General features: G+C 44.4%; 2 protein-coding genes across 3 annotated transcripts; both read right to left on the reverse strand.

The window, feature by feature from the left end:
* Positions 1–24,991: 24,991 nt before the first annotated feature.
* LOC123447905 (monooxygenase 3) lies at positions 24,992–27,100 on the reverse strand. 2 transcript variants are annotated; one of them, XM_045124618.1, is made up of 4 exons: positions 26,599–27,100; positions 26,439–26,507; positions 25,965–26,356; positions 24,992–25,875 (listed from the first exon to the last, which is right to left on the reverse strand). In XM_045124618.1, the coding sequence occupies exons 1-4, from the start codon at positions 26,946–26,948 to the stop codon at positions 25,349–25,351; spliced, it is 1,338 nt and encodes a 445-aa protein (XP_044980553.1). In that variant the 5' UTR covers positions 26,949–27,100; the 3' UTR covers positions 24,992–25,348. The 2 variants fall into 2 exon arrangements, with proteins under 2 accessions (XP_044980553.1, XP_044980555.1); XM_045124620.1 differs by having other exon boundaries at positions 26,439–26,517; positions 26,599–26,689.
* Positions 27,101–27,183: 83 nt separating this feature from the next.
* Positions 27,184–29,565, reverse strand: LOC123447906 (nucleoside diphosphate kinase 1). The gene is made up of 4 exons (XM_045124621.1): positions 29,325–29,565; positions 29,125–29,173; positions 27,826–28,057; positions 27,184–27,596 (listed from the first exon to the last, which is right to left on the reverse strand). The coding sequence occupies exons 1-4, from the start codon at positions 29,373–29,375 to the stop codon at positions 27,479–27,481; spliced, it is 450 nt and encodes a 149-aa protein (XP_044980556.1). The 5' UTR covers positions 29,376–29,565; the 3' UTR covers positions 27,184–27,478.
* Positions 29,566–72,089: the final 42,524 nt, after the last annotated feature.

Genomic DNA, 72,089 nt, shown 5'->3' on the forward strand with positions numbered 1-72,089 from the left:
GAGTTGTGGGTTTCGTTTGGCCAACTTAATCTACAATTCTTGCAATGGGAGAAGTGCTTGGTTTTGGGTTCATACCGTGCGGTGTCCTCACCCAGTGACAGAAGGGGTAGCGAGGCATGCATCGTGCTGTTGCCATCAAGGGTAAAAAGATGGGGTTTATATATATTGCATGAATTTATCCCTCTACATCATGTCATCTTGCTTAAGGCGGTTACTCTATTTGTTATGAACTCAATACACTAGATGCATGCTGGATAGCGGTCGATGTGTGGAGTAATAGTAGTAGATGCAGACAGTATCGGTCTACTTGTCTCGGACGTGATGCCTATATGTATGATCATTGCCTAAGATATCATCATGACTTTGCGCGGTTCTATCAATTGCTCGACAGTAATTCGTTCACCCACCGTAATACTTGCTATCATGTGAGAAGCCTCTAGTGAACACTATGCCCCCCGGGTCTACCTCACTTTATATTTTCAGCTCTACACTTTCACTTTGTTGCACTGTCCGCCTTCACATCTCACCTTGCAATCAATCGTGAAGGGATTGACAACCCCTTTATAGCATGGGGTGCAAGTTTGTTTGTTTTTGCACAGGTACTTTGGAGACTTGCCTTGATACTCCTACTGGATTGATACCTTGGTTCTCAAACTAAGGGAAATACTTACTGCTACTATGCTGCATCACCCTTTCCTCTTTAAGGGAAAAACCAACGCAAGCTCAAGAGGTAGCAGTCCCCTCCACTTAGACTCGTGTGGTCAGGTCAGCGGTACCTGCAAGCTGTAGCCATAGCTTTGGTGATGATGCCCCTGATGCGGTTTGTCAGGACGATGTGACCGGGGCTGACCCGTCGCCTAGCGAGGTGCAATCGAGTCGGAGAGGGGGTGCCTCGCCCGAGCCATCTCGACAGTGCAGCCGACCAGGCGCAGCTGACTCCTATGGGATCCGGCCATCTTGTATATGTTTTTTAAAGGAGGGCTTGGAGGAGTCCTTGCGTTTGGCTGATAACCCACAAGTATAGGGGATCACGACAGTTTTTGAGGGTAGAGTATTCAACCCAAATTTATTGATTCGACTCAAGGGGAAGCCAAAGAATATTCTCAAGTATTAGCACTTGAGTTGTCAATTCGACCACACCTAAAAGCTTTAGTGTCTGCAGCAAAGTATCAGTATCAAGGTAGTATGATAGCAACAGTAGCAACAGTAACCAGTAGCAGCAAAGTGACAACAGTAGCAGCAAAGTAACATCAATAGCAACAGAGTAACAGTAGCAGTAGTAACAACAGTAGCGACAAAGTAACGTAGCAAGGACCAGTAGGAAAAACTCGTAGGCATTGGATCGGTGATGGATGATTATGCCGGATGCTATTCATCATGCAACAGTTATAACACGGAGAGATATGTAACTAGCTCCAATTCGTCAATGTAATGTAGGCATGTATTCCGTATGTAGTCATACGTGCTTAGGGAAAAGAACTTGTATGACATCTATTGTCCATACCTCCCGTGGCAGCGGAGTCCTAATAGAAACTACGGGATATTAAGGTTCTCCTTTTAATAAAGAACCGGACCAATGCATTAACACTTGGTGAATACATGAACTCCTCATACTATGGTCATCTCCGGGAGTGGTTCCGGCTATTGTCAATCCGGGGTTGCCGGGTCATAACACATAGTAGGTGACTACAACTTGCAAGATAGGATCAAGAACACACATATATTGGCGACAACATAATAGGTTCAGATATGAAATCATGGCACTCGGGCCCTAGTGAAAAGCATTAAGCATGGCAAAGTAGTAGCAACATCAATCTCAGAAGATAGTGGATACTAGGGATCAATCCCCGTCAAAACTAACTCGATTACATGATAGATCTCATCCAACCCATCACCGTCCAGCAAGCCTACGATGAGATTACTCACGAATGGTGAAGAGCATCATGGAATTGGCGATGAAGGAAGGTTGGTGATGACGATGGCGACGATCTCCCCTCTCCGGAGCCCAAAACGGACTCCAGATCTGCCCTCCAGAGGAAGAACACGAGGTGGCGGCGCCTTCGTATTGTAAAACGCGATGAACTCTTCTCCCTGATTTTTTTCCGGACGAAAGGGACTAAATAGACCTGAGATTGGAGGCGGTGGAGTTTTGTGGGCCCCACAAGCCTGCCAGGCGCGGCCAGGGTAGGCCCACGCGTGGTGGGCTTGTGGGCTCCATGCTCCACTTCCTCCGCTGATTCTTGCGCCAGTATTTTTTATATATTCCACAAAAATTCTCCGTAAATTTGCAGGTCATTCCAGAACTTTTATTTCTACGCAAAAACAACACCATGGCAATTCTGCTGAAAACAACGTTAGTCCGGGTTAGTTCCATTCAAATCATGCAAATTAGAGTCCAAAACAAGGGCAAAAGAGTTTGGAAAAGTAGATACGACGGAGACGTATCAACTCCCCCAAGCTTAAAACCTTGCTTGTCCTCAAGCAATTTAGTTGACAAACTGAAAGAGACAAAAGGAAAACTTTTACGAAGTCTGTTTTATCTTGGTGTTGCAACTATGTCTAACTCATAACTAGAATTTCAGCAAGATCACAAGCTAACCACATAAGCAAATGACATCTAGGTCTCACGGTAAACTCATATCAATGGCATAATCAACTAGAGAGCAAATAATAATAAGTCATACTCAACAGCAATTAAAAACAAAGCATAAAAATGACAGAGGTGCTCTCTAATTGGTGCTTTTATAAGGAGAGGATGACTCAATGGGAACATAAATAGACATGCCCTTCGCAAAGGGAAGCATTGATTTGCAAAGGTGCCAGAGCTCAAGCTTTTATAATAGAGATAATAATTTTGGGTGGCATGCTTTCATTGTCAACGCAATGACCAAGAGTTTTCACCATCTTCCACGCTACACATGCTATAGGCGGTTCCTAAACAGAATAGTAAAGTTTTGACTCCCCCACCACCAATCAATCACACTTCACGACTAGCCGAATCCTCGGGTGCCGTCCATACCAACATCAATCCAGGGGGATTTTTTTGTAATTATCTTTTCGATTTGAGCTTGGACCTGGGAATTCCAATTACCGGCCCCTTTCTCGTGAATGATAGTGAATAAACACATATCGAGGATAACACGCCTAGCATGGAAGATACTGATAGCCCCCTGTCACCACATGAGCGGTTCGGGCATGCAAACCGGATTATTTATTGAAGGTTTAGAGAGTGGCACATGCAAATTTACTTGGAATGGCAGGTAGATACCGCATATAGGTAGGTATGGTGGACTCATATGGAACAACTTTGGGTTTATGGAAGTGGATGCACAAGCAGTATTCCCGCTTAGTACAAGTGAAGGCTAGCAAATGACGGGGAAGCGACCAACTAGAGAGCGACAACAGTCATCAAAATGCATTGATATTAACTAATCATTGAGTGCAAACATGAGTAGGACATAAATCACCATGAACATGAACATCATAGAGGCTATGTTGATTTTGTTTCAACTACATGCGTAAACATGCGCCAAGTCAAGCCACTTGAATCATTCAAAGGAGGATACCATCCTATCATACTAAATCATAGTCATCTCAAGATTCATGTCGGCATCCAAGATAAACCATTATAAGCTCCTAGCTAATTAAACATGGCATCAGAAACTATGATCTCTAAGTTGTCATTGCAAACATGTTTCTCTCACAACAAAGCAGAACAAGGAACGATGAGCTAGTCATATTTAGAAAAACAAAATAGATCGAGTTCATACCCGCTTTTCCAGGCTCAGTCACTTCATCGTATATCATCATTATTGCCTTTCACTTGCACGACTGAATGATGTGAACAATAATAAGAGTGCTCGTGCATTGGACTAAGCTGGAATCTGAAAGCAAACACAAAGGAGAAGACAAAGTAATATGGCTCTTTGACAGATAAACAGATATGCATGCGAGAGCCACTAAACATTGTAAACATGGTCTTCTACCTTGACCCAAAGAAAAATAAAACTATTTACATGGGAAAGCTCCCAACAAGAAAAAGAAGAAAAGAAAATTTGTTTGGGTTTTTTCTCAAACTAGACAAACACACGAAAAGAAAACGAGAAAAGGAAATAAACTAGCATGGATGATACAGTGGCAAAGTGTGAACACCGACTAACAGAGTGAAAGCATCAGCAAGAATATAAAGTCGGTGAGAAACACGTACTCCCCCAAGCTTAGGCTTTTGGCCTAAGTTGGTCTACTCCCAAGGATGGTCCGGACGATACCCAAAATCATAATGGGGGTTATACGGGAGCGCTGCATCCACTGCCTGAATAGCTGCCTCACGGAGATGAGCAGCCCTTGCCTCCCTCTCATACTCCTCTGCCTCTCCTCTGGTTATGTAATATCTCCATTTTACCTGAAAGTCAAAGAAGGCAGGAGCAGGAAGGGTAATATGGAAAACATGCTGCCCGTCAAATATTAAACGGTATAGGAGGGATTCATCATCCCTCTCAAGGAACTGGTAGCTAATACGTCTCCATCGTATCTACTTTTCCAAACTCTTTTGCCCTTGTTTTGGACTCTAATATGCCTGATTTGAATGAAACTAACCTCGGCTGACGCTGTTTTCAGCAGAATTGCCTTGGTGTTGTTTTTGTGCAGAAATCAAAGTTCTCCAAATGTCCTGAAAATTTACGGAGATTATTTTTGGAAAATATGAAAAATACCTGCACAAAGATCCACCTAAGGGGGTGGGCCAATGGGCCACAAGCCCTTTAGCCGCCACCCCCTGGTGGCGGATGGCAAGCTTGTGGGGCCCACATGGCTCTGCCGCCCCCAATCTCAGCTCTATAAATTCACTTTCGTCCCAGAAAAAATAAATAGAGAAGATTTCGTTGCGTTTACGATACGGAGGCGCCGCCACAACCTGTTCTTCATCTGGAGGGCAGATCTGGAGTCCGTTTTGGGCTCCGAAGAGGGGAAATCGTCGCCATCGTCATCATCAACCTTCTTCCCTCTCCAATTCCATGAAGCTCTTCATCGTTCGTGAGTAATCTATTCCTAGGCTCATTGGGCGGTGATGAGTAGGATGAGATCTATCATGTAATCGAGTTAGTTTTGATGGGGATTGACCCCTAGTATCCTATGTTTTGAGATTGACGTTGCTAAAACTTTGCCATGCTTAATGCTTGTCACTAGGGCCCGAGTGCCATGATTTCAGATCTGAAATTATTATGTTGTCACCAATATATGTGTGTTTTAGATCCGATCTTGCAAGTTGTAGTTACCTACAATGTGTTATGATCCGGCAACCCCGGAGTGACAATAACCGGATCCACTCCCGGTGATGACCATAGTTTTAGGAGTTCATGTGTTCACCAAGTGCTTATGCGTTGGTCCGGTTCTTTATTAAAAGGAGAACCTTAATATCCCTAGTTTCCTTTTGGACCCCGCTGCCACGGGAGGGATGGACAACAGATGTCATGCAAGTTCTTTTCCTTAAGCACGTATGACGACACACGGAATGCATGCCTACATTACATTGACGAACGGGAGCTAGCCACATATCTCTCTGTGTTATAACTGTTGCATGATGAATATCATCCAAACAAATCACCGACCCATTGCCTACGAGTTTGTCCCACTGCTGTTGTTACTTGTCTTGCTATGCTGCCACTACTGTTACTACTGTTGCTGTTGTTGTTACTTGTCTAGCTCTGCTGGTACTGCTGTTACTACTGTTGTTGCTGCTGTTACTTGCTATTGTTGCTACTTGCTACTGCTGTCACTACTGCTGTTCCTTGCCACTGCTATTACTCGTTATTTTGCTGCTACTACTTTGCTTGCAGATACTAATCTTTCAGGTGTGGTTGAATCTGACACATTCAACTGCTAATACTTGAGAGTATCCTCTCACCTCCTGTTGGCGAATCAACAAATTTGGGTCGAATACTCTACCCTCGAAAGATGTTGCGAACCCACGCGCTGGTGGGCCATCAACAACATTCTTCTAGTTTCATTGTAGGGGAGTGCTAGCAGCATTCTTCTGGTGCCGTTGCAGGGGAAGGTCTGTTGTTACAGAATCAACATTCATCTAGCTATTGCCAGAGAGTGCCAATCAGCATTTTTCTAGCGCCGTTGCCGGGCAGGTATTGCTATATTCTCTACATATGAATTGCCTGATATACCTGAGGGTTACGTTATGGAGGGAGAGATAGCTGAGGATTTTCTTGCGTGTCAGGATGCCTATGACGCTGAGAAATTACTTCTCAAGTGGAACGAAAAATCTCTGAAAGCTAGGATGAAATACGACCCGAAGTTTGCCACTTCACCTATCTTTTTCACCGATAAGGATTATGAATTCTCTGTCGATCCTGAGATAATCTCTCTAGTCGAATGTGATCCTTTCCATGGTTATGAGTCTGAGACGGTCGTAGCCCATCTTACCAAACTACACGATATAACCACCCTTTTCACTAGTGAGGAGAAGATCCACCACTACTATAACCTTAAGCTGTTTCCTTTCTCTCTAAAGGATGACGCTAAAGCCTGGTTCACCTCGCTTGCTCCTGGATGTGTGAGTAGTCCCCAGGATATGATCTATTACTTCTGTGAGAAATATTTCCCTGCTCATAAGAAGCAAGCTACCTTGCAGGAAATATACAACTTTGCTCAACTCCAAGGAGAGAGTCTCCCACAAGCTTGGGGGAGGCTCGTCCAGCTACAAAATGCTTTGCTTGATCACCCTCTTAAGAAGAACGAGATACTTGATATCTTCTATAACGGACTTACCGATGCCTCTAGAGACCACCTAGATAGTTGTGCCGGTTGTGTTTTTAGGGAACGAACTGTAGAACAAGCTGAGACTCTACTGAATAACATCTTGATCAACGATAATGCTTGGAATATTCCCGAACCACCACCTAAGCCAACTCCTAAGAAAAGAGGTATTCTATTCCTTAGTCCCGAAGATATGCAAGAAGCCAAGAAATCTATGCAAGAGAAAGGCATTAGATCGGAAGATGTCAAAAATCTACCACCTATCGAAGAGATCCATGGTCTCGATAACCCAATACAAGTAGTAGAAGTGAATTCTCTGCGTAGGTTTGATGAGAGTTATATTCCTTTTGACAAACCTGCTAGCCTATGCTTTGATGAATTTGACAAATTTGTTGCCAAACAATAGAGTTTCAATGATTATGTTAGCAGACATTTGGAACAAAGCACTCGTATGCTTAGCCATTTAAGTGCTTGTGTAGACAGAAATGTCAATGATCTGAAGCTTCTGAGTAAACATGCCTCTATGATTACTACTCAGGTAGAACAAGTACTTCAAGCTCAGAATGACCTGCTCAATGAATTAAATGACAACTCTGTTAGAGTCATTACTAGAGGAGGCAAAATGACTCAGGAACCTTTGTATCCTGAAGGTCATCCTAAGAGAATTGATCAAGATTCTCAAGGAATTAATGCAGGTGCACCCAGTCATCCTAAGGAGAAGAAGAAGGATGATAGAAACCTGCATGTTAGTTCACCAAATACTGTCACGCCTGAAGAACCAAATGATATTTCTGCGTCTGATGCAGAAACACAATCTGGTGATGAACATGAACCTGGTGACAATATGGACGATGATGTTCATAATAATGCTCAACCTAGCAATGATGAGGATGTGGAGATTGAACCTACGGTTAATCCTGATAACCCACAACCTAAGAAATACGATAAGAATGACTTCACTGCTAGGAAGCATGGTAAAGAAAGGGAGCGATGGGTTCAGAGATCTATGCCCTTTCCTCCTAAGCCATCCAAGAAAAAGGATGATGAGGATTTTGAGCGCTTCGTTGAGATGATAAGACCCATTTTTCTGTAGATGCGGTTAACTGATATGCTCAAGATGTCTCCGTATGCCAAGTACATGAATGATATCGTGACCAATAAACGGAAGATACCAGATCTTGAGATCTCCACCATGCTTGCCGATTACACTTTCAAAGGTGGAACTCCTAAGAAACTTGGTGATCCTGGAGTGCCCACTATACCTTGCTCCATTAAAGGAAACTACGTAAGAACTGCCTTATGTGACCTTGGAGCCAGTGTTAGTGTTATGCCGCTCTCTCTTTATCGTAGACTTGAATTGGATAAGTTGATACCTACTGAAATTTCTTTGCAAATGGCTGACAAATCATCTGCTTTCCCTATCGGCATTTGCGAGGATGTGCCTGTTGTGGTTGCTAACACCACTATCTTAACAGACTTTGTTATCTTGGATATTCCCGAGGACGATGCCATGGCTGTCATCCTCGGAAGACCCTTTTTAAACACGGCAGGGGCTGTTATAGATTGCAATAAAGGCAATGTCACTTTCCATGTCAACAGTAATGAGCACACGGTGCACTTTCCGAAGAAACGATATCAAGTACATTGCATCAATGCTATCGAAAAGACTTCATCGATTCTTATTGGGAGCTTTGAATGCCCTATTCCTCGTGTCAAGATGAAGTATGATTTGCTTGTTGGGGAGATACATATCCCCATTGAGGTGACTTAGTGGCTATTCGAAAATTCTCCGTTTTCTCTTGCGATTCGAGAAGGTTTTGTCATGAGGACTTGATCAACCCCATTGACGGATTTTTTCGATGACCATGAAATGGATGAATCAAAAGAGTCACATACCTCTGTTTTGAGCTTTCATTTTATGTTGCTTAGAAGAAAAATGATAGATTTAGTTTAGTTTTCCTGTTTTCTGTTTTAGCGTCCGAGAGAAAAATACCTCGAAAATAAAAGTACTCTCATGGTCCTCAAAATTTAGTATCTTTTTTTCTGGAATATTTGAAAATTACTGGGCCTGAGAGTTGGCCTGGGGGCCTGACTAGTGGGCCACAAGCCCTACCACCGCCACCCCCTGGTGGCGGCTAGCAATCTTGTGGGGCCCACAGGGACCCCCTCCACTCATTCGAGCTCCCATCCTCTTCTTCCACCTCCAGAAAAAATTGTTTCGCAGCTCAAACCCGTGTTCTTGCTCATTTGGTTGTGATTTTCGATCTCCTTGCTCAAAGCACCATTCTCCGAACCGTTTTGGGGAAATTACTTCTTGGTAAGTGACTCCTTCATTGGTCCAATTAGTTTTTGCTCTAGTGCTTTATCCTTCGCGTATTCTTGCTACCTTGGTGACCCTGTTCTTGAGCTAGAAATGTTGATTTAGCTGGTCCCAAGTAGTTTTAGCGCGTGATACGGTGTCTAGGCACTAGTAGGAGTAGTTGCTACAAGTTGGGTTAATCTTTATTCACTTTTCTTTCGAAGTCTCTAAAAATTTTTAGAATTTTTCAGAGCTAGAAAAAGGAAAAGATGAGGAGGTTCTTGAGAGGCTCCTCAAGCCGTAACCCCAAGGAGGATGAGAAGAACCACCCCCAGTACATAGTCCCTCGAGTCACAGAAGTTCAAGCGTGCGAGTGGCCAAGTGATGAATTTTTGCGCGCCCCTGGGCTTTATGAAGACTTTTATTACTTGGTGGAGAACGCAGGTCTTACTGCGTTCGTTGCAGATAAGTGCCCACAATACCTCCTCCTCACCAATATTTTCGTTCAAAGCTTCAGCTTTTATCCGAGGAAGAATCCTCCCATGGTTGAGTTCATGATATACGATGTTCCCCAGTGCATGACACTACAGGATTTTTGCAATGTATGCAAACTACCTTATGTTGGGAATATCCGTGACCCTCATCCACGGGACTTGGAGGATTTCATTGGTACTATTGTTGTTGGAGAGGAGAGAGGAGTGTCTCGCGCTAGAATTGCTAGCATGCATTTTCCTGTGCTTCGGTACTTCTCATTATTTGTGGGAAAATGTTTGATTGGCCGTGGGGAGGCTGGATCACTTAGTTCTCCAGACCTTGCGGTTTTGCGCAAAGGCCTTTATAACGATAAGACTTACAACCTAGGTGCTATAGTGGCCCAGCGGTTGAACACCAACCGTTCCAAGGGTGTCGTCTATGGAGGTATCTATGCTACCCGTCTTGCCAGACACTTTGAGATACCCATTAGACTGGGAGAGGAAGGAGAGATGCTTCTCCCTAAGAAATATCTGGATTATGACAGCATGGTTCGCCATGATTTTCTGGATAGAGATGCTAGTAGATGGATGATTTATAACCTGGTATTTAGTCACGGTACTCGAGAGACTATTACTTTGCCTGATCCTTCTTTGTTCGATCTTCATGCAGGCAGGTACACTATTATGCCCTCAAACATCTACGCATATTGGGGCTTGGCCCAACCACAAGCGCCCGTGCCCGAGCCGCGAGTCGAGTATCAGACGCCAGTTTATCAGTGGGAGCCAGAGGAGCTCACACAGCAGTGGCATCCATAGTCTGCTCCGGAGTATCCTGGAGCTGTTTATTTCCCACCATGGTAGTAGACCAAGCTAGGCCAAAATCCTAAGCTTGGGGTAGTACATGTTCTCACCGACTTTACATTCATGCTTATGCTTTCACTTTGCTAGTCGGAGTTTACACTTTTCCACTGTATTATCCATGCTAGTTTATTTTTCGTTTTCTTGTTTTGTGTCCTTTTGAGAAAACCCAAAAAGATTTTCCTTTCTTCTTTTGCTTGTTGTGAGTTTTCCCGTGTGAATAGATTTCTTTTTCTTTGGTCAAGGTAGAAGATATTGGTTACAATGTTTAGTGGCTCTTGCATGCATACCTGTTTAGCTTTCAAAGAGCCATATTACTTTGTCTTCTCCTTTGTGTTTGCCTCAGATTCAGCTTAGTCCATTGCACGAGCACTCTTATTATTGTTCACATCGTTCGATCGTGCAAGTGAAAGGCAATAATGATGATATATGATGAAGTGACTGAGACTGGAAAAGCTGGTATGAACTCTATCTATCTTGTTTTTGTAAATATGACTAGCTTGTCGACCCAGATTTAGCTTTGTTGTGAGAGAACCATATTTGCAATGACAACTTAGAGATCATAGTTTCTGATGCCATGCTTATTTAGCTAGGAGCTTATAATGGTTTGTCTTGAATGCGAACATAGATTTTGAGATGACTATGATGTAGTATGATAGGATGGTATTCTCCTTTGAATGATTCAAGTGGCTTGACTTGGCGCATGTTCATACATGTAGTTGAAACAAAATCAACATAGCCTCTATGATGTTCGTATTCATGGTGATTTATATCATGTTCATGCTTGCATTCAATGTTAGTCAAACTCATTGCATCTTGATGACTGTTGTCGCTCTCTAGTTGGTCGCTTCCCAGTCTTTTGCTAGCCTTCACTTGTACTAAGCGGAATATTGCTTGTGCATCCACCTCCATAAACCCAAAAAAATTTCCATGAGAGCCCACCATACCTACATATTTGCGGTATCTACCTGCCGTTCCAAGTAAATTTGCATGTGCCACTCTCTAAACCTTCAAGAAATAATCTGTTTTGCATGCCCGAACCACTCATGTGGTGACAGGGGGCTATTGGTATCTTCCATGTTAGGAGTGTTATCCTCGACATGTGTTTATTCATTGTCATTCACGAGAAAGGGGCCGATAATTGGAATGCCCAGTTCCACGCTTAAATCGAAAACATAACTATAAAACAAGACTCCCCCCCGGATTGATGTTAGTATGGACGGTACCCGAGGACTCGGCTAGCCGTGGAGTGTGATTGATTGGTGGTGGGGGAGTTAAAACTTTACTTTTCTGTTTGGGAACCGCCTATAGCATGAGTAGCATGGAAGATATTGAGAACTCTTGGTCATTGCATTGACAATGAAAGCATGCCACCCAAAATTATTATCTCTGTTTTCAAAGCTTGAGCTCTCGCACCTCTGCAAATCAATGCTTCCCTCTGCGAAGGATCTGTCTATTTATTTTCCTATTGAGTCATCCTCCTCTTTTATAAGCACCAATTAGAGAGCACCTCTGTCATTTTTATGCTTTGCTTTTGATTGATATTGAGTATGACTATGACTAGATCTTCGTTGCTATGAATTACAATGTTTAGTCAGCCCTTGATCTTCGAAAGTGCTGTGCATTTATGTTTTGCGGTCTCAGAAAGAACTAGCGAGATGCCACCTATTCGCATTGCTTCATGCTTGTTTTGATTGAAGTGTTGGTATTTGAAAATCATTATTATTTGCTCGTTAGCTGATTATACCATTGCTATTAGTTTACCGTGAGACCTTTGTGTCACCTGCTTATGTGGTTAACTTGTGATCTTGCTGAAATTCTGGTTATGAGTTAGACTTAGTTGCAACAACAAGATCAAACATAGTTTGTCAAAGTTTTTCGTTCTCTCTCAGTTTGTCAACTGAGTTGCTTGAGGACAAGCAAGGTTTTAAGCTTGGGGGATTTGATACGTCTCCATCGTATCTACTTTTCCAAACTCTTTTGCCCTTGTTTTGGACTCTAATTTGCATGGTTTGAATGGAACTAACATGGACTGACGCTGTTTTCAGCAGAATTGCCTTGGTGTTGTTTTTGTGCAGAAATCAAAGTTCTCCAAACGTCCTGAAAATTTACGGAGCTTATTTTTGGAAAATATGAAAAATACCTGTGCAAAGATCCACCTGAGGGGGTTGGCCAGTGGGCCACAAGCCCTGTAGCCGCCACCCCCTCGTGGTGGATGGCAAGCTTGTGGGGGCCACGTGGCTCTGCCGCCCCCAATCTCAGCTCTATAAATTCACTTTCGTCCCAGAAAAAAATAAAAAGAGAAGATTTCGTCGCGTTTACGATACGGAGGCGCCGCCACAACTTGTTCTTCATCTGGAGGGCAGATCTGGAGTCCGTTTTGGGCTCCGGAGAGGGGAAATCGTCGCCATCGTCATCATCAACCTTCTTCCCTCTCCAATTCCATGAAGCTCTTCATCCTTCGTGAGTAATCTATTCGTAGGCTCGCTGGGCGGTGATGAGTAGGATGAGATCTATCATGTAATCGAGTTAGTTTTGATGGGGATTGATCCCTAGTATCCACTTTGTTCTCAGATTGATGTTGCTACTACTTTGCCATGCTTAATGCTTGTCACTAGGGCCCGAGTGCCATGATTTCAGATCTGAAATTATTATGTTGTCACCAATATATGTGTGTTTTAGATCCGATCTTGCAAGCTGTAGTTACCTACTATGTGTTATGATCCGATAACCCCGGAGTGACAATAACCGGAACCACTCCCGGTGATGACCATAGTTTGAGGAGTTCATGTGTTCACCAAGTGCTAATGCGTTGGTCCGATTCTTTATTAAAAGGAGAACCTAAATATCCCGTAGTTTCCTTTTGGACCCCGCTGCCACGGGAGGGATGGACAATAGATGTCATGCAAGTTCTTTTCCCTAAGCACGTATGACGACACACGGAATGCATGCCTACATCACATTGACGAACGGGAGCTAGCCACATATCTCTCCATGTTATAACTGTTGCATGATGAATATCATCCAAACAAATCACCGACCCATTGCCTACGAGTTTGTCCCACTGCTATTGTTACTTGTCTTGCTCTGCTGCCACTGCTGTTACTACTGTTGCTGCTGTTGTTACTTGGCTTGCTCTGCTGCTACTACTGTTACTACTGTTGCTGTTGTTGTTACTTGTCTTGCTGTTACTTGCTACTGTTGCTACTTGCTACTGCTGTCACTACCAATGTTCCTTGCCACTGCTATTACTCATTACTTTGCTGCTACTACTTTGCTTGCAGATACTAATCTTTCAGGTGTGGTTGAATCTGACACATTTAGCTGCTAATACTTGAGAGTATCCTCTCATCTCCTGTTGGCGAATCAACAAATTTGGGTCGAATACTCTACCCTCGAAAACTGCTGCGAACCAACGCGCTGGTGGGCCATCAACAACATTCTTCTAGTTTCGTTGCCGGGGAGTGCTAGCAGCATTCTTCTGGTGCCGTTGCAGGGGAAGGTCTGTTGTTACAGAATCAGCATTCGTCTAGCTATTGCCAGAGAGTGCCAGTCAGTAGCGTGTCAAAGCGACGCGGTCAAGGAAAGCTGTATGGAATGGGGGATCTCCTTCGCGGATGGGTACTCCAAGAAAATTTGCTATGCGAGTGGCATAGATCCCACGAAAGAAATCCCCTTCATTAGCATTATTATTCAGACTCCTTGCTATTATAGCTCCCATGTTAAAACTTCTATCACCTGTTACTGCGCTCTTAAGAATACTAAGGTCGGGTGCGCAGAGGTAACAATGCTCAATCTTGCCATTAATGCATCTGCCTATGAAGAGGGCAAAGTAATGTAGGGCAGGAAAATGAATGCTCCCGATGGTAGCCCGGGTAATATCTCTAGTTTCTCCAACAGTTATACAAGAGAAAAAATCTCTAACCGAAGATTTAGGAGGATGATTGAGACTACCCCAAATAGGTATCTTGGAATTTCTATTGAAATCCTCTAAATCCATGGTATACGATTTGTCATAGAGATCAAACAGTAGAGATGTATCACGGCCAACTGAAAATTTGAATCTACGAACAAAAGAGGCAATGAGAGTAACATGTTGTTCAAATTTATCGGAGATGAATTCTTCGAGTCCGGTGTTGTGAACAAGTGTATCAAACTCGTCTTTGAAACCTGCCTCAATCATTAATTCATCAGAAGGCCATTCACATGGTTGTACCTGTGCGTTCCTTGGTTGGTAAGGATCAGGCTCCCGAATCGCGAGACGGGGACCTCTCTTGCTTGAGGAACCACCATGATAGTTTCTCCTGAACATCTTCCTTTTCTGAAATTTTCAGTGACTCTAAGGAAAAGTGAACAAGGCCTAGCGAAACTCATAGAAACTACTCTCACAAGTGCCTAGAGGCCATATTACGCATCAAAACTATTTGGGACCAGCTAAAATTATCATGCAAAACTCAAGAACATGGTCACCAAGGTAGCAAAAATACGCGATGTATAGGGCACTAGAGCAAAAACTAATTGGACCAATGGAGGAGTCACTTACCAAGGAGCAATTTCCCCAAAACAGTTCGGTGAATGGTGCTTTGCACAAGGAGATCGAAAATCCCAGCAAGAAGAGCAAGAACACGGGTTTGAGCTGCGAAACGATTTTTTCTGGAGGTAGGAGAAGCAGATGGGATCTAGAATGAGTGGAGGGGGTGCACGTGAGCCCCACAAGCCTGGTAGGCGTGACCAGGGGGGTGCCCGCGCCTCCAGGGCTTGTGGCCCACTGGTGTAGCCCCCAGACTAGCTCTTCGTCTCAGTATTTTTCAAAAATTCCAGAAAAAATCAAACTTGTTTTTGAGGATGTTCGGAGAACTTTTTTTGGGGGGGTACTTTTCTACGGAACGCTAAAAGCAGAAAACAGGGAAAACTAAACTAAACCTATCATTTTTCTTCTAAGCAACCGAAGGTGAAAGCTTGGAACATAGTTTTGTGACTCCTCGATTCATCCATCTCATGGTCATCGAAATAAATCCGTCAATGAGGTTGATCAAGTCTCCTTGACAAACCTTTTCGAATCGCAAAAGAGAACGGAGAATTTTCAAATAGTCACTAGGTTATCTCAATGGGGATGTGCATATCCCCGACAATCAAATCATACTTCATCTTAACAGGAGGTATAGGGCATTCAAAGCTCCCAATAAGAATCGATGAAGTTTTTTCGAGAGCATTAATGCAATGTACTCGATATTGTTTCTTCGGAAAGTGCACCGTATGCTCATTAGCGTTGATATGGAAAGTGACATTGCCTTTGTTGCAATCTATAACAGCCCCTGCAGTGTTTAAAAAGGGTCTACCAAGGATGACCGCCATGGCATCGTCCTCGGGAATATACAGAATAACAAAGTCTGTTAAGATAGTAATGTTAGCAACCACAACAGGCACATCCTCGCAAATGCCGATAGGAAAAGCAGTTGATTTGTCGGCCATTTGCAGAGAGATTTCAGTGGGTGTCAACTTATCCAGCTCAAGTCTACGATAAGGAGAGAGAGGCATAACACTAACACCGGCTCCAAGGTCGCATAAAGCAGTTCTAACGTAGTTTCCTTTGATGGAGCAAGGTATAGTGGGCACTCCGTGATCACCTAGCTTCTTAGGAGTTCCACCCTTGAAGGTATAGTTAGCAAGCATGGTGTAAATCTCAACCTCAGGTATCCTCCTCTTATTAGTCACAATATCCTTCATGTACTTAGCATACTGAGACATTTTGAGCATATCTGTCAAACGCATTTGCAGAAAGACAGGTCTAATCATTTCAACAAAGCGCTCAAAATCCTCATCATCCTTTTTCTTGGATGGTTTGGGAGGAAAGGGCATGGGTTTTTGAACCCATGGTTCCCTTTCTTTACCATGCTTCCTAGCAGTGAAGTCATTCTTATCGTATCTTCTGTTCTTAGGCTGTGGGTTATCAAGATCGGCAGGTTCAATATCCACATCCTTATCATTGCTAGGTTGAGCATTTTCATGAACATCACTATTGATATTATCGTTAGGCTCATGTTCAACACCAGATTGTGTTTCAGCATCAGAGGCAGAGACATCGTTTGGACTCTCAGGTGTATCAGCATCTGGGTTGCTAGCGTGCAGGTTCCTATCATCTTTCTTCTTCTTTCTAGGATGACTAGGTGCATCAGTACTAACTCCTTGAGAATCTTGTTCAATTCTCTTAGGATGACCCTCAGGATACAAAGGTTCCTGGTGTTGGAAATATGCCCTAGAGGCAATAATAAATTAGTTATTATTATATTTCTTAGTTCATGATAATCGTTTATTATCCATGCTATAATTGTATTGATTGGAAACACAATACTTGTGTGGATACATAGACAAAACATTGTCCCTAGTAAGCCTCTAGTTGACTAGCTCGTTGATCAAAGATGGTCAAGGTTTCCTGGCCATAGGCAAGTGTTGTCACTTGATAACGGGATCACATCATTAGGAGAATCATGTGATGGACTAGACCCAAACTAATAGACGTAGCATGTTGATCGTGTCATTTTGTTGCTACTGTTTTCTGCGTGTCAAGTATTTGTTCCTATGACCATGAGATCATATAACTCACGGACACCGGAGGAATGCTTTGTGTGTATCAAACGTCGCAACGTAACTGGGTGACTATAAAGATGCTCTACAGGTATCTCCGAAGGTGTTCGTTGAGTTAGTATAGATCGAGACTGGGATTTGTCACTCCGTGTGACGGAGAGGTATCTCGGGGCCCACTCGGTAATACAACATCACACACAAGCCTTGCAAGCAATGTAACTTAATGTAAGTTGCGGGATCTTGTATTACGGAACGAGTAAAGATACTTGCCGGTAAACGAGATTGAAATAGGTATGCGGATACTAACGATCGAATCTCGGGCAAGTAACATACCGAAGGACAAAGGGAATGACATACGGGATTATATGAATCCTTGGCACTGAGGTTCAAACGATAAGATCTTCGTAGAATATGTAGGATCCAATATGGGCATCCAGGTCCCGCTATTGGATATTGACCGAGGAGTCTCTCGGGTCATGTCTACATAGTTCTCGAACCCGCAGGGTCTGCACACTTAAGGTTCGACGTTGTTTTATGCGTATTTGAGTTATATGGTTGGTTACCGAATGTTGTTCGGAGTCCCGGATGAGATCACGGACGTCACGAGGGTTTCCGGAATGGTCCGGAAACGAAGATTGATATATAGGATGACCTCATTTGGTTACCGGAAGGTTTTCGTGCATTACCGGAAAAGTTTCGGGCTCATCGGTAGTGTACCGGGAGTGCCGGGAGGGGTGCCGGGGACCATCGGGAGGGGTGTCACGCCCCAAGGGGTCTCATGGGCTATGGGAAGAGATAAACCAGCCCCTAGTGGGCTGGAATAAGTTCCCACTAAGGCCCATAAGGTTTGAGAAGGAAAAAACACAAGGTGGAAAGAGTTTCCAAGTGGGAAGGTGGAATCCTACTCCAAGTAAGATTGGAGTAGGACTCCTCCACCTCCAATTTCGGCCAAACCTTTAGGTTTTGAGGCTGCCTCCTCCCCTCCCACCCACCTATATATACGGAGGTTTTAGGGCTGATTTGAGACGACTTTTCCACGGCAGCCCGACCACATACCTCCACGGTTTTTCCTCTAGATCGCGTTTCTGTGGAGCCCGACCACAAGGTCATCACCAACCCCCGGAGCGCCGTCACGCTGCCGGAGAACTCTTCTACCTCTCCGTCTCTCTTGCTGGATCAAGAAGGCCGAGATCATCGTCGAGCTGTACGTGTGCTGAACGCGGAGGTGCCGTCCTTTCGGTACTAGATCGTGGGACTGATCGCGGGATTGTTCGCGGGGAGGATCGAGGGACGTGAGGACGTTCCACTACATCAACCGCGTTCACTAACGCTTCTGTTGTACGATCTACAAGGGTACGTAGATCACTCATCCCCTCTCGTAGATGGACATCACCATGATCGGTTTTCGTGCACGTAGGAAAATTTTTGTTTCCCATGCGACGTTCCCCAACACCTGGGTCATTCTACCGCCTCTAGTGACGACTCTGACAGAATTTTCATTCAACTCATTGAGCAAGTCATTCTGAGCCTTAAGTACTTGTTCTACCTGAGTAGTAACCATAGGGGCATGTTTACTCAGAAGCTTAAGATCATTGACATTTCTGTCCACAGAAGCACTTAAATGACTAAGCATACGAGCATTCTGTTCCAATTGTCTACTAACATAAACATTGAAATTCTGTTGTTTGGCAACAACGTTATCAAATTCATCCAGGCATAAGCTAGCAGGTTTATCAAAAGGAATATCACTCTCATTGAACCTACGCAGAGAATTTACTTCTACTACCTGTATCGGGTTATCAAGACCATGGATCTTTTCGATAGGTGGTAGATTTCTGACATCTTTAGATTTAATGCCTTTCTCTTTCATAGATTTCTCAGCTTCTTGCATATCTTCAGGACTGAGGAATAGAATACCTCTTTTCTTAGGATTTGGCTTAGGAGGTGGTTCGGGAATAGTCCAAGCATTCTCATTGCACAAGATGTTATTCAATAGGATCTCAGCTTGTTCTACAGTTCGTTCCCTAAAAACACAACCAGCACAACTATCTAGGTGGTCTCTAGAAGCATCGGTAAGTCCATTATAGAAGATATCAAGTATTTCATTCTTCTCAAGAGGGTGATCAGGCAAAGCATTCACTAGCTGGACAAGCCTCCCCAAGCTTGTGGGAGACTCTCTTCTTCAACTTGCACAAAGTTGTATATTTCCTGCAAGGCAGCTCGCTTCTTATGGGCAGGGAAATATTTTTCAGAGTAGTAGACCATATCTTGGGGGCTACGCACACAACCAGGAGTAAGAGAAGTGAACCAAGTCTTAGCATCATCCTTTAGCGAGAAAGGAAACAGCTTGAGGATATAGTAGTGACGGATCTTTTCCTCACTAGTGAATAGGGTAGCTATATCGTGCAGTTTGGTAAGATGTGCTACGACCGTTTTAGACTCATAACCGTGAAAAGGATCAGATTCGACCAGAGTGATTAACTCAGGGTCGACAGAGAATTCATAATCCTTATCGGTCACAAAGATAGGCGAAGTAGCAAACTTCGGGTCGTATTTCATCCTGGCGTTCAGAGATTTTTCTTTCCACTTGAGCAGTAATTTCTCAACATCATAGCTATCCTTACAAGAAAGAAAGTCCTTAGCTATCTCCCCCTCCATAACATAACACTCAGGCATATCAGGCAATTCATATCTAGGAGAGCTAGTTCTAGCAGGCAAAATAGCAGGTTCTACTTCAATAGTATCAGCAGTTTCAGAAGTATAATCACATCTAGCAGCAACTCTAGCAATTTGTGCATCAAGGAATGCACCTAGTGGCAAAGCAGTATCAAGCATAACATCATCATAAGCATCATGGACAGCAGAAGTAGCATCATCAAGCACAGGCGACATATCAAGATTTCTAGCAGGAGGTGGTGTCGCAAACTTACTCATAACTGAAGGTGAATCAAGTGCAGAGCTAGATGGCAGTTCCTTACCTGTCCTCGTAGTTGACGGCAAGACTTTAGTTCTTGGCTCTATCGAATTCCTCATAGTGACCACCAGACGTAAATCCCAAGTGACTCAGAGAATATAGCTGTTCCTCCCCGGCAACGGTGCCAGAAAATAGTCTTGATAACCCACAAGTATAGGGGATCGCAACAGTTTTCGAGGGTCGAGTATTCAACCCAAATTTATTGATTCAACTCAAGGGGAAGCCAAAGAATATTGTCAAGTATTAGTAGTTGAGTTGTCAATTCAACCACGCCTGAAAGATTTAGTGTCTGCAGCAAAGTATCAGTACAAGGTAGTATGATAGCAACAGTAGCAAAAGTAACCAATAGCAGCAAAGTGACAGCAGTAGCAGCAAAGTAACAGCAGTAGCAACAGAGTAACAGTAGCAGCAAAGTAACGTAGCAAGGACCAGTAGGAAAAACTCGTAGGCATTGCATCGGTGATGGATGATTATGCCGAATGCTATTCATCATGCGACAATTATAACACGGAGAGATATGTAACTAGCTCTAGTTCGTCAATGTAATGTAGGCATGTATTCCGTATGTAGTCATACGTGCTTAGGGAAAAGAACTTGCATGACATCTATTGTCCATCCCTCCCGTGGCAGCGGGGTCCTAATGGAAACTACGGGATATTAAGGTTCTCCTTTTAATAAAGAACCGGACCAACGCATTAACACTTGGTGAATACATGAACTCCTCATACTATGGTCATCTCCGGGAGTGGTTTCGACTATTGTCAATCCGGGGTTGCCGGGTCATAACACATAGTAGGTAACTACAACTTGCAAGATAGGATTAAGAACACACATATATTAGCGACAACATAATAGGTTCAAATCTGAAATCATGGCACTCGGGCCCTAGTGAAAAGCATTAAGCATGGCAAAGTAGTAGCAACATCAATCTCAGAACATAGTGGATACTAGGGATCAATCCCCGTCAAAACTAGCTCGATTACATGATAGATCTCATCCAACCCATCACCGTCCAGCAAGCCTACGATGAGATTACTCACGAATGGTGAAGAGCATCATGGAATTGGCGATGAAGGAAGGTTGGTGATGACGATGGCGACGATCTCCCCTCTCCGGAGCCTAGAACGGACTCCAGATCTGCCCTCCAGAGGAAGAACAGGAGGTGGCGGCGCCTCCGTATCGTAAAACGCGATGAACTCTTCTCCCTGATTTTTTTTCGGACGAAAGGGACTAAATAGACCTGATATTGGAGGCGGTGGAGTTTTGTGGGCCCCACAAGCCTGCCAGGCGCGGCCAGGGGGCCCGCGCCTAGTGGGCTTGTGGGATCCACGCTCCACTTCCTCCGCTGATTCTTGCGCCAGTATTTTTTATATATTCCACAAAAATTCTCCGTAAATTTGCAGGTCATTCCGAGAACTTTTATTTCTGCGCAAAAACAACACCATGGCAATTCTGCTGAAAACAACGTTAGTCCGGGTTAGTTCCATTCAAATCATGCAAATTAGAGTCCAAAACAAGGGCAAAAGATTTTGGAAAAGTAGATACTACGGAGACGTATCATTGGCCTACCTCGGGGTTATCCCCCCCATCAAGAGTAGGGAGTCGGATCTCACAAGACGGCGAATGTAGAAAGGGAAACAACACACTTTAGAATGATGAGACGGAAAACCTAGACCAGGGTCAAGGGAGCCCCTCCTTATCCATATATACCCCAACATCAGTGCGCCAGCAGGCCGAATCGGTACGGGCTGAACGACATGCCCAACAAAGGCCCCAGATGAGGAAGCGGGCACTCAGAAATCCTATTTGACGCCATAGGCGTCCGTTGCAGTGCAATTCTGCTAACGGGTGCGTGCAGCGACCCGCGCTGGGCCGGCCCATTCCAACATTTGTTCTTTCTGTTTTGAATACAAAAAAGGAAGACGCGCCAGAGGGAATCGAACTCTCGATCCCCAACTCGAGTTAACAAGAGGTAACCACTATGCCACTGACCCCGATCTGATAACTAATTTTATTCATCTCTTTTCTTATTATACTTTCTTTGGTTTTCGTTGTTTGCTTCTGTTTTTCGTTTTTTCTTCTCTTTTTTCGTTTAAGTTTTTCCGTTTTTTCTTCATGGCTCGATGATATTTTTATACTTCGTGAATTCTTCAAATCGATGAATTTGTTTCCAAATTCACCATACTTTTGTCAAAATTGATGAACTTTTTTCAAATCAAATGAACGTTTTTTAAAATTTTATGAACTCTTTCTCAAATCAAATGAACTTTTTCCAAATTCGTTGTACTTTTTTTCGAAAACCGATATCTTTGTTAAAATTCTAATAAACTTTTTTCAAATTCAATGAACTTTTTCCTAAAATCGGTGATTTTTTTTCTTCTTTTTTATGATTTTTTCTTCTTCTTTAATATTAAAGTCAACGGTTGACCAGTCAATTGGTCAACCGCGACCGTATAAAACAGCTATCGCCGACCGTCTAAAACAGCTGGTGCTCGAGCTAGCGATCGATCAGGCGGGGCGAGTGGAGCGCTCGCCACATGGACCGGCTGATACGTCTCCAACGTATATATAATTTTTGATGGTTTCATGCTATTATCTTGTCAAACTTTGGATATTTTGTATGCCTTTTATACCTTTTTGGGGACTAACTTATTAACTCAGTGCCAAGTGCGAGTTCTTGTTTTTTCCGTGTTTTTGACCCTTTTCAGAGGAGGATTTTAAACGGTGTCCAAATGGAATACAACTTCTGAAAAGACTTTTTCCGGAACAGAAGATACGCACGAGACGTGAGAACCAAGGCAGGGCCCACCAGGGGAGGCCACAAGCCCCCTAGGCGCGGCCAGGGGGCCCGCGCCTAGCAGGCTTGTGGGCCCCCTATGGCTAGTCTCCCTACCTCTTCCGCCTATAAATTCCTGAAAAATCCAAAACTACGAGAGAGATCCACGAAAATACTTTTCCGCCTCCGCAAGCTTCTGTCTCCGCAAGATCCCATCTAGGGTACATTCTGGTGCCCTGCCGGAGGGGGGATTCGGATACGGAGGGCTTCTTCATCAACACCATGACCTCTCCGATGATGCGTGAGTAGTTCAGCATAGACCTTCGGGTCCATAGCTAGTAGCTAGATGGTTTCTTCTCTCTCTTGGATCTTCAATACAAAGTTCTCCATGATCTTCATGGAGATCTATCCCATGTAATCTTCTTTTGCGGTGTGTTTGTCGAGATCCGATGAATTGTGGATTTATGATCAGATTATCTATGAATCTTATTTGAGTTTCTTCTGATCTCTTATATGCATGATTTCATATCCTTGTAACTCTCTTCGAGTTGTGGGTTTTGTTTGGCCAACTTGATCTACGATCCTTGCAATGGGAGAAGTTCTTGGTTTTGGGTTCGTACCGTGCGGTGGCCTCACCCAGTGACAGAAGGGGTAGCGAGGCACGCATCGTGTTGTTGCCATCAAGGGTAAAAATATGGGGTTTTCAGCATTGGTTTGAGTTTATCCCTCAACATCATGTCATCTTTCTTAAGGCGTTACTCTGTTCGTCATGAACTCAATACACTAGATGCATGCTGGATAGCGGCCGATGTGTGGAGTAATAATAGTAGATGCAGAAAGTATTGGTCTACTTGTCTCGGACGTGATGCCTATATGTATGATCATTGCCTTAGATATCGTCATGACTTTGCGCGGTTCTATCAATTGCTCGACAGTAATTTGTTCACCCACCGTAATATTTGCTATTTTGGGAGAACCCTCTAGTGAACACTATGGCCCCCGGGTCTACTTCACACCATATTTTCAGCCTTGCACTTTCACTCCGTTGCACTTTACGCCTTCAGATCTCACTTTGCAATCAATCTTGAAGGGATTGACAACCACTTTATAGCGTTGGGTGCAAGCTCGTTTGTGTTTGCGCTGGTACTCTGGACACTTGGCTGGATTCTCCTACTGGATTGATACCTTGGTTCTCAAAACTAAGGGAAATACTTACTGCTCCTGTGCTGCATCACCCTTTCCTCTTCAAGGAAAAAAACAACGCAAGCTCAAGAGGTAGCACCTGCCCACTCGGCATTTCAGCGGGTGTCGGTTGGCTTCCGTGGCGCTGAACGCACGGATTAGGAGCTCCCGCGGGAGCGGCGGGGGGGGAGGGAGACAACCAACGCCGACGGGGTAGAACCCGCTAGGGTTTCCCCCACCACCATTCGCGCCACCTCGGAAACACCAGCCATGCCCTGCGATGGCGAACCAGCAACCGAGGCAGTAGATTGTCACCCCAACGACAGATCTGGGGGAGAAGGGGTGTGAGAAGCCGCAACGAGGGTCATAGGAGAGCACGGTCTAACCATGGCAGGAGACGGGACAAAGGACCAACCATGCTTGCGAGATCTATGCCCACGACGCTTCACGACGCACCAGCCATGCCCCAACACTGACGGCGACATCGAACGACCGCGTCTGCCCGAGGCGAACTTCCGCACCCTAGCCACCTACGGGGACGAGGGAGGCTGACGAGCCATTGGGGAGAGATCCAACTCGTCCTCCTACCTAGCGGCATCTCCACCCCGACGGCGACATCGAACGGCTGAGTCGCCCTGACAAACTTCCGCACCTTAGCCACGTGCGGGGACGGGGGAGGCCGACGAGCCATCAGGAAGATATCGAACTCGTCCTCTAACCACAAGGGAGCCATCCTCAAAAGAACACCTTTTAAAGATGCAAATTTTTGTATCTCCTCTTCTACATCTCTAAATTGTATCTTTTATTAGAGATGCTCTTAACATGTTCTAAAGTTGCTAAAAGCGGCCTATTTCTTTTTACAGTCTTGCTAAGTCTCAGTTGACTGATACTTTGTTAAGTCCGAGTTGATCGAGACTTCGTTAAGTCTAAGTTGATACTATATCCGTAAGATCTTAAAATAAGATCTATGCAAAAAAAAAATACATATCATATCATTTGACTAAGATTTTGTTAAATCTGGACTTAGCCACACCTTTCTTTTTATCGAGCAATGCTACACATACATAACTTTACATGGGTTTTACAAACAGATGAATTTTGATTAGAGATTAAGGGGATGAGGGCCCCACCCCCCTTGAAAATCAGGGGAGGAGTGGTTAGTTAGAAAGAATCCTAATCAACGTGTAACCTTATGTAACTCTTTGTATGTCCAGCATTTTTGCTTTTTATCACACACAGTGAGGTACCATGCTTTTAACGTTAGACAACACAAAACAATTGTACTCCTATAGTAATTTTTGGCGCGATCGAAATCTTGTGTTGAGTTCTAAGTCAACCAAGAGGTAGTGAGGTATCATTCAATTGTACTTCTGGAATAATTTTTGGCTTATGTTGAGTTCCGACGCATGTCTTGGAAATTGAGCCCGTCGAATCGATCATGCCGACGGCGGCGCCGGGTCGAGCAGGCCACACTCGAAGTTGGTGTGCTCGAGGAACGGCCCCAGCCTGACCAGCCTCGGGATGACCACGCCGTCCCGCACCGCGCACACCACCGGGTTGCCCCACTGCACCAGCGCGCCGACAAGCCCCGCGCGCGCCGTCAGCGGGAACACCCGCCCCCACCGCTCGCTCTCGTACCCGCGCAACGCCTCGCCGACGTCGCCACCGCCAGAGAGCACCGCGGGCGCGAGGTGCCGCGCCAGCACGACGGCGTCCTCGAGCGCGCAGCAGGCGCCCTGGCCGAGGTTGGGCGTCATCGGGTGCCACGCGTCGCCGACGAGCACCACGCCGCCCCTGGACGCCGGGGGCGCCAGCCCCGGCCAGAGCCAGCGGTCCACGAGGGGCGTCTTCACCACGGCGTCGTCCGGCGTGCTCCGCATGACGGCGACGAGGTCGTCCGGCCAGCCCCGCACCAGGCCCAAGGCCTCCCTCTTTAGCTCCGCGGCGTCCGTGGTCTTGGGCCCTGCCATGCCAATGCCACGCAAGATCACTCGAAGCAACTTGATCAAAATTGCAGCTAACATGTTACGTTCTCCGAGCTACTGTAGATACCTGGGGTTGCGCTGTTGAAGCAGATGAACCAGTAGACTTTGGTCGGGGAGACCGGGACGAAGCCGGCGCGGACGCCCCGGCCGTAGATGTAGTTCACCTTGGACTCGAACGGCTGCCCGCCGGCGTAGTCCGCGAGGCCACGGAACGCCATGTGCCCGACGAACCGGGGCTCCGAGAACCCCATCCACCTCGCGATCGGGGAGTTGACGCCGTCGCAGCCCACCACCACTTTGGACAGGATCTGCCTCCCGTCCTGGAGCTCCAGCAGGGTGCCATCAGGCCCTTGGCCGGCGACGGATTTGAGCTTGGAAGAGAAGGAGATGGCGCCCGGCGGGAGCTTGGAGGCCAGCGTCGCGAGGAGCGTTCCCCTCTCCACCGCCCGCACCTCCTGCCTGACACATACATCAATCAGTCGAAGGCAATTAATTAACGAAAATGTTATCTGGCTGACGTTTCCATGGATACAATACATACCCAGGAGCTTCTTCCTCGAAGGAGAACTCGCGCAGGTCACGCCCGCCGGCTGACGACCGCATCCTCATCCTGCGAGCAGCTGAAACCTCGCAGTTTAAGGGGAGGGAAGCAATGGACGCGTGAAGGAAGGAGAGAGGAGTGCTAGGTAGGGTAGGTGTACCCCTGGACGCGGAGGTACTTGGCCCGGAGCTCGTCGGCGACGCCGATGGAGTCCAGCACGCGCCACCCGTTCTTGAACAGCGTCAGCGACGTGCCGCCCGCGCGCAGGGCCGGGCCCTGCTCCAGCACGGTGGCGCTCACGCCGAGCCGGCGCAGGGACAGCGCAGTGGCGAGGCCCGCGATGCCCGCGCCCACGATGACCACGTCCTCCGCCTTAGCAGACGACGACGACGACGACGACGCAGAGACGGCACCACGGCGAGGGCGATGATACGGGTAGGAACAAGGGTGGCGCGCAGGGGAGGACACGAAGGTGGTCAGCGGTGCCGGTGCCATGGCAACGACGAGCATTTCTTGGACAGGAGCTGCGGGTCGGAGCACGCCATATGCCTGGTGGTTTGGGGGTCTCGGGTTCGCAAAGCGGGACGATTTGGAGCCACACGTCCGGCGACAAGATTCAGAGACAGGGAACAAGACACGTCCACCCCAACCAAAGTACCAAACCACCACCTCTTTGCCAGAAACCAGCGATTTACTGCGAGCTTAAGTAATCAATCAACTCCAGCATCACTTACGATCCTCAAGATGCGACTTAAACATCGACAATCCCTTCCGAGATGTCAATCAATCTATAATAAACAAAAGTTAAGCTCCCCTGTTTGGTTCATCTTATTTTAGGCAACTGCACTGAGGTGGCATCAGTTACATTAAAGGAAACGCAAAAGCCATACAGGTTCAGGCAACACATTCAAAGTGCGGTTATTAACATCATCACACGGCACGAAGTGTAATCATCGACTCGATAGCCAGACCGGGACAGCCTCGAATTATGAAGAAACGAGGCATCATCAACAAGTAGAAGTGTAGGTGATCGGGTCGGTTCAGTTCTCGTAGATCCAAGGGTGGAGGTTGCTCTTCCATTCGGCCAAGCCTCCAGGGAACCACAGGGCGATCTCCTTCTTTCCGTTCTCCACAGAATCACTTCCATGAATCACATTCCTACACAGCAGGAGCAGGAAATTGAGTTCAGTCTAGGGAAATATGTGATCAAAGCTAGAACGAACACCTCCTTCGGCTGCATTGCAAACATAGACAATTGGTCATAGTTGTAACTAAAAACTCAAGACAGTATTACTACTCTCTACTCGCATACTCCTCACCAAGAAAAAAACACCGACACTCGACTAAAAGGAGTTCAGTGATCAATGTAGAAAAAACATTTGCTCACCTGCCAACCTCCACAGCATGGTCACCGCGGATGGTGCCAGGAGCTGCCTCCCATGGCCTGGTGGCCCCGATGATCCTGCGGCCAGTCAAGACAACATCCTTCCCCTCCCACACCATGGCGACAACAGGGCCGGAAATGATGTACTCCACCAACTTGGCAAAGAAGGGCTGTGCAGAGAGATCGGCGTAATGCTGCTGCGCGAAGGATCTCTCCACATTCATAAACTTCATCGCTGGACCATCACATTTCCAAACAATTTATAAGCACCAAAAATAATTCAGCCAGTGATATTTGATGATGTGGGAATGATCAAAGTCAATGATTATAAAAGCTGGACTGAAACAAGTTTCAGACGAATTCTTCTCTTACCATAACTTTCAGATGATGTTTGCCTTTTGTTTCCCATTCAAATCCTTTTTTTACTGATGTTTTGTGGCAACAACTACTCCCTCCGTTCCTAAATATAAGACCTTTTAGAGATTGTACTATAAACTACATACGGATGTACATAGACATATTTTAGAGTATAGATTCACTCATTTTGCTCCGTATGTAGTCTCCTAGTGAAATCCTTAAAAGGTCTTATATTTTGGAACGGAGAGAGTAGTAGCCATTAGCAATATACTCCCTCTGTAAAGAATCATAAGATCGTTTAGATCACTCATATAGTGATCCAAACGTTCTTATATTTCTTTACCGAGGGAGTAACCAATGGTGTATTTCATTGAGGGCCGCATTTATAAAAGAATGTGACAAACTGTGCATGTTTTAAACTATTGCCACATTTATCAACAATAGAAAATAATCCAATCTGCCAATTTGTAAAATCTGGCAGCGAGGTGGTTTATTTCAATTAAATTCGGCAAGGTGGTTTATTACAAATGTTTTTATCGTAACAATTTAATGCATGGCAGAGATATCATTTGCCTGTGCACTTGTGTTAATGTGGTCATACTATTAGCAGATAGTTTTAGGGTTTCAATTAAAGGCCAATAGTAATTTTCCTCCTACCCAAAAAAGGGCAATAGCATATTTATGCGTCGCAAAAGCACTAGCTTTTGGAAGGTGTAAAAGCACCACTTCATCTCTGCTCAAAATGATCCCATTTCCATGTTCGAGTTAGTAATAAATAACCACTTTATCTCCCTGTTAGTAGTACAACATAACACGACCCAAAAGCAGATCTAAGAGGCGAAATTAACTGCCTAAACCAGATCAAGAAACGAAAACTGATGAACCAGCAATAAAAAGGTTCCTGGGCCATACTGATCAGGGTAGGAACAAAGAACACCGCCTTACCCTTCAAGTAGAACCCTTTCTTCTCAAATCGGCTGATGATATCCCCAATCTGCAGAAAAGAAGTTGCAAACACGAAACCAATACATTAGAAACGGCTCCGGTAACCCGGAGCAGGAACCGATCGCGAGTTTGAGACAGGCAAGCAGGCAGGGATTAAGGTTTGTTCCGTGCAGAGACGGCCGGGGGAATATGGGATTTACCAGGCCTCTCTGGACGCCGTCGGGCTTGATCATGATGAAAGTCTGCTCCATGGCGCCGCTGATCGGATCGAGGGAGAGGCCCGCGGAAAAGGCGGACGCGATCGATCGATGACGCGAGGAGGAAGGAGAGAGGGGCTGCGGCTGTGGCTGTGGCTGTGGCTGTGAAAGAGATGGACGGGGCTCCCCTGTTTTATATGGGATGTGATGTGAGGGTGATCGGTTGTGCTTGTGGAAACGGACGCTGACAGAGTGGAGTGGAAGGGAAAGCGGCGATTTATGTGGGCATTTGTTGTAAATCGATAGCAGACGACAGAGTCAATGGCCAGTTGGCCCATTTAACAGCAGATCTCGGATTTTGTTGTCATGGATGCAGCGGCACAGCCGTCCTTCACATACGCTCGTTAAAGGCAAATTTGCTAACCGGCGCTGCAGCGTTCCGCAATGGACCGGCTCATGTAGAGATTCTTCATGAACTTTTTTTTTGGCCCGTGGACATTTTTTAAAATTGGTGATTTTTTTTAAAATTGATATTTTTTTGGAACTTCGTGAACATTTCTAAAAATTGATGAACATAATTTAAAATTCATGAATTTTTTTCAAAATCAGTGAACTGTTTTTAAAAATTTATGAACTTTTTTAAAAAATCAGTGACCTATTTTTAAAAAATGATGAACTTTTCCAAAATCGATGATTTTTTTTTCTAATTCAGTGAACTTTTTGAGATCCATGAACATATTTTTCAAAAATAGGTGATTGTTTTTCATAATAGTTGAACTTTTTTTACAAATCAGAACTTTTTAAAATTCTGTGAACTTTTTTCAAATTTTTAATGACTAATGCATTTTTTACATGGGCCGGCCCATACGAAGGAGCGCTGCACGCGCCGTTTTCAGCGCCGAATAGGAGGTCCTGTCTGGTACTCCGTGGTACAGCAATGCTACACCTACATATAAACATCAAACGTAAACTAACGTAGTCTATGGAGAAATGCACTTTGGATCCTAGTTATATATACATTCTATATGAAGATTTTTTTAGTAATTAATTAAAAAGTTAAAATAGTTCACAAGTATTTATATATTAAATTTGACTTTGTTTTGCACAAGTACATAAATTTTCATGAAAAAAAGTCAACATTGGCATCTGAACAAAAAAACACAATGTATTTGCTATTACAGGTCATTAGTCACACTATTTTGATCGAAAAATTATCTTTTTGAAAAGAAGTCAAAGTGTAATTTTCTTTTTATGGAATTTTTCTCACTAATACAATGGAAGGTCAAGTTTATTGAAAACGACGTTTGTTGAATTGCTAATTATTTTTTACATATAGGGTGTATATAAATCCAGGTTTCAAAAGTTCCCATCCATAGTCTAAGTGGCATTTTTCAGTTGGAGGAAATCAGGGAAGGGGGGCACTCAGTTGAGAGTTGGAGGAAATCAGGGAAGGGGGCCACTTAGTTGAAATCAGGGGGAGGTAGGTGAAGAGATTAGTTAGGCTAGTTATGTACTCTGTAAGATTATGTAGACTTTCTATGTAGGTGTAGCATTTTCGTCCCGAGCCCGTATAGCGCGAACTGCATATCAACGAAAGTTACGCAGGATTAAGCAAAGATCCAACGATCAAGAACGTCAAAAATGTTGATAGCCTGAGAGGACTGAATTTATTCTCTATATGATTCTAGTGGTTAGAATTTTATACACGACGACTTTTAAATTCTAAGTCACGACCACAAATGCCCGTCCATTGCAACGAATGAAAACAAAACACACTTCTCTGGCCATGATGACATCAACAAACTCTTTGAAATCGTCCATGCCGTCATGAAAAGGTGTGTTGCGCAAAAACATAAACTTGAACAGATTTCATAAGTGTCTAGAAGAAGTGTCCAATTTAAATAACAGAAATGTCTACTTGGTTGTGAGTATCTATTCATGCAGTTGTTGGCGTTGCTTAGTGATTCCCACAAACATCGCATTATACCAAAAATAGTAAAGTCAATTTTAGCACAACGTCTTTGCTTCGCTATGGAGGCAACAAAAAAAATCCATGAACCCATGTTAGCTAGGTTGAGGGACTGTGTAGCATAGTACTATTCACGTCCAATGATATTAAAAGCATTGTACAAAGATTCTTCATCCATAACCAATATAATAAAGAAAAGTGTAAAATTTGTGGCGCACGCAACATGAATTCCGAGTCCTACACATGTGCTTTGGTGACAGACGAAAAAACACAATATGTACCGCGTGTCACTATGTGCAACCTTTTGTGCTTAACTCGGAAAAACGTCACGAAGGAGATTACAATCATCTCTTGTAACCAAATATCTAAAAGTAAAGATACAAATATCTAGATTCTTGTTTATTTTCTGTGGGAAAACTTTTTCAAACTTGCAAAAGTTTTGAGGTTTTCGCAGGTTAATGTTACTTGCGAGATCGGTGCGTAGATGATCCAAAACTTCAATCGTTGCATGCGAGCCTAGAATCCCGCTTCAATGTGCGCATTTGAGAAATCCCCTATACGCGTAAAATCCGGGTGATGCAAACCTTACGTAAACCGCCTTATCTACCATTAGATGGAAATGATCAAAGCCGTGTGCTCTTCTTCAACTCCTCTTCAATTTACAGATTTTTGTGATTCTTCATAAAGAACAGTTTTTGCCCTTGGACAGTAATACATAATTGTCTATTTTTAACCGGTGCCCTCTCGTTCATTATACTTATCAGAAAAATATTGTACATGACCGACAATAAGTGAGCATTTTTCTTTTGTGATATAGACAGTTTTATTGCAGGTGTTCAACAATTCCAACATATATAATTTTCTCTCCAATTAACTTGATGTCAACAACACGTGGTGGACCAGATATAACAGCGTATTCGTGGACCCTAGCTACCCATGGACTAATTTTTTTTTTCTTTTTCCTTCCTACTAGTAACAGTGCACGTGCAACTCACGTGTAATTAAATGATTTTTTTTCATTCATCAGGTTGTCAACGGGTCAATATAAGATGAAAACAATTGATATCTGGAACCACATTGGATGACACATGCATGAGCTCATTCTTGGCTGAGGTAATCATGTACCTTTAAACAAATACAAAGGTAATATTCTAACATATAACACATTGATACTTGCACATTATTGCCATTAGACACTTAGAAGGAACAAAACATATAAAACTTACATCTACACTGTCAGCAACATGTATATATGAAACCTCATGAACTACTCAACGTAGTATGTCCACACCAAATAATATACTAAGCCTAGCTAGAAATGAGATTGAGAAACATGAAAAACATGAAACCCATGACAGGTCAGAGCATAGAAAATCATAGATGAATCAGTCGTGATAGAAGAGCAGCATGTAGATGGATTGCTGGATGATGTAGAGCTTGATTTAATAATGTCTCTGCATCATGCAAAGCAATAGTTTCAGCAGTACGAAGTTGTGTGCAAATGCTGTATATCATACTCTATACAAGCAAAGTTGGTTCAATGTTCCATATGAAAAAGAAGTGATTGTATCTCTTCTTGAATTCTCGATATGTATATTTTATTTTTATTTTTCACAAAATCAAATCAAAACTGCAATTTCATCTGCTTGCATTCCATTACTGCCTCAAGAAGATAATTAGAACTATAGCGTGTTACACGTAAATAATATGTTGTCCGGGACAAACCATAATTTAAGGATGACCGACTTGTGTCATACTCATAGTTGATCTTCGAAAAAATAAGTGTCATGGTTGTCTACAATTTGTAAAAATCCACAAATACTTTCGTGGGGCAGAAAAGAGTTTATATCTGAGCACTGATTTCAGAAAGCGAGTTTGGTAAGTAACACATCATAAGAACAAAATAATAGAAATTTAATCAAATCATCATAAGAAAAGAAATGAAACCGCATGTATGAACAATAATAGAAATTTTAGGGTATGCAGACTTACGTGAACTATCTTTAACTACAGAATTTGTGTCAGCATACTCAAGTTCCTCATCACTATGTTCATTTGAAGGCTAAAAACCTAGTTGATTGCCCGTGCGTTGCCACGGGATAACAAACTCAAGCATAGAAACATTAACTGATCAAACATCTTCTACTTCACAATGTTTACCTCGATGTTAATGATGGAGATCTTGTGCAAATATGCTACCCTATCGTCGCATGCCATGTCCGCGTGATGACGGTGAATTCATGTTTATTTTTCAGTCTGTAGCCCTCTCCTTTATGTTATCCTTCCCGGCCCTACCTAGCGCCGCCTGCATGGCTGCCGTCGTTCTTCATCAACCCAAGCGCTCACCTCACCTCAAATCGTTGGTCTTTCCATCATTTTTGTAAGCATCTGGGGCACTATGTATTCCATCATTGACACCTCTTCGGCGCCGTCTTCTTCGATTCTGGCTAGCTTCCTTTGTTCCCTTGTACTATTTTTTTTAACTTGATTGACATTCAGTTGACTTACAAAGATATATGATATATATCATTTTAAAAGGAACACCAAGAACATGTGTAATTAAAACTAACATGGCATCACTTGTTAACTGCATAAGTGTGGTTTTCACACAATGGTAAAACCAAGAACAAGGTTGGTTTTGACACAAGCCTAAAGATTGTTTGCACATGCATTCTTGTGAACAAGATAAAAAACAGCGCTTGCGAGAGATCAAACTGACACACTTGTTTATGCACAGGGACATAATGGCGTCTCTCCCTTATTCCTGATGGGTACAATACACATCATCACACTTCACAATGGCTACATGACCCAATGTGAATATTACTCCAAAACCACAACTATGCTCACTCCTATCTACAAACAATTCTCATAAAATGTTTCTAACATTGTCACCTTACAGTCGCTCGGTGCCTTCATCCAAACAGCCATGGCCGCTTTGTCGAGTGCTCATGCCCTATTCTTCTTCTTGGTCTCCTAGTCTATGGCGTTCGCGATGGCAATGGTGATGGCGATGTGAGCGTTCGAGATGCAAGCAAACCAACAATGATACTTGATCTATCCTTTGAAGCTGCTTGCACTTTATGGGGCAAAATGTTGTGTAGAAATTCGCTGATGTGGAAGGAATACCTGAAAGTGGAATGCCATCCTTTAATTGGTCCAGTGAAGGATTTATTTTCTGCTAGAAAAGTGTCTTGGTGCCATGTTAGTTTTACAAAATGGCTTAACCAGTTCAGCCAGGAAAAAGAGGAAACATTATCCAGACGATAAAGTGAGAAATCAATGCAATTCACCGCCATGATACTTGTTGGAACTGTGGGACAGGTTATCTTTGAACATTTCAGCAGCAGAGTGATCACTGAAATGGCTTGGTGTAGCACAGACAAGAAGCTACCACAGTCAGATATCTCGCAAATGCCTTCGGCTGTTCATTGCTTGTGTCCAATGGTCAACATCTGTACAAGATATCTGAGCAGCAATATGAGAGTGAGTTCTTCAGTTCAAACGATCATCGATCATCAATACATGAGGGTGCAGACTAAAGGAATCAATATAGCTCTTGTGTTACCTTGGGACCCTAGCATAAAATCCATTGTATGTACAAATTGTACTACACATACTATTGTTAGTTATTTTTCACGGAAGCGTACTATAACAAAGAACATGAGCATGGAGCAGTTTTTACAAAGGGAAGGAACTATGGGGGAGCACGAGGATACTAAAGAGACGATTCCCATATCCCTCATAGACATGTTGGGCACTGCTTTATCACACCAATACTGTCTAGCTCATGGAGATCTTTTCCGTGTGAAGCACTGAGTGCTCCCCAAATGGCCTACCGATCAAATCTCAATGCAGACAATAACTGTCATTTTGATAATGATCGCTGCTGTAAGTCAAGCACCACAACCATCAAATTTGTCAGCTGAGAGAATTGTTGCATTTGAGTTACTTGGACAAGAGCAAGTTTTCCTTGAGAAATTTTTGGAATGGAGCTTTAGTATAATTATTTATCTGCAAGTGCAGTGGGGTCCATGCATATTCTTATACTGGATGAAACCATCCTTACAATGGGACCCGGGAATTTGTCAAAACACCAATGGGTGCAGCCGGATAAAGGATATTCCTACCATAAATTGGTGCTGCAAATTTTCATTATTTCTTCAGGATTTAAATGGTGAAGTTGTGGAGTACAAATTTCAGTTCATGTCAAATTGTCGGGCCAATAAAATTTCCACTTCTATTGAACCAGCACAACAAGAATCTAAGCTCATTGCAGTTTGTAGACAAGAGCTCGAGATCATTGATGTTGTTGTCAAAGGTCCGTACAATACATGTTTCAACCTTACACGCTGTTTCAACCTTACACGCTGTGGACTATTATGTGAAACAAAGCATGCATTTTCAACGTTGCAGCAACCTGTATCACATCTATGGGTGTACAAGAAATTTTACCTAGAAGATCCACCATTGACGTCCTTATTCTCCATAGCAATGCAATCCAGGGAATGCTATGCTCTAGTTAAACAAAGGAAGATTCAGAAGCTCAAACAACTTGATAGGTGCTGATCCTCTATGATTTGGATCATCTCATTTGTGCCTCCTTAAAGTCAACCTTTGCATATAAAGCTCTGCTTAGGATGAACACACTTGGGGACAAGTGTGATTTCAAGAGGGGTGGAATGTGAGGTATTATATACTTCAGGGCGCCAAAACAGTGACTCTTAACAAAGGAAGCAGATGGGGATTTGCATAACCAACATGCATGTAAAGCTAGGACGGTGTGGCAGTTTGCAGCTGCTTCTCGACCGCAGTTGTCCAGAGTAGGTTATGATCTGTAAGGGTGGAGTGAATAAATCTATGAAACGGACAATCGTACCTCGTAAATTAGAGAGATGCACATCCAGTCCAGGCTGATGCTGCTTTTAGGACGTTATGGATCTGAAACAGGCACCACTATGAAGGTCATAAATTAACCCTCTACTTTTCACGTATAAACACAACCTGGGAACAAAAAAGAAAAGAGATGAATTCATATGAGAAGCTAGGTCAGTACAGAATAATTTTGCATTCAGTAGATGTGTGTACTTTCCCAATTTGCAACCTCCAATTAAACATGAACCGAATTGAGATTCTTTATGTACTACTGGAAATATTAGCTATGTGCAAAGAATAAACATGCACTAATCAAGATGATTCTTTATATCAGTATAGAATAATTTTGCATTCAGTAGATGTGTGTATGTTGATGAAAAAACAACAAGAGAAATTAGCAGAGATGGGTGGATAACATACCTTGGAGGCGAGGATGACCCAGCCATGGTGCAGGAAGAGCACGAAGTGGCTTGTTAGATTGAAGCTCCCCGTGAGCCACCTCCCTGTCGGCACCTCCAACCTGGCGGCGCTGCTACCACCCTATATGCTCCCTGTCGCTCCCTGTCGGCTCTGTGAAGGCTAAAAACGACGGGGACGGGGCGAGCGGTGGCTGCGCGACGCGAGGGCGGCCCGAGCGGGGCGAGCGGGCGGTGCAGGTGAGAGCGAGGGGCGGCACCGACGGGGACGGGGCGAGCGGCGGCACCGACGGGGACGGGGCGAGCGGCGGCTGCGCGACGCGAGGGCGGCGCGACGGGGACGGGGCGAGCGGCGGGGGCATGGGAGAGAGCGACGGGTGCGTGCGAGCGGTTTCTAATCGATAACGTGGAAGGGGAGGGGTGGTGTCAGGAGGGTCAGGTTTCGCGATGGGGTTTCGTTAGCGAGGGATTGATTAGCGCTAACGAAAACGTCACTTTTGTTAACAAAGATTTAGTACGTTGATTAAGTGATTAGACGCTCCAGATTGCGAGTTGGATCTGCCCTCTCGTGCTTTTATTAGTAGAGATGAGTGATCGCGCTCACCAAGTAGTTGGTGGAACGACTCAACCGGTACAAATGGGCTTGGACGCTGGCCCAGAGCCGCAGGGTTGCTGATTTTTCTATGATTTATTTTGGTAATTTCATATACCTCATCGAAATGCTCATCCACCTCCAAAAGAAACACCCACATCCTCCTAAAACTGGAAGTACGTAATGCGCATGCTGTTTTGTCATACACATTTTGGGCCTCTAGAGTGAAAACAACGCACATACTGATGCTGCAACCAAAGTTCAGACTCGGATGCCTGGCCGCACGGACTACCGAAATCCATCACACCGTTGGTGGATCCATCATCCACGCCAAAGAATTTCACCACAATCAATTGCAGAACTGTGTTTTTTTGTTTGAACAGAAAAGAACAGCAACGGCAGAACTGTCAACTGTGGTACTGGTACTGGTAGTGGTAGGGTTCAGACATTCTTCTTCTGGACGCTCCTCTTATCTCATCGTCCTGGTCTCCTATTTCGAGCCACCCCGCGCCGAGGAGACGCCGACCATCTTCTCCTCCTGCCGCTGCTGCTTCTCGCAGTCCAGATCAGGTAGGCCGGCCTGCTTCTCGCCGCTCGCCGCTCTTGCCTTGTACTCTTGATCCTTGTCCTTGCCCTAGAGCAGCATTAGAGGCCCAGGATGACCACCACTCCTCCGATTATGCTGGTTAATTAATTAACAACTACTATCAGAAATTAAGCTGGTGAGACACCCGTAGTCGATGCGCGCACGCACGCATGCAGCAGAGCACGGACACTCATGCTCATGTTGTGTCCAGGTGGTTGCCATGCCGGAATTCAAAGGAGCACCGATTCAGTTGAGGAGCAGCGAGCATGCGCCACACCCACACGCATGTACGTACCTCCCGACGTATAGGTTCTCGCCGAAGATGAAGTAGGCGAGGATGTCCACCATGATGGTGGACACCGGGTTGAACATGGTGAGAAACACGGGCCCCTTCTTCTCCGTGCACCACAGCTGCGCGAACACCGTGAACCCGCTGCACGCGATCCCCTGGTTCGTTCGTGCACACAGTTCATGAGCACTGACTACATGGCGATATGGTGACCATGGAAGGTGAGAAGACAAGAGCAGGAGGAGGCACGTACGGAGTAGACGATGCACCAGAACTTGAGGCCGAAGCCGATGAGCCACTCCTCCTTCTCGTGCTGCAGCAGCATCGTGAAGGCCACCAACTAGACCCCGCCCACCGTGGCCATCCACGCCATCAGCGACAGCTCCGCCGGGTACCGCTTCACCGACGTCGCCTGCATGATGTACCACACGGACCAACACACGCAGCTGGCCACGGCCAGGAGCGACCCCTTCAGCCACCTCCCTGTCGGCACCTCCAACCTGGCGGCGCTGCTACCACCCTGTATGCTCCCTGTCGCTCCCTGTCGGCTCCGTGAAGGCTAAAAACAACGGGGACGAGGCGAGCGGCGGCTGCGTGACGCGAGGGCGGCCCGAGCGGGGCGAGCGGGCGGTGCGGGTGAGGGCAAGGGGCGGCACCGTCGGGGATGGGGCGAGCGGCGGCACCGACGGGGACGGGGCGAGCGGCGGCTGCGTGTCACACCCTAGATAAGGAAATCAGCAAGAACATCGAAGAACACGATCTCAGATCAGGAGAAAGGAAGGGAAAGTAGCCCCGGCTAGGGTTGTGTTGCTGTAAAGTGTTGAGTAAAGTGCTAAAGCATAATAATTCATCAATGCCCGATTACAGACCAGGTGCTAGCGGCTTTAAAGCCCGCAGCTAACAGAGGAAAACGGCACACACGCCGGCAACGGTAACAGGACTGGTTTCGCTACAGTAACGTCAACGGAAAAAGTATAGTAACGGCGAGCCAAGCGAGCCGTCCGATGCTTCAACGTGAACCATCCGATAACTGAAGGTGTTCCCGCCCTTGCACTGCATCTTCAGGCCTGACAATGCCCCCTGGAGAAATCGAACTTGTCCTCAAGGAGATCAACGACCGAACCACCGATCGATGGTTGCCGTAAAGAAAGCAAGGAACGTCTTCTTCATGAACGCGACGTCTTCCCAGGAAGCTTCGTCAGGAGGGAGATTAGCCCATTGCACAAGCCATTGGACAACCGGCAAGTTGTTGCGAGGGATCTGTCGTGTCTCCAACACCATGACTGGCTCAGTGAGGATCATCCCATCCGACCGTACCAAAGGAAGATCCGAACAAGGGATAGCTTTAGGTCCCACGTGCTTTTTCAACTGACTAACATGGAAGAGAGGATGGATGCTGGTGCTCTCTGGGAGAAGGAGTTTGTAAGACACTTGCCCTATTCTGGCGATGATGCGAAAAGGACCATAAAATTTGCTTTGGAGCTTGATGTGGGTGCGCAATCCAAAAGCATTCAGACGATACTGTTGCATTTTGAGGTACACCATATCTCCAACTTCCAAAACTTTCTCTGTACGCTTTCTGTCCGCATACTTCTTCATGCGAGCTTGGGCAGCAGTGAGGTTTTCCATCAAATGATGGAGAAGTGCCTCTCGATCAGTGAAAAAATTTGGGCCTCTTCAGTCATGTTGTCAGGAAAGATATTCTCGCAAATGTTGGGAGGTGGATATCCATATGCTGCTTCAAATGGTGTATTCTGGAGAGAGTTGTGGTAGGCTATATTGTACCAATACTCTACCATGGCTAAATGTTTAGCCCATCGTTTGGGTTGCATGGAGCTGAGACATCTAAGGTAATTCTCCAAGCACTGGTTGACTCGTTCTGTTTGACCATCTGATTCAGGGTGATAAGCAGAGCTGTAGCGCATCTGGATTCCCATGCCCTTGAAAATGTCCTGCCAGAGCTGACTGGTGAAGATACGATCTCTGTCAGAAACAATGGCCAGTGGAGGGCCATGAAGTTTGATGACATTATCAATGAATGCTTGTGCTACAGTCTGTACAGTGTAAGGATGAGACATTGGAATAAAATGGGCAAATTTGGAGAGTCTGTCCACTACCACTAATATCACATCATATCCATTTGACTATGGTAGTCCCTCAATGAAATCCATGCTCAAATGTGTCCACACCATATCTGGAAGTTGTAGTGGATCCAAGTATCCTGCATAGGAATAGTTCTCACCTTTGTTTTTCTGACATACTGGGCATGTAGCTACAAAATTGTCCACTGCATGTTTAAGCCCTGGCCAGTAAAAGATTTGCTTGATTCTATGGTAAGTTGCTTTTCTTCTAGAATGGCCCCCAATAGCAGAGGAGTGAAGAGCTGTTAACAACCTTGTTCTTAACTCCAAGCCTTTCCCCACATAGATTTTTCCTTTGTGCCTGATAATTCCAGAATGTAAAGTGTTATGGTTCTCAGCATGTGTTGGTGATAGTAAGAGCCTTTCTATTAATGACTAACAAGTATTGTCTTGAGCATAAGATTTCTCCACTGCAGAGATCCATTGGGGTGTCACTACATATATGGCCATGAGAGAATTCCTCCTAGAAAGAGCATCAGCAACAATATTTTCTGCGCCTTTCTTGTACTGCAATGTAAAGTTGAACTCAAGCAGTTTGAGCATGAGTTTGTGCTGGATGCTGGTGGTGATTTTTTGGTCAGTCATGAACTGCAAGATTTGGTGATCAGTCTTAATGATAAGATCATGCCCGAGACAATAGTGTCTCCATCTCTTGAGAGCAGCAATGATAGCAATAGCTTCTTTTTCATATGTTGAAAGTGCATCATTTTTTGGACATAGGGTGGAGCTGTAGTAAGCTAGAGGTCTACCCTTCTGCATCATAACTGCTCCTAGTCCCACTCCAGAGGCATCTGTTTCCAAGGTGAAGGGTCCAGAAAAATCTGGTAATGCTAACACTGGTGCTTTAACCATAGTCTGTTTCAAAGTGTTAAAAGCAGTGGTTTGAAGTTCAGTCCAACAGAAGCTGTCTTTCTTTAGGATGTCATGTAATGGCCTAGCAATAGTGCCAAAGTTCTGGATGAACCTCCTGTAGTAACCACAAAGACCCAAGAAACCCCTAAGTTGTTTAATTGTAGTAGGTATGGGCCACTCAGCAAGAGCAGTGATTTTTGCAGGGTCAGTTGACACTCCCTCCCCAGTGATGATGTGGCCCAGGTATTCCACTTGTGTGGAAGCAAACACACACTTAGAGAGCTTGACAAAGAGTTGGTGTTCCTTTAAAATCTGAAGAAAAATCTGTATGTGCTCCAAGTGCTCAGAGAGATTTTTGCTGAAAATGAGGATGTCATCAAAGAATACCAGCACAAACTTCCTCAGGTAAGGCCCAAAAATGCTGTTCATAAGAGCTTGGAAAGTCCCAGGTGCATTAGCTAGCCCAAAAGGCATAACCAGAAATTCATAGTGTCCAAAATATGTTCTGAATGCAGTTTTAGGAATGTCTTGTTCATCCATTCTCACTTGATGGTAACCAGATCTCAGGTCCAACTTAGTGAAATAAGTAGCTCCCTATAGTTCATCCAACAAAACCTCAATCACAGGTATTGGAAATTTATTCTTGATAGTTGCAGCATTTAGATTTCCGTAATCAATGCACATTCTCCAAGTACCATCCTTCTTCATGACCAAAATAGCAGGGGAAGAATATGGACTTTCACTAGTTCTAATGATCTTGTCCCTGAGCATCGCATCAATTTGCTTCTCCAGTTCATTTCTTTGCATATGTGGTACTCTGTAGGGCCTGGAATTAGGTGGTGTTGCTTGTTCTTTGAGAGGGATCTTATGGTCATGTGATCTTTTTGGAGGTAGCCCTTTTGGTTCTTGGAAGACTTCAGGGAATTGTTGGAGAACCTCTTGAACAGGTGGTGGAACTTCCTGTGGGGTTGGTTGTTTTACTGCAGTATCTCTGATAAGATGCAGGACATACCCAGGTGCTCCCAGAGCTAACAGTTTGTCCACTTCAGGTGCTTCTATGTGAGTGGCATCAGCTAGAGTATTACATGCTTTGATTGTCATTGGAGTCTGCTGATCTAACATAACTGATATCTGTCTTGGGTTGTAGTGAAAAGCCACAGGACTATGCTGCTCCATCCAATCACTACCAAGTACTATATCATGTCCAGCTAGGTCTGGAACTCTGAACTGTAGTGTGAACTTGGTGTTGCCTGCAGTAAAAGTTGTGGGTGGGACATAAGAGCCTGACCAAAGTGTTCCTCCTCCTGCAATAGTGACTGCTCTTGAAGTGTCCTTTAATATAGTGCAGTTGGTAGACAAGGCAAATTTGAGGCTGATGAAAGTGGAGTTACTGCCAGAGTCAACTAAGGCAATTCCTTGCTTTCCCCCAATCTGAACTAGAATAGAAATTGTATTAGCATTATCAGATTTCATGGCTTGGGAAGAAAGTGTCATACAAAGTTCCTCTTGAGGTTGTTGTTCTGCCTCCTCTTGTTCCTCCATTTCCTCATGCTCTTTTGCTTGTTCATTGGGATCTTCTCCAGTGAGGACATCCAAAACAGGAGCCAGCTTACAATTGTGACCATGAAACCATGCATCACCACACCTCCAGCATTTACCAGGTTCTCTAGCTCTTTGGTTTGCTGGAGCAGGTTTGTACTCAACTGGTTTCTCATATGTGGTAGTAGTGGACTTCTGGTAACCAGAAGTAAATTTGGCATTGCTAGAATAGCTAGTGGAAGCTTTCTTCTGAGCTGCTCCTTTTTCCAAGTCTACTGCCAGCCAATATGCTTCTGTCAAACCAGAGGGTCCAAGAGCCCTCACCTGAAATTTGATCTGAGAATGTAAGCCATTCACATAGCACCTTACAAACCAGCTTTCATCCATTATAGGATTATCTGTTTGCACCTCAGCCATTAGCTCTTCAAACTGATCAGTGTATTATGACACAGAGAGGGTGCCCTGTTTGAGGGTGTTAAATCTGTCAGTGAGCTCATATGAACTAGCTGAGGAAAATCTGCGCAATATTTCGTCACAGAACTATGGCCATGTTAACTGTTTTTTCAGAATGCCAGGGCGTCTCAGCCACACATCAGCTCTTCCTGTTACATATAACTGTGCCAGGTTAACTTTGAATTCCGCAGGGGCTCCAGCCATTTGGAAATACTTCTCACACTGTCGGATCCATCCAGCAGGGTTGTCACCATCAAAGCGAGGAAAATCAATGCATGGGCCTTTGGTGATGCTCTTCAAAAATTGGGTGCGCATTTCCTGATCATACTGCTTCTGAAAATCATCCCAACTTTAACGTATTACTGGTGGTTGAAACCCATGAAATCCAAGAGTGCGGGCAGTTTTGTATGCTGCCATAGGAGTCACATTGCCCGAATGTGGTTCTGCTATTTGGTTTGCTCCAAAGCCTAGTGGAATCACAGGTCTAGGTACCTGGATGGGAGCTAAGTGGTTTGGAATCTGAGCTGCGGCCATCCTTGTTTTTTCCTGTTCAGTAACAAGGCGTCTGCGAGTTTCTTCCGACATGGCTCTCTCTCCAGTTACAACTTCATGCTGTGGTTGATCAGGTGAAGACTTTGTTGGAATTATGCCCTAGAGGCAATAATAAATGTATAGTTATTATTATAATTCCTATATCAAGATAATAGTTTATTATCCATGCTATAATTGTATTGAATGAAGACTCATTTACATGTGTGGATACATAGACAAAAACACCGTCCCTAGCATGCCTCTAGTTGGCTAGCCAGTTGATCGATGATAGTCAGTGTCTTCTGATTATGAACAAGGTGTTGTTGCTTGATAACTGGATCACGTCATTGGGAGAATCACGTGATGGACTAGACCCAAACTAATAGACGTAGCATGTTGATCGTGTCATTTTGTTGCTACTGTTTTCTGCGTGTCAAGTATTTATTCCTATGACCATGAGATCATATAACTCACTGACACCGGAGGAATGCTTTATGTGTATCAAACGTCGCAACGTAACTGGGTGACTATAAAGATGCTCTACAGGTATCTCCAAAGGTGTTAGTTGAGTTAGTATGGATCAAGACTGGGATTTGTCACTCCGTGTGACGGAGAGGTATCTCGGGGCCCACTCGGTAATACAACATCACACACAAGCCTTGCAAGCAATGTAACTTAGTGTAAGTTGCGGGATCTTGTATTACGAAACGAGTAAAGAGACTTGCCGGTAAACGAGGTTGAAATAGGTATACGGATACTGACGATCGAATCTCGGGCAAGTAACATACCGAAGGACAAAGGGAATGACATACGGGATTATACGAATCCTTGGCACTGAGGTTCAAACGATAAGATCTTCGTAGAATATGTAGGATCCAATATGGGCATCCAGGTCCCGCTATTGGATATTGACCGAGGAGTCTCTCGGGTCATGTCTACATAGTTCTCGAACCCGCAGGGTCTGCACACTTAAGGTTCGACGTTGTTTTATGCGTATTTGAGTTATATGGTTGGTTACCGAATGTTGTTCGGAGTCCCGGATGAGATCACGGACGTCACGAGGGTTTCCGGAATAGTCCGGAAACGAAGATTGATATATAGGATGACCTCATTTGATTACCGGAAGGTTTTCGGAGTTACCGGGAATGTACCGGGAATGACGAATGGGTTCCGGGAGTTCACCGGAGGGGGGCAACCCACTCCGGGGAAGCCCATAGGCATTTGGGGGGGTCACACCAGCCCTTAGTGGGCTGGTGGGACAGCCCACCAATCCCCTATGCGCCAAGAGAGAAAAAATCAAAGGAAAGAAAAAAAAAGGGAAGAAGTGGGAAGGGGGAAGGACTCCCTCCCACCAAACCAAGTAGGACTCGGTTTGGGGGGGGGGGGGAGAGTCCTCCCCCCTGGCTCGGCCGACCCCTTGGGGATCCCTTGGACCCCAAGACAAGGTCCCCCTCCCTCCTCCTATATATATGGGGCTTTTAGGGCAGATTTGAGACGACTTTCTCACGGCTGCCCGACCACATACCTCCATAGTTTTTCCTCTAGATCGTGTTTCTGCGGAGCTCGGGCGGAGCCCTACTGAGACAAGATCATCACCAACCTCCGGAGCGCCGTCACGCTGCCGGAGAACTCTTCTACCTCTCCGTCTCTCTTGCTGGATCAAGAAGGCCGAGATCATCGTCGAGCTGTACGTGTGCTGAACGCGGAGGTGCCGTCCGTTCGGTACTAGATCGTGGGACTGATCGCGGGATTGTTTGCGGGGCGGATTGAGGGACGTGAGGACGTTCCACTACATCAACCGCGTTCTCTAACGCTTCTGCTGTACGATCTACAAGGGTACGTAGATCACTCATCCCCTCTCGTAGATGGACATCACCATGATAGGTCTTCGTGCGCGTAGGAAATTTTTTGTTTCCCATGCGACGTTCTCCAACAGTGGCATCATGAGCTAGGTTCATGCGTAGATGTCTTCTCGAGTAGAACACAAAAGGTTTTGTGGGCGGTGATGTGCGTTTTGCTGCCCTCCTTAGTCTTTTCTTGATTCCGCGGTATTGTTGGATTGAAGCGGCTTGGACCGACATTACTCGTACGCTTACGAGAGACTGGTTTCATCGTTATGAGTAACCCCCTTTGCTCAAAGATGACTGGCAAGTGACGGTTTCTCCAACTTTAGTTGAATCGGATTTGGCCGAGGAGGTCCTTGGATGAGGTTAAATAGCAACTCATATATCTCTGTTGTGGTGTTTGCGTAAGTAAGATGCGATCCTACTGCATACCCTTGGTCACCACGTAAAACATGCAACAACAAAATTAGAGGACGTCTAACTTGTTTTTGCAGGGTATGATTGTGATGTGATATGGCCAACGATGTGATGTGATATATTGGATGTATGAGATGATCATGTTGTAATAGAAATATCGACTTGCATGTCGATGGTACGACAACCGGCAGGAGCCATAGGGTTGTCTTTACACTAACGTTTGTGCTTGCAGATGCGTTTACTATTTTGCTAGGAAGTAGCTTTAGTAGTAATAGCATAAGTAGCACGACAACCCCGATGGCAACACGTTGATGGATGATCATGGTGTGGCGCCGGTGACAAGAAGATCGTGCCGGTGCTTTGGTGATGGAGATCAAGAAGCACGTGATGATGGCCATATCATGTCACTTATGAATTGCATGTGATGTTAATCCTTTTTTTGCACCTTATTTTGCTTAGAACGACGGTAGCATTATGAGGTGATCTCTCACTAAAATTTCAAGACGAAATTGTGTTCTCCCCGACTGTGCACCGTTGCTACAGTTCGTCGTTTCGAGACACCACGTGATGATCGGGTGTGATAGACTCAACGTTCACATACAACGGGTGTAAAACAGTTGCGCACGCGGAACACTCGGGTTAAGCTTGACGAGCCTAGCATGTGCAGACATGGCCTCGGAACACATGATACCGAAAGGTCGATCATGAATCATATAGTTGATATGATTAGCATAGGGATGCTTACCACTGAAACTATACTCAACTCACGTGATGATCGGACTTGGGATAGTGTAAGTGGATCATGAACCACTCAAATGACTAGAGAGATGTACTTTTTGAGTGGGAGTTTAGCATATAATTTGATTAAGTTGAACTCTAATTATCTTGAACATAGTCTAAGTCCACTTTGAATATATTTGTGTTGTAGATCATGGCCCACGCAAGTGTCATCCTGAATTTTAATACGTTCCTAGAGAAAGCTAAGTTGAAAGATGATGGAAGCAACTTTGTAGACTGGGCTCGTAATCTTAAGCTAATCTTACAAGCTAGAAAGAAGGATTATGTCCTTAATGCTGCGCTAGGAGATGAACCACCCGCTACGGCTGATCAGGATGTTAAGAACGCTTGGTTAGCACGTAAGGAGGACTACTCAATAGTTCAATGTGCAGTCTTGTATGGCTTAGAACCGGGACTTCAACGTCGCTTTGAGCGTCATGGAGCATTTGAGATGTTCCAGGAGTTGAAGTTTATCTTTCAGAAGAACGCCCGGATCGAGAGGTATGAGACCTCTGATAAATTCTATGCTTGCAAGATGGAGGAAAACTCGTCTGTCAGTGAACATGTGCTCAAAATGTCTGGGTACTCAAACCGTCTAGCTGAACTGGGGATTGAACTCCCGCAAGAAGCTATCACTGACAGAATCCTTCAATCACTGCCGCCAAGTTATAAAGGCTTTGTGTTGAACTACAACATGCAAGGGATGAACAAGTCTCCCGGCGAGTTGTTTGCGATGCTGAAAGTCGCAGAGTCTGAACTCCGTAAAGAGCATCAAGTGTTGATGGTGAGCAAGACCACTAGTTTCAAGAGAAACGGCAAAGGCAAGAAGGGCAATTTGAAGAAGAGCGTCAAGCCTGTTGCCAATCCGCCGAAGAAACCCAAGGCTGGACCTAAGTCTGAAACAGAGTGCTTCTATTGCAAGGGTATGGGTCACTGGAAGCGCAATTGCCCCAAGTATCTGGCAGATAAGAAGGCGGGCAAAGAAAAATCAGGTATATTTGATATACATATTATTGATGTGTACTTAACCGGCTCTCGTAGTAGTGCCTGGGTATTCGATACCGGTTCTGTTGCTCACATTTGCAACTCGAAGCAGGAACTGCGGAATAGACGAAGGCTGGCGAAAGACGAAGTGACGATGCGCGTAGGAAACGGTTCCAAGGTTGATGCAATCGCCGTCGGCACAGTGTCACTTCAACTACCATCGGGATTAGTGATGAACTTAAATCATTGTTATTTAGTGCCTGCGTTGAGCATGAACATTATATCTGGATCTTGTTTATTGCGAGACGGTTACTCTTTTAAGTCTGAGAATAATGGTTGTTCTATTTCTATGAGTAACATCTTTTATGGTCATGCACCGAATGTGAGAGGATTGTTCATATTGAATCTTGATAGAGATACGCATATACATAACATTGAGACCAAAAGAGTTAGAGTAAACAATGATAGCGCCATATTTTTGTGGCACTGCCGCTTGGGTCATATTGGTGTAAAGCGCATGAAGAAACTCCATGCTGATGGACTTTTGGAGTCACTTGACTTTGATTCACTTGACACGTGCGAACCATGCCTCATGGGCAAGATGACTAAGACTCCGTTCTCCGGAACAATGGAGCGTGCAAGTGACTTGTTGGAAATCATACATACCGATGTGTGTGGTCCAATGAGAGTGGAGGCACGCGGCGGATATCGTTATTTTCTCACCTTCACTGACGATTTAAGTAGATATGGTTATGTCTACTTGATGAAGCACAAGTCTGAAACATTTGAAAAGTTCAAGCAATTTCAGAGTGAAGTGGAAAATCATCGTAACAAGAAGATCAAGTTCCTACGGTCTGATCGTGGGGGTGAATATCTGAGTTTCGAGTTTGGTACTCACTTAAGACAATGTGGAATTGTTTCGCAGTTAACACCGCCTGGAACACCACAGCGTAATGGTGTGTCCGAACGTCGTAATCGTACTTTGTTAGAAATGGTGCGATCTATGATGTCTCTTACTGATTTGCCGTTATCGTTTTGGGGTTATGCATTAGAAACAGCTGCATTCACTTTAAATAGGGCACCATCGAAATCCGTTGAGACGACACCATACGAACTGTGGTATGGCAAAAGGCCAAAGTTGTCGTTTCTTAAAGTTTGGGGATGTGATGCTTATGTCAAAAAGCTTCAGCCTGAAAAGCTGGAACCCAAAGCGGAAAAGTGCGTCTTCATAGGTTACCCAAAAGAGACAGTTGGGTACACCTTCTATCTCAAATCCGAGGGCAAAGTGTTTGTTGCTAAGAACGAAACTTTTCTCGAGAAGGAGTTTCTCTCGAGAGAATTGAGTGGGAGGAAGATAGAACTTGACGAGGTTGTCGAACCTCTCATCCCTCTGGATGGTGGCGCAGGGCAAGGGGAAACCTCTGTCATTGCGACGCCGGTTGAGGAGGAAGTTAATGATGATGATCATGAAACTCCAGTTCAAGTTTCTGTTGAACCACGCAGGTCGACGAGATCACGCGCTGCTCCAGAGTGGTACGGTAATCCCGTCTTATCAATCATGTTGTTAGACAACAATGAACCTGCAAATTATGAAGAAGCAATGGTGGGCCCAGATTCCAACAAATGGCTAGAAGCCATGAAATCCGAGATAGGATCCACGTATGAGAACAAAGTGTGGACTTTGGAGATGCTGCCTAAGGGCCGCAAGGCTATTCAGAACAAATGGATCTTTAAGAAGAAGACGGACGCTGACGGTAATGTGACCGTTTATAAAGCTCAACTTGTGGCAAAGGGTTTTTCACAAGTTCCAGGAATTGACTACGATGAGACTTTCTCTCCCGTAGCGATGCTTAAGTCCGTCAGAATCATGTTAGCAATAGCTGCATTTTTCGATTATGAAATCTGGCAGATGGATGTCAAAACCGCGTTCCTTAACGGTTTCCTTAAGGAAGAGTTGTATATGATGCAACCCGAAGGTTTTGTCGATCCTAAAAATGCTGACAAGGTGTGCAAGCTCCAGCGATCCATTTATGGACTGGTGCAAGCATCTCGGAGTTGGAACAAACGCTTTGATGAGGTGATCAAAGCATTTGGGTTTATGCAAGTGGTTGGAGAATCTTGTATTTACAAGAAAGTGAGTGGGAGCTCTGTGGCGTTTCTAATATTATATGTGGATGACATATTACTGATTGGAAACAACGTAGAGCTTTTGGAGAGCATAAAAGGTTACTTGAATAAAAGTTTCTCTATGAAGGACCTAGGAGAAGCTGCTTACATTCTAGGCATTAAGATCTATAGGGATAGATCAAAACGCCTGATAGGACTTTCACAAAGCACATACCTTGATAAAGTTTTGAAGAGGTTCAAAATGGAACAGTCCAAGAAAGGGTTCTTGCCAGTGTTACAAGGTACGAGATTGAGTAAGACTCAGTGCCCAGCAACTGATGAAGATAGAGAGCATATGCGCTCCGTCCGCTATGCTTCAGCCATAGGCTCTATCATGTATGCAATGCTGTGCACTAGACCGGATGTTAACCTGGCCATAAGTATGGCAGGTAGGTTCCAGAGTAATCCAGGAGTGGATCACTGGACGGCGGTCAAGAATATCCTGAAGTACCTGAAAAGGACTAAGGAGATGTTTCTCGTGTATGGAGGTGACGAAGAGCTCGTCGTAAAAGGTTACGTCGATGCAAGCTTTGACACAGATCCGGACGACTCTAAGTCGCAAACCGGATACGTATTTATTCTTAATGGGGGTGCAGTAAGCTGGTGCAGTTCCAAGCAAAGCGTCGTAGCAGATTCTACATGTGAAGCGGAGTACATGGCTGCCTCGGAGGCGGCTAAGGAGGGTGTCTGGATGAAGCAGTTCATGACGGATCTTGGAGTGGTGCCAAGTGCACTGGATCCAATAACCTTGTTCTGTGACAACACTGGTGCCATTGCCTTAGCAAAGGAACCAAGGTTTCACAAGAAGACCAGACACATCAAACGACGCTTCAACCTCATCCGCGACTACGTCGAGGAGGAGGACGTAAATATATGCAAAGTGCACACGGATCTGAATGTAGCAGACCCGCTGACTAAGCCTCTTCCAGGGCCAAAACATGATCGACACCAGAACTGTATGGGTGTTAGATTTATTACAATGTAATTCACATGGTGATGTGAGGGCTAGATTATTGACTCTAGTGCAAGTGGGAGACTGTTGGAATTATGCCCTAGAGGCAATAATAAATGTATATTTATTATTATAATTCCTGTATCAAGATAATAGTTTATTATCCATGCTATAATTGTATTGAATGAAGACTCATTTACATGTGTGGATACATAGACAAAAACACCGTCCCTAGCATGCCTCTAGTTGGCTAGCCAGTTGATCGATGATAGTCAGTGTCTTCTGATTATGAACAAGGTGTTGTTGCTTGATAACTGGATCACGTCATTGGGAGAATCACGTGATGGACTAGACCCAAACTAATAGACGTAGCATGTTGATCGTGTCATTTTGTTGCTACTGTTTTCTGCGTGTCAAGTATTTATTCCTATGACCATGAGATCATATAACTCACTGACACCGGAGGAATGCTTTGTGTGTATCAAACGTCACAACGTAACTGGGTGACTATAAAGATGCTCTACAGGTATCTCCAAAGGTGTTAGTTGAGTTAGTATGGATCAAGACTGGGATTTGTCACTCCGTGTGACGGAGAGGTATCTCGGGGCCCACTCGGTAATGCAACATCACACACAAGCCTTGCAAGCAATGTAACTTAGTGTAAGTTACGGAACGAGTAAAGAGACTTGCCAGTAAACGAGGTTGAAATAGGTATACGGATACTGACGATCGAATCTCGGGCAAGTAACATACCGAAGGACAAAGGGAATGACATACGGGATTATACGAATCCTTGGCACTGAGGTTCAAACGATAAGATCTTCGTAGAATATGTAGGATCCAATATGGGCATCCAGGTCCCGCTGTTGGATATTGACCGAGGAGTCTCTCGGGTCATGTCTACATAGTTCTCGAACCCGCAGGGTCTGCACACTTAAGGTTCGACGTTGTTTTATGCGTATTTGAGTTATATGGTTGGTTACCGAATGTTGTTCGGAGTCCCGGATGAGATCACGGACGTCACGAGGGTTTCCGGAATAGTCTGGAAACGAAGATTGATATATAGGATGACCTCATTTGATTGCCGGAAGGTTTTCGGAGTTACCGGGAATGTACCGGGAATGACGAATGGGTTCCGGGAGTTCACCGGAGGGGGGCAACCCACTCCGGGGAAGCCCATAGGCATTTGGGGGGGGGTCACACCAGCCCTTAGTGGGCTGGTGGGACAGCCCACCAATCCCCTATGCGCCAAGAGAGAAAAAATCAAAGGAAAGAAAAAAAAGGGAAGAAGTGGGAAGGGGGAAGGACTCCCTCCCACCAAACCAAGTAGGACTCGGTTTGGGGGGGGGGGGGAGAGTCCTCCCCCCTGGCTCGGCCGACCCCTTGGGGATCCCTTGGATCCCAAGACAAGGTCTCCCTCCCTCCTCCTATATATATGGGGCTTTTAGGGCAGATTTGAGACGACTTTCTCACGGCTGCCCGACCACATACCTCCATAGTTTTTCCTCTAGATCGTGTTTCTGCGGAGCTCGGGTGGAGCCCTACTGAGACAAGATCATCACCAACCTCCGGAGCGCCGTCACGCTGCCGGAGAACTCTTCTACCTCTCCGTCTCTCTTGCTGGATCAAGAAGGCCGAGATCATCGTCGAGCTGTATGTGTGCTGAACGCGGAGGTGCCGTCCGTTCGGTACTAGATCGTGGGACTGATCGCGGGTTTGTTCGCGGGGCGGATCGAGGGACGTGAGGACGTTCCACTACATCAACCGCGTTCTCTAACGCTTCTGCTGTACGATCTACAAGGGTACGTAGATCACTCATCCCCTCTCGTAGATGGACATCACCATGATAGGTCTTCGTGCGCGTAGGAAATTTTTTGTTTCCCATGCGACGTTCTCCAACAGACTTGCCCGGCTGTGCTGAGCTTGATGCTTCTGTGGATCGGAGAGATTTGAGCACATCTGCCATGGTAGACAGTTGCGAGCTAAGGGTCGACACAACCTTCTGTACTCCGTCAAGGACCGTAACCATGGTATCTTGCTTCAGGTTGATACTGTGGATATCCTTGCGCAGGTCATCTACTTCTCCTCGCAGATCTGTTGTCTCCTCACGATGCAGTAAGAAATCGCCCTTCATCGCGAGTAGATCCGCGACGTCAGACTCCTCCAAGTTGGACTTAGAGCGCCCCATCGTGGTGCAGAAACCTCAGAGGGGAATTTTACTGCCGGACTACGTTGGTAACCCGATCTGGCCTGGAATATCACCGCCGCCTGTGAGATCGCCGCCGATACAGCACCACCCGCCGCTTGACCTGGGATTTTACTGGAAGAGCGAGGTGCTCCCCCAACCAGTCGCGCTCAACGAGCTATCGTCGAATTTTCTACCGCCACCGCGCTCAACTACCCCGCCACCATCGCCACCAGAGAAAAAGGGAGGGAAGGCTGGGAACTACTGCAGCAGCTCCGATCTATCTCTTCTCCGAGGAAAGATTGTGCTCATGATACCAATTGTCACACCCTAGTTAAGGAAATCAGCAAGAATAGCGAAGAACACGATCTCAGATCGGGAGAAAGGAAGGGAAAGTAGCCCCGGCTAGGGTTGTATTGATGTAAAGTGTTGAGTAAAGTGCTAAAGCATAATAATTCATCAATGCCCGATTACAGACCAGGTGCTAGTGGCTTTAAAGCCCGCAGCTAACAGAGGAAAATGCCACACACGCCGGCAACGGTAACAGGGCTGGTTTCGCTACAGTAACGGCAACGGAAAAGGTATAGTAACGGCGAGCCATGCGAGCCGTCCGATGCGTCAACGTGAACTGTCCGATAACTGAAGGTGTTCCTGCCCTTGCACTGCATCTTCAGGCCTGACACTGCGCGACGCGAGGGCGGCCCGAGCAGGGCGAGCGGGTGGTGCGGGTGAGGGCGAGGGGCGGCACCGTCGGGGACGGGGCGAGCGGCGGCACCGACGGGGACGAGGCGAGCGGCGGCTGCGCGACGTGAGGTCGGCCCGAGCGGGGCGAGCGGGCGGTGCGGGTGAGGGCGAGGGGCGGCACCGTCGGGGACGGGGCGAGCGGCGGCACCGACGGGGACGGGGCGAGCGGCGGCTACGCGACGCGAGGGCGGCCCGACGGGGACGGGGCGAGCGGCAGGGGCGTGGGAGCGAGCGACGGGTGCGTGGGAGCGGTTCCCAATCGATAACGTGGAAGGGGAGGGGTGGTGTGAGGAGGGTCAGGTTTCACGATGAGGTTTCGTTAGCGAGGGATTGATTAGCGCTAACAAAAACGTCAGTTTCGTTAACAAAGTATTTAGTCCGTTGATTAAGTGATTAGACGCTCCAGACTGCGAGTTAGATCTGCCCTCTCGTGCTTTTATTAGTAGAGATAATGGGTCAACCTCACTTTTTCCTATTTTTGTTTGTCAATCCCACAAATTTTCCTTATATTCAGGCACCTTCCTTCTTAATGGGGCGGGCTTCTTATTGGACAACTTCTCTATTTATTAGAGCACTTTCCTCCTTAATAGCATGGGCTTTTTATTTTTCTCCGTCAATCCGAAAAACCCTCATTTCCTTATTTTTCCTTTCTTATCACGACGCAACTTCTTTATTTTTTTCTCGTTAATTTCTTTCTTTCTAGGACATAAGAGGCTCACACTTTACCCTCTTCTTTTGATGGCTTGCTGATGTTCGGACAATTAATCTACGTATATAAATTGGTTCGTTCTCGTGTATAGAAGCAATGTGATATTATTAAATAGCATGACAACCAATTATCTCACATGTGTATTATAGCTAGCTCATGTGGCTGGCCCACGCAACTATTTTTCTCCGCTCACCATCGAAGGAACAGGTGCTGCGCAGCCCAGCTGCATGCATCCCACGACGGCGTGCGAACAAAAAAATAGATGATGTGTAATGTCTAATATATATGCGAATACCTTTCCCAACACAATTGCTCGCTATCTCAGGTGCTTATTCCCATTGGGGCAGGTTGACGGGTCCAGAGCTTGACTCCCTGTAGGCCAATATTTTCTTGCTGCTCGTTCGAAATAAAATTCAAAATCATAATCTTCAACGGCCATGTCCACATTTTGCTGCATCATAGAAATACACTACCATTCTTATTTTTGTGAAATCATGAATAATTTTTTAGAGTTATGAAGATTTTTCTAATCTCGTGAACATATTTGAAATCATGAACTTTTTGAAATTCACGAACATTTTCTAAAAACAGGAACATTTTTTGAATTTATGGAAATTTTAAAAATCTTTGGAAATTATTGTTTTTAAAATGTGAACTTTTTTAAAACATTTTTCTTCAATCGGCGAACATGTCTAGAGTCGACGAACATTTTTCTGAAATTGATTATTTTTTTGAAATGCATAAATCTTTTTAAAATCAGCGACTATTTTATGAATCAATATTTATTTTTTATTCATAAACAGTTTCAGCAGTTTTAGGAAATATTTCAATTCGTGAACATTATTTGAATTTGCAAAAATTTGTTCAATTTCATTAACATTTTTAAATACTTTAAATTTAAAAAATCATGAACGTTTTTTTATTTCCTCAACATTTGTTTAAAATTTTATGAACATCTTTTAAATATGCGATTTTTTAAAGACTGCAAATATTTTCTGAATTCACAAACATTTATGAATTATTAGATATTATATTCTAAAATTCTTTTATTTAATTTTCCAAACTTTTTTGAATTCACACATTATTTAAAGTAGAAAAAACAATAAAGTCGCTCATACGTGGGTTGGCCCAAACATGTGCGTTGTGTCTTCTCCTAGAGTGCAGAGCGTACTATAGGAGGTTCCTACTGTATGGCCGGCCCAGTCTTAGATTTTTCTGTCTGAACGTTTTTTTACCATTTATAGATGGCATTGGTGGGTAATGTTTTGTAACTTTGAGGGCAATTTTGATGACGTACGGGCAGAAGCACCCCTTCCTTTATTAGTAGGTAAAGATAGTTGAAAAAACTATTAGGATAATGTGTAAGGGTGTGTTTGGTTGCTGTCATCGGCTGGAATGTCACGGGTCGGACCCGTTCCTAGTCCTCGTTCCTGCGTTTGGTTTACTAACTGGAACAGAACCCACTCATTCCACTTTAGGGAATATTCCACTCAGATCCGGAACGTGCTAGTACCACGAAATTGACGGAATCACACGGAACGGCTCGTCTCGCGCAACTCGTATCCTCCTTCCCGAGCTGCGCCGCTCGAGCTGCCCGTCTTCCTCACCGCCGTCTGCCACTAACAAGGCGCCGCTGCGGCGCCACTCGCTGCGCCTGCTCGCGCTGCTCGTCGCCGCCCACCCGCGCGACGCCGTGGCGCCGCTCGTGCCCAGGCTCGTCGCCACGCGCGCCATCGCCGGGGCCGCCGCGCTGCGCCGGGTGCGCGACCCGGACTCGCCGCCGCGCGCGCCATCGCCGGGGCCGCCGCGCCCTCGTCACCGCCGCGCTGCGCCGGGTGCGCGACCCGGACTCGCCGCCGCGCGCGCCATCGCCGGGCTGCCGCGCCCTCGTCGCCGCCGCGCTGCGCCGGGTGCGCGACCAGGACTCGCCGCCGCGCACGCCATCGCCGGGGTCGCCGCGCCCTCGGCCCCGTGGTGCTCGGCCCCCTCCCTCTCTGCTGCCGCGCTGCGCCGCCGGCCCTCTCCCTCCCTCTCCGCTGCGTCGCCGCGCCGCTGGCCCCCTCCCTCTCTGCTGCCGCGCCGCGCCGCCGGCCCTCTTCCTTCCTCTCTGCCGCGTCACCGCAGGCCCTCTCCCTTCCATTTTTCATTCCATGCCTCCCAACCAAACACTCGAACGGAACCATCCCGTCCACTTTTTTGCTCGTACCAAACACAGGAACGGAACCGACCCGTTTCTCTGGAATGGAACCATTCCATTCCATGACAGTTGGTTCTCCAACCAAATACACCCTAAGTTTCTATATAACAACACCAATAAAGACTTTAGTTCCAAACAAATTATTGTAGGCTAGAGCTGAAAAGTACAAGATCTCGCAATCAATCTATGATTCTCACACATGGCAAGCTTCCACACATCCTTGTCTATGGATAATTCTTTGGTGATACTCGAGTCCTGCAGATCCCTCTTTACGCACTCCTTGCATGTCAAGTTTGATCTACCTCGACCTGTCTTGACATTATCAACGCTCTTTAGCCGTCCGCTATGCACTGAATCTTGTGGAGGCGTGTGCTGAATATGCTCAAATCATCTTAAAAGATGTTGGACAAGCTTCTTTTCAATTGGTGCTATCCCAACACTATCTTATATATCATCATTTTGGACCCGGTCTGCCCATCTCCGCCACGCCTAATTGTTGAACATGTCACCTTTTAGTCGGCTAACACTCAACGCCATCCAACATTGCGAGGCGAATCGCCACCATATCCCGCCTTTAGATTTTGTGGCAATTACTTGTCACAGAGAATGCTAGAAACTTGACGCCACTTCATCCGTTCGTCTTTAATAGTTCTACAAACCACGGTTTTACCTACACACATGCACCCTAGGTGAAATGCCAAAAACTATAGGTAAAGCCTTTACCTAGAGCTTTCCCTAGGGAAAGGTAAAGTATAGTCGGTAAAAAGTTCTTTCCCTATAGTGCACCTCCCAAGCTCGAGGGAACCATTGTTTAGCTAGGACTGCAAGCCGTAGGGAAAGAATTAACCTTCACGTTTGTCCATGATGGAAAGGTGATTTACCTACAAGCAAGTTTGGCTCTCGGGAAAGATTGTGGGGCCCTTTTGAATCATGCCATACAAATATGCAATTCAAATTTAAATTCATAGGAGTATAATTCAAATAATTCGATGGTTCATATCTTCATCGATATCCTCATCCTTCTGCAGGATTGATCTCAGATATTGAAAGATGTTCTTCTAAGGCACCAATATCAGAATGTCAACCATTATAATGAAAAAAAGCCTATGGGAAAAGCATTATGCGAAATTTGACAGGGAGGCACAAATTCATACACGCTGGTGCAGCGACATCCTATACAAACGGTTTTTAACCCCTTTCCGTGTTGCAGTTTTAAACCGTCGTCTTGCCTGTATGGGTGATACGTGGGTCCATCCCACACGACACGGGAAAATTGTCGGCGATGGTGAGTAGTGAACACAAACGCTTGGCAAAATTAAGCGTATGGGATGTCTGCATCCATCACAAACAAGAGTTATTCGTCAACCGTTTGAGATATGTTATATTTTTCATATGGCCCATCTTTGCTACTCGTGTGAGATCAGATTACCATCACACACACTATTCCGTGATGCGTCGTTTATGATGTACGCCGCATCACAAATAGTTTGTAATTGTAAAACATGTACGATAAGGAGACTATCACACATATTTTGTCCTTCCGTATCCTTTGAGATGTACCAAGATTCCTAAAGACTCAAACTATCGTACTCGTGTCGGATACATACGACATAACAAACAGTTAAACATTAAAAAATGTGTATAATAAGAAGACTATGACAAATATGTTGATCAGTTTAACCATTTCTGATATTGTCTAACATCACACACGGTTTTCAAATGACAATTGTGTGCATTGTCGCACACGATTTCTCTCTCTCAAACGTGTCGAATCATGACATATATCACACACGTTGTGCTTTATAAACCATGTGTGGTGCAATAACGCGCAAAACATATTTTCTACTAATTTAATTGCTGCAATTTAAAATCCTCTAGAATTTGAATTGGAAAGTAGGATACATTTTCCATATCCATCTTATATAGATATAGGTTCATGATACGCCGCCAATGTATCGATAATTTACGAAGTATTCCTGTCAATATTCTAGAACTTTCAATACTGATGGCAATATTTTATATTATTTTGGGGACTAACTTACTTATCCAGTGCCGTGTGTCAGTTCCTGTTTTTTGTGTGTTTTTTGTTTCACAAAAAATACATATCAAACAAAGTCCAAATGCGATAAAAATTTACGGAGAGTTTTTTATAATATATGTCAATTTTGGAAAGAGGAATCAACGCAACACGGTGCCCTAGGGGGCCACAAGCTAACATGGCATGACCAGGGGCTGGCTGCGCCTTCATAGCTGGAGGCCACCGCTTAAATTGCTTGGGCCCTTCTTCCGTCGCAACAAATATAATTTTCAGTTAAAAATCTCCTCAAAATTTCAGCCCAATCGGAGTTACGGATATCCATATATTTAAGAAACGGTGATGGGCGAGAAAACATGAGCGAAAACGGGGAGAAAACAGATAAAGATCCAATCTCATAGGGGCTCTCGCCCTTCTAGGAGCCATGGAGGCCAAGGACCAGAGGGGATAACCTCTCCCCATATAGGGGGAAGCCATGGAGGAGGAAGCCTAAGGGGGGAGACTCCCCCCTCTCTTCCGGTGCCGCCAGAGTGTCGGCGTGGGAACCATCGCCGCGGTGATCGTCTTCATCAACATCATCGTCTCCATCACCTTCCCTCATCCACATAAGATGGTCCACTCTCACGCATCATGTTGCAATCCCCTACTTGAACATGGTGTTTCATGCCACATATTATTATTGAGTGATGTCTTGCCATCATATGATGTTTGAGTAGATTTTCGTTATCCTTTGGATTGATTGATGATCTTGATTGATTTGAGTTGTATGTTTTATTGTGGTGATGTCATATTCTTATCACTTCCATCTTTGGAAAGTGCTACGATGATTCCTTGCACTTGGAGATTATCAAGCTCTTTTCTCGCACCGTTGTTGAGGAACGATAGCGTGGGGTTAATATTTTTTGTATGGTTATTTGCTTTTATCACTAAATATTTTTTTTCTTTGTTTGTTTTATGTTTTTTTTGTTTTGGGTGAAACAAACAAAAAATTAAAAAAATTAAAAACTGAAATTTTTTACTTGCCTCTTAAAAGAAAAGCGATTGAAAAGTTATACATTGAAGAAGTGAGGGTCGACCTTGAACACTTGTGTTCATGCTCATGGAAACAATATAGAATTTTTCGTTGAAGTCTATCTTAGAAATAGTTATTCCCTTACATATACCACTGTACCATGAAAATAATGTACTTTTCATAATATTCATGATGCTCTTTTGTATGTTTCATCTACTATTCTTATGTGAGCATCATTGAAATCATCATACCTAGCTAAAAGGATTTAAGGAAACACGCTTGTTGGGAGACAACCCAACACTTATACTTTATATTTTTGTGTGTTCACTTGATTAAGATACCGTAGTAATCATGTTTTGTGTCTTTTATTTCAATAATGTGCCAAGTAAAGTCTTTGGGGTGATTTGGATGATAGTAGATTTGATCCTGCGTAAAAGGAGAAACTTTTGCGTCTAGTGCATAATTTCTTTGATTTTATTGGAATGTATTTTTTATCTGAAATTTTTACACCACATTAATATACAAATTACCCAGTACTTCCTAATTTTTCAGAATGTTTTGAGTTCTAGAAGTATGGTATAAGTGCTGATCACTACAAACTGTTATGTTTTAGAAAGATTATGTTTTTTGCTTGCATAGTTTGCTTGTTTTGATGATGCTATGGATTATTCGAGGAATATAAGCCATGAATAAGTTATAATAAATTACCTTATGCAATAATTAAATATTAATCAATTTATAACAGTTTCTAGATTTTATGATTTTCCTATTATACTAACGGATCTCAAGAGGTTTCTGTTAAGTTTTGTGTGATTGAAGTTTGAAAGTTTTGGATGAGATACCGATATGAGGAGAATAAGGAGCATAAATACCCAAAGCTTGGGAATTCCCAAGGAACCCCCATGGTAATATCCAAGGAATACTCAACGTATAAGCTTGGGTATGCCTCGGATGACATCCCTTCTTTCGTCTTCAACACTATCGGTATATCTTACTTGGAGCTATATTTTTATTCGTCACATAATATGTGTTTTGCTTGGAGCGTAATTTTATTTTGTTAGTATTTTACTCCTGTTATTTATAATATTATTTTCAATAATTGTTTTCCAAGAATTGCCTTTGGAATGCTTGAATTGCATGTGTGAGGAGGGTTGTGTAAAAACATAAACTTTTGTTGTAGTATTCGAATTATGAGATTTTACTAGAATGTGGAAAGTTTCTAAAATTTCCACACAGTACTTTCATATAAATTATTTAGCTTGTCCTAAATTTTCAAAAGTGTTGGATATAGGTAATTACACCTTTTAAATTGATTACTACAGACTGATCTGTTTGGATAGATTGTTGTCAAAGTTTTGTTATCTACTTATCCTAGAGTTTTCATGGCTTATATTGGTAGACATAAATTGTGAAAATGATATTATCAAGTACCTAATGTTTGTAAATTAGGATGCAAATTTTCTTGGAAGTACATGAAGTGTTTATTTATTATTATGTGTACCAACCTTTCTCACGGGTTCTTTTCAAGTTTTATGTGGATGAAGTTTTTGAGACTTAGGTGAAACCGGGATATGAGAGGATTGAACGGGATACAAGAGATCAAGCTTGGGGTTTCCGAGGGCTCCCCAACTAAATATTACAAGAAGTCTCAAGCATATAAGCTTGGCGATGCTACGCATCCCACTTCTCTTCGCCAACAATTATCGGTTATCCAATGTTGATCATTAGTTTTCATTCGTTCACAGGTGCTATCCTTGGAGCATATTTTGTGTTTGTTATTCCCTTTTATTTTATCCACCATGCTGGTATGAAATAATAATTGACTTATTTATAGAATGCTTTATGCGCTTCACTTAAATCTTTTGAGTATGGCTTTATAGAATGCTTCGTTTGCTTCACTTATATATTTTGAGCTTGGTATTGGTCTCTGTATATTCATTGAAGAATGCTCTATGAACTTCAATTATATTTTTTTGAGAGTAGTTTGATGACCACTCTTGTGCTTTATTTATATCCTAAAATAAAATGTTGAATGAATTGAATGTCATAAAGCGTGAAACTATATATGCTTTATATGCTTGTCCATGGGGAGTAGTGACTTCACATACTAAGAGTATAAGCAATAAAAAATATTGGAGGTCAGAAAACATATCATTGGGCACTTGAAAAATTGATGAAATAATATTGAAGGAAGAGAGATTTCACATATAAATATACTATCTTGGACATCTTCTATGATTGTGAGCCCCTATTAATTGTTTTCAAACTTGATCAAGTAGTTGACGTTGGACAAGACAACGTAATGGCTATGTTTGCTTATATTCACACATAAGTTATATTGTCATGGATACTCTAACATGTGGTGCTTGCTCATGATATTTTGCTAGCAAAAAAATTCATACTAAGTAGAGATACTACTTGCGCCTCCAAAACCCCCTAAACCCAGTTTCTTGCCATGAGAGTCCACCATATCTACCTATGGATTGAATAAGATCCTTCAAGTAAGTTGTCCTTGGTGAAAAAACCAATAAAAATTGCTCCTAAATATGTATGATATTTTATTGGAAGGGAAAATAAGCTTTGTACGAACTTGTGATGGTGAATAAATAAAAGCGACCAACTGTATAATAAAGGCTGTCATCACAAGGGGCAATATAAAGTGACGTTCCTTTTCATTAAGAGATTGCACATAGAAAAATAAAAACCGCATGACAACGTGTGCTTCCCTCCGCGAAGGGCCTATATCTTAATTTTGTGTATTTAGTTTTTGACATTTACTATTATGCAAGAGTCAATAATGTTCATCCCTATTCCAATCTATTAATTCTTTAGTTGGCAAGCATCATGTGGTGGGGAAAGGTTCAGGAACATATATCCATTTGGATATAGGTGATCATGGTTCATTATTGTTGACATTATCCGTGAGATAAATAAGTTGGGAGGCGGAACATTAATCCCCTATCTTCCTATCTGTTTGATTGAAACAACTTGTTTTAAAAATATGCTTTGAGTGTCAACAATCATGGAAGACTAAATGATAGTTGAGTATGTGGAATTTGCTAAATAAAAGCTCTTACATAGAACCTTCCTGAAAATAATATGAATTGTAATTGTTTGATGACTGAAAATATAGTTTGCTAGTTTTCAAAAAAAATATGCTCTATACTTTAACATGTGAATAGCTTGTTACTTGATCATGAGAAGTTCTATGATAAAACAGTTGATGTTTTATGATGCTAGAAAAAGTGATTGGGAGTAACATTATTCAAACTTATATACCATGCTAGCAGTCACACTATATAAATTATTTCTTTTATCATTTACCTACTCGAGGATGAGCAGGAACTAAGCTTGGGGATGCTGATACGTCTCCAGCGTATCAATAATTTGCAAATTATTCATGGCAATATTATACAACTTTCATATACTTTTGGCAATATTTTATATTATTTTTGGCACTAATTTACTTATCGAGTGTCGACCCCCGTTCTTATTTTTTGTGTTTTTTGTGTCGTAGAAAATCGATATCAAACAAAGTCCAAACGTGACAAAAAATTACGGAGATTTGTTTTGGAATATATGTGATTTTTGGGAAGAAGAATCAATGCAACACGGTGCCCAAGGGGACCAAAAGCCAACATAGTGCGGCCAAGGGGGGTGGCCGCACCCTAATAGCTTGTTGCTACCCCTTAAGTCCGTTGGGGGCCCTTCTTTCACCGCAAGAAAGAAAATTTTCCGATAAAAATCCCCTAAAAATCTCAGGTCAATTGGAGGTATGGGTCTCCGGATATTTAAGAAACAGTGAGTGGACAGAAAATAGCAGCAAAAACAGAAAGAAAACACACAAAGAGATCCAATTTCGGAGGGGCTATCGCCCTCCTAGAGCCATGGAGGCCAAGGACCAGAGGGGATAACTTATCCCCATCTAGGGCTAAGACAAGTAGGAGGAATCCTAAGGGGGATACTCTCTCCCCCTCTCTTCCGGTGGCACCGGAGTGCCGTCGGGGGAACCATGGCCATGGTGATCGTCTTCATCAACATCATCGTCTCCATCAGCTTCCCTCATCTATCTACGGCGGTCCACTCTTTCGCATCCCGCTGTAATCCCATACTTGAACATGGTGTTTCATGCTACATATTATTATTCAATAATGTGTTTCCATCCGATGATGTTTGAGTAGATTTATGTTGTCCTTTGGGTTGATTGATGATCTTGATTGGTTTGAGTTGTATGTTTTATTTTGGTGCTGTCCTATGATGCCCTTCATACTGCACACACATGATGGATTCTCACTATAGGGTGTTGAAATACATTCATGATTCACTTATAGTGTGCAGATAGAGTGATAGAAGCTTACATCTGAGTAACGGGGTTGTTTATGTATGGGAGTAAAGTGGACTTGAAGTGTTAATGCTATGGTTGGGTTTACCTTAATGATTTCTAGTAGTTGTGGATGCTTGTTGGAGTTACAATCATAAGTTCATATGATCCATGTACGGAAAGTATGTTAGCTCATGTCTCCCGCTCATATAAAATTGCAATAATTATTACCAATCTTGTTATCAATTGACTAGGGTGATTCGGCACACCATACCATCATTATTCCACACTCACTATTTCTAATATATTGTGACATATTCTAACTCTATTTAGGGAAGCAACTATTTTTCATATTTTAGTTCTCCAATATCATGCGAAGCTATCCTCTTCGTACCCACAACATAGTTTTTTTTCTCGTTTCTAGATAAAAGAAAATAACCGGTGTACATAGAGTCGTATCGGTGGCATATATGACTTGAGAGAATATTCATCGTAGCTTTAGCTCCTTCTAGGTTCGACACTCCATACTTATCACTTTCATTTTTGGAAAGTGCTACGATGATTCCTTGCACTTGGGGATTATCAATTCAACAACCAATGCATTATTCCATTCACACGTACATATGTTCAAGAATTACATCAAGAAATAATAATTACATGAGGGCCAAATAAAGAATGATGAACCATGGTTGCATACTTGTATAATATGGTAAATAAAGAGATCTAGGTAGTTGTATAATGTGAAGCGGAATGCCCATATAGTGTCCTCCTTCATGCATAAGACACGCACGACTCGAGGCCAGCCCCTTGTGATGGTGGACCAGACACCCTTATGTGTCTTGATGAGGACATATAGGTAGTTATTGTGGCCAGATAGATATACTTTCATCTTTGCACGTACACCAATCATGTAGTTTGAGAGGCTATCTAGAGTAAACTGCTTTGGTAACTACCACAAACAAAAAAGATTCAGACATTGTAAATTTGTAAGCTAACAACTCAATATGGACAATAAAAATAAGGGTACAAAGTTCTTAGTTAGCATCATGCAGCTCACTGTTGTCTTGGATAAGGTGTAAATAAATAGTTCAATTGCCATATTTTGTCCCATTTTATTAATAATTTTATTAGCTTCCTTACTTGATCTTGGTTCATGAATATCTCATTGCCCCATACGCAAAAAGGGTCGACACGTGGATCTTTACCGATGACATATGTACCTACAAGCAAAAAGTTAGTATTAGAAGGTAAACTAAAATTGCTCAATGACATAGTATAGTATTCCCTATCCCAGTATATAAGATCTTATTACATCCAAAATATTCACATATTTTATGTATTAACATCTTGTACTATGGGGTGGAGGGAGTATGTATAATCCATGTGGTGAAACTAACGTTGATAGAAAACAATAGTCGTTCCCAAATATTTTCTTGGGTAAGTACATTGAAAGGAATGTTAAGTATGACAGACTAAACATCAACCAAATATTTGCATGGTAAACAACATAATCACAAAATGATAGCTTTAGTGTGCAGGTTTAAGCATGCTAGCTAAGAAAATAAGAAGTGGATATGTGTGTTAACTACAATAGTCTTAACAATTAACAACAACAAACTATATTCATTCAAACTGGTATTGTGCACGTTTAAGCACACTAGTTATTGTTATATAAAAATGGAAAGGCATATGCTCACTACAACAGACTTAACAACAACAAAATATAGTTATTCATAGTGGTACAATCGAAATTACATAGAATGTAGCTGGTGCTTAAACATCAAATTGTATAACTAAACATCACATTGTGAAAAATCTTAAATAAACAGTGGGCATGTTAACTACACCAGGCTTAAAAGGAACCACATATGGTCATTTAAACTGGTATGATGAAATTGAACTGGAAAGTATATACTTGCACATATAGAACTTCAAAATGTGAATAACTAAAATAAACAATGCATACTATGTAGCAATTGAGTCTGGACATATCCCACTACAAACAACCAAGCAAGGAAAATTAGTTAAACAAGGCATATGCTCACTACAACAGACTTAATAGCAACCAAAAATAACCATCTATACTGTACTATTGAAATTGCATAGAATGTAGCTGGTGCTTAAACACCAAATTGTATAACTAAACATCACATGTGAAAGAACTGAAATAAACAATGGACATGTTAACTACACCATGTTTAACAGGAACCACGTATAGCTGTTGAAACAAGTATTGATGAAATCCAACTGCACAGTCCATACATTTAGCATGAGTGAAATAATTAAACATGACATGGATTTCCTCACATGTCATAGATGGGATCCTTCCCATTAGAAGAGCATGGATTCCGGGTGTGCACCCTCTTGTCGCAGATGGGGTCCTTCCCCTTGGGAGAGCATGGATGCAGGGTGCCCTCCCTGATGTCATGGACGATATCTTTCTCGTTGTAAGAGACATGTAGGGTGCCCTTGTTGGCATCAGCGTTGCCGACGAGGTCTGACTTGGCAGCTGACGATGCCGAGGCACTGCCATAGAATGTGTCCTCCAGAAATGAAAAAAGGGGCTCGATGACGATGAAGGAAGGAAAATTCTTAACAATGAAGAAAAGGGGATCAACGGGTGGGCCTTGCCTGAGGTCGACATGGGTTGAACTCGAGGGGTTTGGGGTGGGACACTTAACCTGTGACATATCCTGTGTCAAGCCATCACTATCGATGAGCTCGATGGAGTAGTTGTTTGCGTAGATATCATCCATACATAGCCCTCTCCCTTGAAGCCTCAACGTCGTCAGATACCCTGGTGGCCTCGGAGTCCACCTTGTCATCATAGTCAGCTTCCCCGGTAGCCACCTCGTCATCGTAGTCTGCTTCCCTGCTGGTCTCAGTGGTCACCTCGTCATCCTCGTCACCTTCCTCGGCGGCCTCAAGGCCACCTCACCATCGTGCAGCGGCCAGGCCGCGATATACCTCCTTTTGTCCATTCGCTCCTCGAGATCTTGGGAAACGTAGCTCGAATCAGGTTGCGACGATCTGTAGTGGGGGATGGGAATCTATGAGGAAGGGGGTATTTAGCAGGCACCATCAAATAAATTTAGGGTGATGAGGGTTTGAAGATGGGTTGGTAACATACACGGGGAGAGCATGAGAGGTTTACTGTGGAAGCGGGGCGGGGGCAGCGGCAAACTAGCTAGGGTTCGAGCGAGGGAGGAGTTGTGTGTGTGGGGGGGGGGTAGGAGGGGCATAGGTAGTGTTTGAGGAAATGTCGCGACCGCTGTAGACTTTACATGGAGAGAGTGAAAAGCTGGGACAACTGGAATTTTTATGAATGGTTTGAAGTGGCGCCGGAGGAACAAACATTACACACAACCCAAATATAATACTTATGTGAAATTTGAAGAGAAAAAACTGTGGAACTACCAATTTTCAAATTGATCAAGGCGGGTAGCTATTTTTAAGTTTTTTCTAGGCGGGTTGGTGCAAAGGTGGACTAGGGTGATGTGACAGCCATGTGTGGCACACGGTGAGCATGAGGGAACAATGTCTACTGCCTACGTACTCACACACAATTGTCTCATTTGACTCGTCTGCTATTTAAGTTTCAAAAAAGAGTCTTTTCCTACTTAGATAACAACATTGAAAAATAAACGTGAGAAATCTAGGGTCATAGCACAAACACACCTGCATGTGGACCAAATTTATGTATGGAAAGCTTGTTGTGATGTCAAATACGGAACACACAACTTTCATGTGGCACACATGTCTCGTAGAAATCCATCATGATGTACTATTTGCTTATGACCCCCAACTTCGAGTCGGCGGGAGGGATTGGTAGCTACAATATATGAACGTATGCTTATACTAAGTCTGCAATCTCACCCAACTGTAACATAAAACCAATAGAAATCCATCATGATGAAGCCCCCCCCCCCCCGTGTTTTATGTTTGAGGGTGGACTGTGCGGGCCCATAGATGTACGCGTCTTGAAAACTTCACAGATGGGTGAGACCGCGACCACCTGCATGTGGCCCAACTAAGGCGGTGTGATATTTCAATACTATATGCATAACTTTTTGATGTGGCACATGCCTCTCACAACTCGGAGTACCTAACACATGAAGGTTTTGTGTAGATATACTATTGTGTTGCCCCTCCCCCACCCCACACCCACACACACATGATTCGAGCCGCCGAGAGGGCATATCATCAACATGATCGACCAATATCTATATCCTAACACAGACAAATACCTAGCTAGCTTGGTCAAATTACCCCCTCTTCCCTCACCGACTTTGAGCCATTGGTCGAGAGGGCATATATATGTGATGTATAGTATACTAACCTCTTGATGCCAACTAAAGTGACATGCCACGTGGGCAAACAGATGGTGTGTGTCGTCCATAATAACACATCATTTCCACCTCGAGATATCCACAGGGCGTATGTATGAAAGTGGTGTGAGATGTTTAGATACCAAATTTACACAAATTTAATGTGACACATGCACACGTACATCCTAGCAAACCAAAAAGTACAAGTACAGAGGTAAATAACCCGTAGTATGCGCCAGTTTAAGTGGAAGGGTCGATGATCCATCTATCTATATAACTATATATGTACGTATTTATGCGCTCAAACTTTGGTCAGGAATCACACTATGAACTATATCATAAAGAATACCAAGAAGACCATATCCACCTTGGTCAAATTAACCCATATTATGTGTCGGTTTAAATGACAAACCATGTCGGCCCACAAATTGGCATGCCGTCCGTAACCAGACGAGGGAGTATTCGAAGACAATAGCAGCACATGCATGTGGCCCCAAACACATGTGTACAGAAGCATTATGAAATGTTTTTGAAATACCAAGCAGACAACTTATGCCACATGTGTCTCCCGAACTAGAATGACCTCATACGGAGGTTAACGACCCATAGTATTGCCCACCCACACTTCGAGCCGGTGGGAGGGATTCAGTGTGTACGCATGCGTTCGAATTTTGGTTAGAAATCTCAATGCATGTCAACTACGTACAATAACACATATTAATGGGGTTGTACATTAGGGGTAGGCCTACGGACCTGCTTCCCTAGGCCCACCTAGGACCCCTTACGAACATCAGTGTCCTTCAAGTATCACGTGTAGTCTCGTCCTCACTCGGTACAATATACCGTCACTCGGCCTGCCTAAAGTCACTCGGACCTCCTTGTGTCAGTCGGATGCATCTTGGCACTCGGACCACAGCAAGATGAAGGCACTGAAGAGGCTGCAACGGCTAAGTACTTAATCCATCACTTGAAGTGCAGTGAAGACCCACGTTACCAGTAACGTCAAGAGTTATAGGTGCCATTTCTAGTAACTTCCCTATTTATTAGCATTAACTCACCTTGTAGCGAAGCTCAGCCGATCGAGGCGTGCACTATATAAGCCACTTCCAGGCTCTAGCTCAAGGGTTCAACACCTTGTAATATTTCATACCCCATAAGAAAACATCAGACCCAGGGCTCAAGACGTAGGGTTGTTACCACTTCCGAGTGGGGCCTGAACTCATACATTCGAGTGTATCCACCGCACCTAGTTAGACTTCGCCCCTCCGTTCTTACCCAAGGTACTATTGTCAGGGTCATTCCGACGACACTTGGCGCCCACCATGGGGCTGCGCGTCTAGTAAATCCAGTGCAGTTGGAGGTTTATTGCATTTTTCATCAACATTATGACACTCGGTGCAGGGATCCTCTTCGGTTCCCTCAGTTCGTCGTCGACTACTCGGCGTGGTTGCAGGATGCGCCACTGGATACCGATGCCCTCCCTGTTCGAGGTACATCACATTTCAACGCAGTCGTGCATGGAGTCCTGATCTGGCAGCCGTCGGTGCAGTATCACTCTGCGCCCTTGCGTCCCGCTACTATTCGTTGCAAGTGCTCCGGGCGCTGAAGGATGCAGCGATGGATCAAGCACACCATGGCCAATCATGCTATTTCTAGGCAGGTGGCTCCGATGAGCTCACCGTCAGCCTCTTTCCGTCATGGCCAATCAGACCATTTCTAGGTAGGTGGCTCCGATGAGCTCCAGGCGCTTCGATGAGCCCACCGTCAGCCTCTTTCCGTCATCAAGCAAGGAGTCACTCGGCGACTCCGACTGTGAAAGGAGCAAGGATGTTGCCGAGGTCTTGATGGTCGACACGAACAGGGGAGGCAACACAGGTTTCGCCGTGGAGAATTCTCCCGTGTATGATGGCAAAGAGCGTCTCCACGGCAACAGCAACCACCAAGTTCTGTAGCCGCTCATTGAGCAGTAGTAGGACAAACTTTAGTGGAGGAGCGGTCAAGCTCTTCGCACCCCCATCACCGGGAACACCCGGGAGGAGATCGCGCTGGAGAACGCGCGTCTGGCCAATCTGGCCGAGTGCAAGCTACTCGCAATTCGAGTGGTCGCTCGATGCTCTGGCTGCGAGGGACCGACCGAGCTCCAGCCGCAGTCACTGACAGTTGTTCTCGAAAAACTGCCAGTATCACATCGAGGTGATGCAGACATCTCTGTTGAACCTGGCCGCGGCCACTCGGATCGCTAATTCAATTCAGTCGAGTGACAGTGCGGCCGAGGAAGGCATTTGGAAGATCCAGGCTGTGTTGAAGACTGCAAAGCACCAGAATTCCAAAGTGTCACCGTCGATACATCACATTCACATTAAGTCTGTCCAAGCGGACACCGTGCAGTCAGCTCATAGCCCGCTCGTACAAGGAAGATGCCAAAGTTCTCCTCCTCTTCCGAGAGGTCCGCACGAGGACTAGAAGCAAGGTCACCGAGACCGAAGCAAGTCACCTCCCCTGGGAAATGGCTCATTCGTTCGCCGTCCCCATGATCGCAGGCCAAGCCCCAATCGGCGTCGGGGTAATGTGGACGATGACTATCGGCTCCCTATTTCATCTTTTGGTCTGTAATCATGCAACACGTGGTTGATCGATCACGAGCTGGCCGGGGAGTGTCCGGCCTCGAGTGCTTCTGCTGACACATCTGAGAGGCAGAAATGCCCTCCAACTACCAGTTGGCCACAGGGAACGGAAAGTTCAATGGCTAGTCGAATCCAGAGACCTGGTTGGAGGACTACGGAGTGCCCGTCCAGATAGGCAGCGGCAATGATTATGTCGCTATGAAGCATCTGCCCCTCATGTTGGAGTGGTCTGCGAGGGTATGGCTCAATCAACTGCCCTCCAGCAGCATCCACAGTTGGGGTGGTCTTGCTTGAGTGCTCATCAAGACCTTCACGGGCACATAAAAGCGTCCAGGCGGCATGACAGAGTTGTAGCATTCTATCCAAAAGAGCAACGAGACTCTTAGGGAACACATCTAGCGGTGGACCACACTGCACAACACCATGGAGAATGTCACTGAGCACCAGGACGTGTGCGCTTTCAAAGCGGGCACACGGTATTGGGAGCTGATTCTCAAGTTTGGCCGATCGGGGGACCTGTTGTTCAAAATATGCCCTAGAGGCAATAATAAATTGGTTATTATTATATTTCCTTGTCATGATAATCGTTTTATCCATGCTATAATTGTATTGATTGGAAACTCAAATACATGTGTGGATACATAGATAACACACTGTCCCTAGTCAGCCTTGAAGCGCCCAAGATGCGATCATATCCTTATTTTGGCACGAGGGCCTCAACAGGGATAGAAGCACATCTCATCGTTTCGCAAGAATGGATGTCGTTACAAGTACATGTACTGAAAAGATGAGTATATGGAATTGGCTTACACTCGCCACAAGCTACATCAGAGTCACATCAGTACAATACATAAACATCATGAAGAAGAGCAGGGTCCGGCTATGGACGAAAACAAACGACAAAAGAACGACGTCCATCCTCGCTATCCCAGACTGCCGGCCTTGAACCCATCCTAGACCGACGAAGAAGAAGAAGAAACTCCAAATGACCAATCATCGCGCTCGTGTCTTAATATCACTTTACCTGTACCTGCAACTAGTGTTCTAGTAATCTGTGAGCCACAGGGGACTCAACAATCTCATTTCCAAAGGTACCAAGACTAGCAAAGCTTTATAGGTGAGGTATGGTTAAGTGGTGAGGTTGTAGCAAGCGACTAAGCATTTATTTGAGGTGTTTATCTTACAAGTATGAGAATAAGAGGGGGAAGATCTACGCATAGCGGACGTGAA

The sequence above is a fragment of the Hordeum vulgare genome, chromosome 4H, assembly GCF_904849725.1.
Source record: "Hordeum vulgare subsp. vulgare chromosome 4H, MorexV3_pseudomolecules_assembly, whole genome shotgun sequence".
Taxonomy (NCBI): domain Eukaryota; kingdom Viridiplantae; phylum Streptophyta; class Magnoliopsida; order Poales; family Poaceae; genus Hordeum; species Hordeum vulgare.

Excerpts from the sequence above, each read along its gene's own strand:
- LOC123447905 (XM_045124618.1), bottom strand. The coding sequence starts at position 26,948 with ATGCTCGTCGTTGCCATGGCACCGGCACCGCTGACCACCTTCGTGTCC. Across the intron at positions 26,357-26,438 it reads TTCGAGGAAGAAGCTCCTGG|GCAGGAGGTGCGGGCGGTGG; the intron begins GTATGTATTGTA and ends TGTATGTGTCAG. Across the intron at positions 25,876-25,964 it reads CTTCAACAGCGCAACCCCAG|GGCCCAAGACCACGGACGCC; the intron begins GTATCTACAGTA and ends TTGGCATGGCAG.
- LOC123447906 (XM_045124621.1), bottom strand. The coding sequence starts at position 29,375 with ATGGAGCAGACTTTCATCATGATCAAGCCCGACGGCGTCCAGAGAGGC. Across the intron at positions 28,058-29,124 it reads GAAAGGGTTCTACTTGAAGG|CGATGAAGTTTATGAATGTG; the intron begins GTAAGGCGGTGT and ends GTGATGGTCCAG. Across the intron at positions 27,597-27,825 it reads CATGCTGTGGAGGTTGGCAG|GAATGTGATTCATGGAAGTG; the intron begins GTGAGCAAATGT and ends CCTGCTGTGTAG.